The sequence below is a fragment of the Rhea americana genome, unplaced genomic scaffold (assembly GCF_003343005.1).
Source record: "Rhea americana isolate MKP2758 unplaced genomic scaffold, rheAme1 scaffold_141, whole genome shotgun sequence".
NCBI lineage: Eukaryota > Metazoa > Chordata > Aves > Rheiformes > Rheidae > Rhea > Rhea americana.
In genome coordinates, this window is record NW_028185495.1 from 1,761,779 (window position 1) to 1,833,867 (window position 72,089).

Sequence of the window (72,089 nt, forward strand, 5' to 3'; positions counted from 1 at the left end):
TGTCCTAATTTACAAGGATAACTATATTTTAGTGCTTGAAATGCAAACAGGCTTGAAATGATGCCTGTTTCATCACAAATCCTACTCTTTTTTTTTTTTTAGCTATAGTATATATAATGCTGACATTATTAAGAAGGGAAGAATGGTTTTATTTTTACTTCTTTTAAAATATTTCAGCGAATAAACAGCATTCAGATCTTGGGCACTTTATAAACTTCTCTATATCTACTTCACTACAATCAAACATCTATTAGACATCCTATTCTACTTGAAGTTCTGCTTTAAAATCTGAACTGAAGTTTAGATCATCTGATTCTTATTTCTTTTGTCTTCCCGTGCAATGGGATGATGCATTTGCAAAATAGCATGCAAAAGAGAAAGTGCAGACCTTCAAACAGTTAAAAGTTCTAGATGCATAGAAACTACAGAGGCACTTGATTCTTCACAGTCTCCTGATTTTCCAGATGCAAAATTAACCTTGTAGCGTATATCTCTCTTGCTATATCTATTAAGTATATAATCTGCAATAAAATTGTATTGTTTCACTTTTCAAGGATTGTAAACAGAAATTATCAGGAACTCCTTAAGATATTTAAAAGCCTGCTCAAGTTCTAACCTAGTGAAGCAACAAAGAGTATTATTAGTTCAACAGCTAGGAGAAAAAAAATCTCAATCTTTTTCACCCTGAAACATACTAAACATTTGAAATCTAAATACCATTCTTTTTAGGAAAAAAAATCACTTACAAGAAGCCATTTCAACACCAAAAGAAGAGYATGTTTCTCTTGTTAGGTTTACCCCAGACAAACTCTTGCAAATGCATTATTTTGTCTATTGTTTGACTGTTGTCTCCTGCTGCTTCCTAACTCCAGAACAAGCAGCCAGAACAGAGATAAGATCCAAGCATGCTATTCTTTTTACTTTTTTCTACACCAGACTCCAGTTAAACACATTTACTCACAAGGGTTTCCATTCCCTGACCCTACCAAAATGTATGGAAAGAGGACTCCAAGTCAACTCATGCAAGYCCTGCACTCCCAGTCTCCATCCACAGAACAGACAATCAGAATTAAGTCTTCTCAACCTCAGCCACTTGACTTGACATTTTGGGGAACAAAAGTAGATTAAGCAACATATATTTAATTCTTTCCTCTATTCTTCCTTTATCTGCCCTCTCTTGGTTTCTTTCCTTTTTTTTTTTTTTTTTTTTTTTTTTTTTTTTTTTTTTTTTTTTTTTTTTTTTTTNTTTTTTTGATATTTTCCTTCTTTTTTTAGTCAAATAATATCCTCACTTTGTCCTGTGCTGTTTCTATAGCATCACACATTAGAAAAAAAAAGGCATGAATACATTTTTTGCCAGGCTTCATCACAGCCATTATGTTAGAGCCATCAAACCATATTCTGTCTTGAGATCACACCTCTTCTTGATATACCTTGTTCCTTATGTCTTTTGGAGCTAAACCAGCACATTGATAATGAGGGGAATTTTTGATCTGAGAACTCTGGAAGTAGATCAGCATTTCATGGCAACTGACAAAGCAAATAATATAAGCAAATTATGTAAGGAAAATAACTGGCACTATTTATTGCAAGGTCTAACAATAAATATAGCTTTTCGGGTTTTTTTCACTCTCTGGCTTGGGTAAGAAAAGAATGACCCAAAGTGCCCTCCTTTAAACAAAACTATACTCACACTGTGTTAGATAAGCAGTTTTCTTTTTTTATCTTTGGACTGGATTTCAAAGCTGCTGGTTCCCACTGCTTCTATTGGCTTTGGTCCTTTTATGTTACAATATATTGTAACATATTCCTTCTGTATTCCTTCTGAGGAATTCAGATCTCTCTTGCTCTTGGACTATTTCAAAGGTAAACCTGGAATTTAGACCAGATCAAGGCAACCTAAGGCTTTAGTCACACTACAACTCTACACTTGCTGTACTATAACTCCAATTTATGCAACATCTTGTGGTAGTAGGAAGTTTATGCCTTCTCCAATCAAATATGGAGAAGCTTTTCCATCATGGGGTTCTATCAAAACAGCACTAGTCCCTCTTTCCTGCTGAGGAAGTAGAGGTTGTAGAAAAGCCTTCTTATCCTTCTTACTACATACTTCACAAATAGGAATGTATTCCCTTGGTTAGTAGGCCTCCTCTTCCTAATCCACTTTTTTTTTTTTTTTTTTTTTTTTTCAAAATGGTATTCACAGTATTTTTTGAGTTCCCAGAATCCTGGCATTAATGCTTTATTATACACGTGGTAATTGTCCCTTATGCTTCATTTAGTCTTTTTGCAAGCTCTGACAGATATTTTTTCTGTGATTTCAGTCTGTTCTGTTTAAAGCTTTCTCCCTACATACGTAAAGTGAAAACTTGTATTCTGATATTTCACGTGATGAGGAATAGGGGCCTAGAGTGATACGTTTTCACTGATCTTCCTTAAGCTGGTATTGAGAAAAAGTATCCCTACATACAGCTATGTATTTAGATGGGTTATGTATTTCAGTTTTTAAGTTTGTGTGTTTCACAAACAAGGCACAATAATAACCTGGTGTGTAAAGGCAGAAATTAAGTTCCTGAACTGTATAGGTAAACTCTGCATGTATAAAGACTTCTGGATCATAGCTGATACTGTCTAAAGAGTAAAAATAATGCTGTTGTTCTTATTGCTTGAACATCATCAGTGTGATTCTCATTGTTCCTCAGAATAAAATAATTGAAGCAATTTATCCTCAAGACATATGCTATATAACTCTATCCATTATTGTTGTAGTGAAGTATAGTAAATAAGGCTTTGTGTTAGTTTCAACAGCAGAGTCCAGTACATAAGGGAATGATAAAAAAATATAATACTTTTTCTACCGAGACTAAGGACCCCATTCTGCTCAGCAACACTTTTAGTCTTATCTATTTACCCTGTAAAGCAAAGTGCTCAGCTGAGGTCAGGCTGGCTAGACCATGCATGTATAGCAGAAGACTTGTGCAAATGTCCTTTTCTTTCACTGTATGATTTCACTGTTGTGAAAGKGTTTGAATTAACATTTCAGCAATGTGGGAGACTGTGTGGGTATTTGGTCCAGAATGTGAATGCATTAACATGGGAGTTGCTTCACTAGTTTATAGCTTTCAAACCACAGCTGGAAGCTGGAACCGTACACTATCTTTTACACTCAATAAAATTCAAAAAGGACAGGAAAATGATTTTGTCATTGCTGTTATTTTAGTCCTATCTGGCCCTTTCTTAGCTCCATCAGTCCTGAATTAATTTGACCAAGATGGTCATGGGTGAAAAGAACAAAGAAGTTTGTTGATAAAGGGGGGAGAGGTGAGCGGATCGGGAGGTGAGATGGGGTGATAGAGCAGCAACTTGAGAAAATGGGAAAAATCATTAGGATGTGGAGACTATGTGCACTCGGGGATATGGGCAGGATTGAYTGGGTGAGAGGAAGAAGGTAGGACAGAAGAGGCAGTCAGAGGGTAATAGAGGGCAATAAATTGTTTCTATTTTAATGGTGTGTGAGGAGAGGGGAGGCTCAAGTGAAATAGCAATCTGGAGAATCACGTGCAGCTGTCAATATGACGGGTTTTGTGAATGCAAAATATATTGCTTGTTATCATGGGTTTATTGTTATTTGAAGTATGTGCACTTTGTACAGATGGATTTTTTGCATGAAAATCACTGGCATGCGTAACAAATTCTATGAGCTATAAATGCAGATGTCATACTGAAAAGTACACAAAGACATTTTCATGAGTGTATGCAGAGGTCTTGTTGAATGCGTATCCTATAGTAACATTAGGAATTTATCTTATTAACTTGCTCATCTGAATTTGGTAGCAGGAGTGAATTAATCAGTGGACTTTGATACAGGACACAGAGCCTTAATAGCCTCCCTGCTGTCACCTTCACTAATGGCAAGGTGACAGTAATTGGTTATTGATGTTAATCTTTGATATGAACAGCTCAAATCACATCTCTATAGGTATTGATATCAGCAGTTCCATAGGATCAAAGAGTGGAATTGCAGACAAGAATTTATCTGTAGAAGGAAACAAATAAAAAATGTTAGACCTTAAAGTGACTAAAATTTCCCAAAGTATCAGGAAAAAGAGAAGGTGAAACACTCAGTTGTGATAGCCTGCAGTGGAAGAGGCTAGGTGAGAATATACTGTCACTGCTGGCCTGTAGAAAAATATGACAAGAAAAATTGTTAATGGACACAGAGGACTGAAGCATGGTAATTATTTTGTTTTATTGTTATTTTAGAGCCATGTAAATTGAAGCAGCTGAAGCAGAGGTGCACTTTGTGGTTAAATCTGAGTCTCATGATGAGGAAGAAGATAATTAAAAGAAAAAGACTTTTAGTAACAAGTAATCTGAAAGAGGAACACTGATGTAATTATAAATCTACTCTTGCAGAATTTTTGTGCATGAATTTTACTATTATTAAAGCTGTTTCTGTTTTTTGCAAGCATTATAGTTATTTCACAAACTAGCTTCTCTTCTGCAAAGTCATACTTCTGTATTTTTGATTTTGTAGCATGTTTTCTTGCCAATACAAACACAATATTATAATTTTATTTTTACTGCAAGAACAACTGGCTGGGGAAAGCCATCTTCTTGAAAACTAAATAGTCTCGGTTGTTAGCAAATATTGGCCTGGGAAGCCAAACCAAATTTTGGAATTTGAATAACTGAATTGTAACTAAAATCCGCATCAGTAACTCAATGAAACCCCTAAATTTTGATCCATTTTCCGTAAGTAATGTAATCAGTATTTCAGGAGAATGCATTTCTGTCAGCAAGATCATTCCACTGTTGTCTCTTTCTTTTCTTCTCTATTCTCTCCCCCTTCCCTTTCTTTATAGTCACTGTTTAGCAGAGTGGCCCAGAAAGTTCCCTCTGAGCCGAAAGAGCTGAGGGCGAACACAGCACAAAGAGGAGGAGAAAGCGCAGCTGAGATTCATTGTTTGTGTTCCTCCTATTGAAAATGTATGAATAAAGTAGATGAATGAATAAAGCAGGAACTTGAAGAGCTGCAGCTTGTAGGGGTAAGGAAATGATAAGCAATTACATCAGTTTACCTGGACAGAAAGCAGTGACTTCTGAATATAAGACCCCATCTGCTGTAGCTCCTCCAGTCTCTATGGCAACAATAACACTGACGGAAGAGGAACACCAAATTCTTAAATAGCGATGAAAGGTCGAGGGAAACAAATTAGCTTACGTTTGCTAAAACCGCTAGTGATTTCAAGTTTTAGGTGACTTAACTAAAACTAAGAAGCTTCAGTTTCTAACCCTGCTTAGTATTCAGCTTCTGCAAATGGAGCTCTTCAGAGGGGTCTCAAGTTGGTCTGCTATAACCTAACAGCCATCAACTAATAAAGAAAAAACTATAGTCTTGTCACCTCCTGACAAAATTTCTCAACCTTATACTGGATTCTTGGAAAGATAAGTCTTCCGTTTTACGAGGCTATACAAGAATGCCTTTCTTTGATACTTAACAAAGAAACAAGTGATTTGGTTAGTATTATGAAAAGGCAGCTGAGAGATTGATTTGATTTTTTGGATGGGTATGATTGAAGGCTGGCCTGGGTCTCGATAGAGGTGTAGGTGGTTGGCTTTTCACAGCTCCATCTAACTGAAATTTGGCATCTAGATTCTCACTTTTGTATATACATAAGTAACGTGATTTTCAGTGATGCTAAGTAAATAACAGCCAGCAACTCTCACTGACAACAACAGGTTGCTGACACACACATAAATGTAGCCTTTATGAAAATTAAGAGTGGAATAAAAGAAGTATTTTTGGTTGATGTTGTGAAATATTTTCCCTCACATCTTTTCTAGCTTTGCTGCAACATTTTGCATTTCTAAACGTTGTCACACAACACTTTTTAGGTATACAAAGAACCTAATTCAGAGGTTAAAAGTGCAGCAACTGAGCAAGATAGTAGTAGGCACAGAAGCAGAAGAACAACCAGCGATGTGAGGGACAGAATTATTCACAAAAAATATCGACTTTGTCCTGTCTCATTGACATAGCTCAAATTCCTACTACACCATGGAGGACAARGACATTCTGTTAAGTCTCCTAAATCATTTTCAACAATTTCTGTGAAGTTCAGATTAGTTAACTTGAAGATAGGTGAACTGAAAACCTTTTGCTTAAAAGAACAGAATGAGGACTACTAATGAAGGACTCCCTCACTAATACCTAGTAGTTTGATCAGAAGAGATTGGCTAGTAAAGAACAATACATGCTCTTTTTTTTTTTTTCATAGCAGATACAAGACTCTTGGAAAAATAAATAAAAATGTTGATTCATGCTTCAACTTTGCACAGGATTGTTTCTGCATGAATGTATTGAATGTTTCTTGTTTTCATTTCTGAGTTACACATGAGCCCAGCGATTCTGGAAATGCATGAATAACATTTTATCATCTCTGTTAAGATATCCCCTCAAGMCCTGTAATTCTTGTATTGAAGAATKAAAACAATCCCCAACATTTATAGCCCAGTCCTCAGGTGTTAAACCCTCCCAGCTGTGGCTTTGGGCCTATATGAGATTTTGTCATCACCGCAGGTCTGGCTGTACCTCCTGTATTGTATAAAGCAGCAGACCATAAGTAGAAGACTTTGCTCAAGAGATGCAGATTTCCAGTTATTCATGGCATGGTAGCATAATAATAAGAGCAGTAAGATAATCTCTCCATTTATTGCTGGCAGGACATTTAAATTGAGATTCATTTTTCCCCCTTTAAAGGAAACTATGCCATTCTGTTACAGCAGAAAGCTACAAAATCAGGAGAYCATCCTCGAATGTATTGACAGGTCTAGCTTGTAAATAGCACATCAATTCTTGACTAAGAGAGAATAGATATTAAAGAGGATATAAACATATGAAAAGTCTCTACRAATTAACCAATAGAAAGAATAGAGTTCTCTGATCTGAAACATAATCAACAGATTATTCAGCTGGAAATCTATATTAAGAAAGCTTCCAACCCTTTATCCAATACACTTTTGCTGGCTGCTATAAAATGAATCCCATTGTGCTAACAATATAATTAAAAAGGGCTAATGTAAACAAGCTTATTATTTTGCCTGACAAACATWTCCATTGATTATTATGCCATCATCAGCCAATCAGCTGTTTCCAAAACTTGATTTATATTATGTGTTTATTGGACTTTCCATTATATTCCCAAACGCTGTGCATTAAACATTACTWAGCTATTTTTCAGTCATAAGTTATAATTGAGCTTTATATCTTTTTGGATTGAAATAATGTGTTTAACACCGACTTGGAATATAGCCATCTGCAGTAACGAATAAGTGAGCAGGTACTGTGCTGTCAATTTAACAAAGGCATCAGAAAAGCCTCTCTTTTTCTGCTTTTAGTAGTATGTACAAATATGTCATTCTTCTGATAGAAAAATAAATTGCTCTCTTTAACTGTTTCTTACAAATTTGGAGRAAAGCATGGTCTAACTTCTACTTTTCTGTCTCGTAGGAGTCTCTCCTGTCCATATAATTCATTTTGTTCTTTCACCTTCTGTTGTTTTCCCACATGTGATGGTATGGTCAAATGGTTTGGAAAATTCAGTGAAGAATTTGAAAGTCTGTATGCTGAACAGATTCTCCGATTTTCTCTGGAGTTTAGTTGTGTGTTTAATTAGAGTTTCTCCACTTGTGAAACTAATGAAAATAACCTCTATATGCTGAGGGAACATTGGAAACAAACTATTACTACAAAATATCAGGTATTCTTCACTGATGCAATCACTGCATCTGTTTCCTAGAATTTCTCTTAATAAATAATTTCCTAGGATGATTTATATCAAAAACATTTTAAATGATAAAAATAAATGTTTTATGGTTTGTTCAGTACATCAACCATACAACATGCAATGATTAAATACAAAGATCAGCCTTTCCAGCTAGTTTGAAAACTTCTCAAATTAATTTTAGGCTTTCTCTTATAATGCTGGGGTGCAGACAGAAAGAAACCATTAAAGCATATTCTTTTTCTCCCTCTGGACTTGAGGAGTCTACAGAGCGATGACTCAGAACAGCAAACAAACTGAAAAGCAGCCAGACTGCCATGACTGCCATTCTATTGTCGTAAATTTGATCCCCCTTGGAATATTATTTTTAAGGACTGGAAAGACAACAAACTAAATTAAATTCTGCTTTCAGTTGCTGCACAGCAGCTCCAAGTTTACTCTGTTTCTTCGCAACTCTGAGGATATATTTTATTCCTAAGGAAAACTTTGCTTACAGAGCTTATAGTTAATACAATAGAAAAAAAATACAATACACACAGCAGGTCTAATTTGCTGTTCCTACTTTGCAGCAGTGGGTGTAGAAAGTAGGGAGAATGGCTGCAATCACACTACTGAGTGTATTATGTTTGAACAATGCATGCTAGCCACTAAAAAAGAAAATGTGAGAGTTAATTATTTTTCTCTTTACATTTGGTATGACATTCATGGAATATGTGAGTTACTTAAATACACAGTGTTATTGCTCCCTTTCTTTCTTTTACTGTGCATAAATTCAATTTACCAAAGCCCCTGTTCTTTATCCTTGTTATATATGTGCTTTGCGCAGTGCATCACACTGCTAAATGGAGGATTAATTATTGCACAGTGAATGCATGGAGATTATACTCCAATGCCTGATAGTTCCTGTGCTTTCATTTACTACAATACTCAAGAACCAAACAAAGGGAGGTCTGTCTACCTATCTATCTACTGCCCAGCTGAACACCCTTCACATAAGGCTTTCATATAAAAAACAAGGCCTCTTCAAAATCACTCCATAGTCTGAGCTTCCTTTCCCTCTATGCAATTGCAAACCTGATTATGATGGGGAAGGCACACAACAGACATCTACAGCTTTACGTATAGATGGCTTAGCTGGGCTCTCCAGACCACCTCTTGAAGGTTTTCTCCTTCTCCTAAGCATAAACTCCTCATCAGAGAATTTTCTACCCCCATCTGTCACATGCTTCATTCTGTTTCAGTGACCTGCATCTTCCCAGGAAAAAAAAAAAAAAAGCAGCTGCTGAAGTTATTTATAGGTCAGAAGTCAGCCTTTAAAGTAGCTGGTCTCATCCATTAATTACTTGGAAAATCAGGCCTCGTACTGGCAAAGAAAGCTGATTTTTAGCAAAGGGACTAGCACCTGATGTGTTTATGATTGCTGGAACATGGAGAAGGTGACAGATACCATTTGTACCAGCTGGAACTTGTGCGTTATCTTGACATGCAGCCTCAGGAGCACTGACCTACAGTAATCTAACCTGGAGGTGGCGAGATCCTCTGCAAGGCAGAAAGAATAAAGCTTCCTAGCAACCTGAAAGCAGAGGAATACATGAAGAGGTAAAGGAAAATGAGTCTTCTCGTTTAACTAAGCTTAACAGGATTCAGATAAGAATCCAACGCTTTGTGCCACTTGGATGCTGTGAAGACTATTTACTTACAAAAGTAATACCACAGTGAGTTCTTCAAAACAATTTTCTTTCTAATGAATATTATTTCATTCTTGAAACAGCTTTTCTTTGCTCAAAAATAGTTTCTATTAGAGGTCCTAACACTTTATTAGTAACAGTGGATGGAGATTAGACATATCATAGCATTAGAGTAATTAGGGTTGAAGAAGGTATTAAAAAATCATTTCATTCTAGTGTCTGGCTAAGAAAATCTGATTTTTTGTTTTAGCTGCTGTTTGGTGATCACTATAGGCTTTAAGCTACTCAGATTTTCTTCACATATTTTTTAGTGTACCTCTCATCATTCTTGTTGCTCTTCTCTGGATTCTCTTCACTACTGCACATCTGTAATTTAATTAAWGTATGTTAAGTAGAACAAGATTATTTCATTCATGCTGCAGACATGTTGTTTTTTTGTTCCCTCTTTCCCCCTAACAATATGACCTAGATTGAAGGTTTAATCCACTATGGCTTCTAGATAGGTTTTTGCAAAACTGTTATATTTAATTATACTCCCTGGGCTGCTTTTGTGGTCCTACTGATGCCTGCATTAGCATAGAATAAGCACTTATCCTCACCTAATAAACATTCTTAGAGAGTTTCTCCAATTTATAAAGATAGATAGGTTTTAATTTTAATCCCCTTCTCCAAAATACTTTGTTGCTTCCAAATCATGTCAAATTTAATAAGCACCTTTTCTATGCAAATATRTAAATATTTAAAACTTGTGCCTATCTTAGAGCAAGTTCATCTAGACCCAACTTCCCTAGCTTGCTCCTGTAAAAGCGAAGCCAAACAATATCATAATCTTTACTAAAACTGAGGTGTGAGGCATATCTTGCTTCTCCTGAATCTAAGAGACCCTCTGCTTTACAAGTCATGACATCTTCCCCATATCTTCTGCTGTTCTTTTATTCCAGATTAAAGGTTTTTGTGAGATACCAAAGGAGAAGTGTTTTAGTGGTGAAGAATCTTTATCACTTTTCGTATCTTTTAACTGTGTTAAGATACTTGCAGAGCTACTTGTGTTGTCTGCTCCAGAAAGTTCACGTAGGAGTGATAGTCCTGTTCTGTGGTCTACAGTGTCAAAGACTTTGTGTAGGTTCAGCAATATTATCTTGATCTGTGTCCRTGCTCACAAAGAGCTTGTCTTTTAGCACTAGTAGATCAATCTATGTGCTGTGCCCTGGTGTGACCCCAAGTACGCAACCTCCAGTTGCTGACTGATATAATAGGTTCTTGAGCTTGTTGGTTAGCGCTTCCTTACAGCCTTCACCTATGGATAGTACTTGGTGAGATCTTCAGTTACTTGAGAATTGGATAAGCTACTACACTTCTCAGTTTTAGGTTTTTCTAAGGTCAGCTTTCAGTCAGGGAATTAATTGTAATGAAAGTTACTTCTAAGCAGTCAGACAGTGCTACTGGGAAGCTGAAAACTAAAATGAACTCTGTGTGACTTCTTTCTATTTTTTTAATGGACCTTTTATTTATGTATATTTGGAATGGTTTACCTTCATATTCGGACTATCAAATGCAGATATTCCCATTTGGCAATTCACTCAATTTCTACTTTCAGGCATTTTCTGTGACGCCTCTTAAATAGCAGCTAGCATGTATCTAGCTTTACATTTTAAATGTAAACATAAAAAAATTGTTCATAATGGTTCAGCATCAGGTAGATCAGACAGTATTTCCTCCCTTATAGCAACAGTTTTTAATCAGTATATAAAAAGGCATTTTTTATATACTCTGGGGGGGTTGGGGTGCAAGGAAGAAGCAAAATGATTTCTAGAATCAGGACGTTTTTATTTTGGAGAGTGGGACTCTGCTTTCAGATTGATACATCTTCCTTTTTTCCTGACACCCTGCAAAGCCATACACTTGCAATGATTTTAGCTCCAGGTGATCACTGCGTGGTCACTAACAGCATAACTTTATTTGTTCCCTGAACCATAAAAACTGGCAAAGGCTGGAGGTATTTGGGTCATATCTATAAATTTTAGTTACATAAAATATATATATATGTATATATCTGTGTATATATATAAGAAACTACACACATATCAGATATATTCTTAGTCAGGCATCTTTTCTGGGCAACGGGGAGTCTTCACATACTGATAGGATATCCCAGAGGTTTGTTGACATGTGACAATTTGGATCAGCTATATTTCCTTCATGTATTTAAGTAAGTTCACACTGTTGCTGATTTTAATAGGAAAAAGTGCATATCAATTAAAAATAAAGATTACGTATCTTGTATGTTTTATATTTAAATTCAGTTCATGTGTAGCTAGGAGAGAATTTTGGACTACACGTTATTTCTTCTCAGTAGGTGTTTAACAATATTCATGGCTTTACTTTGGTGGGGAGCAACTCTTTGACAACAGTCATTTTATGCAATTTACAACATAATAATTGCGATGCAACCTAAAGGACAAAATGCCACTCTATGAAAAATATAAAGTGGCATGCACTTATCTTCAGCAAGAAAATATTTGTTCATCCAACAGTGTCTTAGTTTCAAAAATGGTAACAAGGCAGAACACAGCATAAATTTAAATATATTGCACATGCATTGCACCTGAATTGGCAAAAAGGCTGTTGTTTTTTAATATTCTAGTAACTAGCTAATAACTTATGGCATCTGAATTAAGATAACGTTATTGCTGTAGCACTGTTACTAAGCCAAAGGTAGGAAAAAATCTCCTTGAATCACCTTCATGTAATCTGATTAGCAAACAATATGGGGAAAGCGAGCATAAGGAGTTTCAGTTGCAACACAAATATTTTTCAAGTACTTTGAACTGCGTTACTAGCAATTCTCCTTTAAGAAAACGAAGCAAATCATGACTTTTAAATGTTAGTTTTATGAATGTCCTGGTTTCTTATTATCCTTGGGAGCCAAACACTTTAGAGGTAATGAAGATAATGCATAGGTGGAGCTCAGAGAGCAGAATTCTAATAGTCTATGTTGTGAAAGAGAGTCTCATTAAAGAAAGTACAGAGAAAAAAGGTTTCTAAGTAAAGTGAGTGAATAGAGGTAATTTTACTAAATTTTGCCTCTTTCTCCACATAAGATACTGGGTGTTAGAGTGATTTGCAGAAAGGTACAGTGGTTAACCAAATACTAGGAATACCTGGATTCAATATTAGCAGTAGAGTAGTGCTTAATGCTCACACAAGTGTTCTTCATCTTGCAATGTTTCCCTAACATTCAGACATATGTACTGATAAGAAAACAGAAGGAAAAGACGGAACATCTTGGGCATTATCAAGAGAACAGTCCAAATATGTATGAAAACTAGCAATAATAACACTTAATTTCTGAATTGCCTTACATCAGTTCTGCCACATGCAGCTTTTAAATCTGCAGTGAGGTTGAGAGGAAAAGGAATGGAATAGATAATCTATAAAATAATTTTAATTATTTAATGCTAAATTATTTATAGAAAACTATTTGGACTGGTTAGTATGTTTTAAATAAGTGGTTTTATTTTCAAAGAATTTAAAACCGCTCTGCCCATGAATTTACACAATCAGTTCTAGTCTTACAGAGGCATTTATTTCTAGTGATATTAATTCTTCAAGGATACTTCTACTAGTAGTGCCATTATTACACACCATTTAAGCTTAGTCACATGGTTCTTAATAGGAAAAGTATTAATATTTCTAAAATTCTTGTTGCACTTCATAGGGTTCATTTAGTCTCTTGAGATGTTGTAGAATACACGATGCACAAAAATTTAAGATATAAAATACAATTATTAAACAACAACGACAAGGGGTACAATACTATGATGTAGCCGTGAAGGAAACTAGATTGTCTTCTCCCCTAGATGGCCTTCTGAGGCCTGCAGCAACTTTCGTAGGAAGCAGAGCTTAGAGACCACTGGAGCCAGTGAAAACAAAAATAACTGACAGTGAATTAAACTAGCTGCTTGACAAATTTTGAAAATATTTTTCTTAACAGCAGAACAGCTTCAGGAAAGGTAAAAGATAACCTTAACAAAATAAGCCCACAGCCTGGTATTTTGCCATGTTCCCCACAACAGAAAGCAGGTTTGACCTACTCACATTACCACTAGGGGGGAGTAGTAGCACATCCTCCTTCCGTGACAGCTGTATTATTATTATTTTAAAAGGTCTAAAAAGTGGGTAACAACTTGGGGGGGGGGGGAAGGAGGAGGAAAGGGCCACGCTGCAGATCATGGGCTGGAGATGTCGATCTGTCTGCTTTCTCCACTCCCACCCCAAAGAGCAGGATTTCACCCATTCTGTCCCCAGCCTTTCCACCTTGGCATTTAAGGCAGCATTTGCTCCTCATCCTAGCTGTTTCGGCTCCCGTCTTGAGGCCTCCGATTTTCTCCAGCTGCGAAGTAGGAAGCTAAAGACTTAACAGAAAGGACCAGCTTCCAAAAGTTAGTCCTGAAAATGCCTGTCTTGTGTGGGACAGCCCTCTCTCTTCTGTGGCTCAAGTTGCTAATGACTTGATCCTTCTTTACACAACACATTTAACTACAAATGACTAAAGCCCATGTGCTGAAGRTAAGCTTATGAAAAATACCCAAGGGCAGTCCAATTCTTTTGATGAATAGTACCAAAACTGTTGATAAGATGCAAAATAAATATTGTTTCTGGCATAGTTTGTTGCAATCTATAATGTGCTGCACCTTCTTCATGGAGGAAAATCAACTGCTTTAGATCCAATCTATATTCTGCAGAATTTCCTTCTAGAAGTCAGGGATTGTGAACAATTGAATTAATCAAGGTAGATGAAAGCAGAGTGATTGGATTGCAACTGTCCTGGGGCTGCTGGCATCGAAAATATGAAGTTATTATAAACAAGGCCTGAAAAAAGTCATAAAACTGCAGCAGTTAGAAAAATGGAAGTGGCACATGAGAAGTATGGTATTATTTGTACACAGAGGAGAGGTTTGGGAACCATCACTGATCTCTAAATAACAGAAAAGGGCTCATCCTTCACTCGTGAATCAGATCACTGTTATAATTGATGGTACCTTCCAAAATGGCTTCGATCATTAGAACTCCAGTGGCTGAATTAAAATAAAATGAAGGATGCATATTCTGATGCTAAAGCAGTGCAAATGTATTCCTTCTTGGTGACAGATAAAACAGATCATTTTACAAGGAAGTGTTTTACTGAAAGTGTTTCGGCTTTGTAGTTCCCTGGGAAAATGAAGAGTAATGTAAAAATTGGACAAGATGAAACTAGCTGTTTCATTCCAGATATTGACTGCACAAGTCACTTTCAATAAATCTACTGCTTATTGGACTTAAGGCAGCACTTTGTTAACATTATGAAGGCTGTACAAAACGTTCTATTTAGTAAGATAGCCTTCTGGTACCAAACCCTGAAACTTACTCTAAAGACATTTTTGTGTATGTTTTCCGGTATACAAGGAAAAGAAATGTGAATTGAGTATAACAGGTCTGCTGCAGAATGGCTGCCAATGCAATCTGACCATTAAGATAGTTTTATCAGCTCACTATAGAGATGAAACCCTTGGTGACAAGAAACAATAAACCCTTATCCAGCTGTTAGGGCAGCATTCTTTTTACCAAAGCATAGTTGCCTAAAATCTATGTCTAGACTAAGCTAATCAGTTAGGTTCCTAAAGGTGAGGGAAAACCAAAAATCACTTCCATGGGGAGAAATGCAATATCATCCCAATTGCTGTTGAGGACTAGGTTTAGCTCAGTTGGTTAGAGTGTGGTGCTGCTAATGCCAAGGTCGCAGGTTCAATCCCTGTACAGRTTACTCATCTGAGGGTTGGACTAGATGATCTCCAGAGGTCCCTTCCAGCCTTACTATTCTATGATTCTATGTTTACATTGAAATCAAGCTAGGGCAGTGTTTCTAAGCAAGAGTTGCTGCCCCCACAGGAGGATGAGGGTCAAAACTCCCTAGATGAGACAGATATCTGTCTAGATCTCCTATCCTCACGACACACACTGAGGGAAAAGCTCCACAAGCGCTGGTGCCTTCCCTGCCCTGCTGMTATCTGATGCCTGCCTTGTGCACCTGAGAGGAGCTGCTGACCTGTGGACACCACCTTCCTTCCCTTTCCCTGACAATGCCAYAGAGAAAGATGGGAAACTTGGGAAGCAGGTCCCCATACCCACTGAATACTTTTGGAGCTCTCCTTGCTCCAATAGTAGCTCAATAGCTGTCAGGTATTAATTTGCTGCTGCTGCACTTTTTTTCCTCTCCTCTATAATGTAGCTAGATCTGATTACAACTCACCTAGGTGAGTGGTGTAAGAGGTCAGCAGATTTTGTTCTAGGCTAGCAGGCACTTTAGCCCAGGTTAATAGTTTAAACAACTACAGTTGGAGGAATTTTAGTATGGGAGATCTCAGTCTAGCACAGATACCCACTTCCTTCTGGAGGAGCTTCTGCATCTGTGCTTGAGACTGCCTGGACAAGTCTTTCAGACTAGAATCATAACTTTAAATAGCTCACAGTGAATTGCCCAAATCACTATCTATTAACATGACARTCCCTGAGCATAATAGGAGTAAAGCTGAATATTCTTGCTCTGCATCTGTTCTTGGCTCTGCTTTCAGGACTTTGCTATTACCATCTAGTATGAGCTGAAAGCCCTTAGGCTCTTCAGAATCAGCGCGAGGAAGCTCTGTATAGAAGAGCAGCTGAACTAGAGGGATGCAATCTTTCACTTGACATGTGAGTATTGACTTCTTGAATCTGGCTCAATATTCTACAAACTATCCCTCCGATAATCAGGCAAATGTATTCCAAATCTCCGAGAAATGCTGTGATCATATTTGCCAATTTTTTAAAGTGCTGTAATATGAATCACATCATTTTTTTTTTACAGTGTAATATATGGCATTATCATCAGATCCTCCATTTAAATGAAAAGAGCAGGATATTACTAACAGCTTAAAATCTGTGAATCATCATAGGAAAGTGACAATCTAACTTTTGTTTTCCAAGGTGCAGTGACTCTCAAGTGACTTTTTTGTTAAAAAAAAAATCTGAAGAGAGGTACTGCTGCTAGTACTTTAATCTTACTTGCTTTCATTTCATTTGTTTGTGATAATGACATCACATAGAGTTATTCCTCATCTAAAATGTTAATTAATCTAGGACGTCTACAATAGATACATTTCTGATTCAGTAGAGCACATTAACATGCCAGCAAAGCATTGACATTAATGAGACTTAGTCACCTGATTAAGATGTCTTTGATGAATATTGATAGAACTTGCTACTTGCATAGAGATGGGGGCATATGTGATTGATTTGCTTAACACAGATATGATGCCTGCCATCTGCCAGTTAGACCTGTCCCATTAGGGTAGGATAGGATGATAGGATCCATTTCATGTGGCTTTAGACGTGAAAGCACTGTGTCCTGTTTAAGTTCATTGTGTASGTTCAATCCATGATCAATAAGGAAAGCCAGGAATCTCTGGAGTTCCTCCCACATGTAAATAGGTATTTCTGCATAGCTGTGATACATTGGATTCAATGATGAGCCAGTTGCAGCCTTTCAGCTTATTCCCAATCCAATCCACAGTTTTCCAGCCTTTTGACTGTTTGTGGTACCACACTACAAGCAACATAAATTAAACAAATAAAAARAAGAAAATGGCACAAGGAAGGGTAAGTCTCAGTCAGTATATACAATTAAGTAATTTTGAATCTAATGCTTTATAAACAATAAAACTTAGACAAAACTCAYATTGGCTTATTTCTGGAAAAAACAGTGATGCACTGCTATCGATTCATAGTCATAGTAAAGACTGTAAAGCCATTAAAGTGGTTAACTGGAGATAYTCATTTTGATCTGAGCTGGCTGAAAGAAAAACAGAAGGAATCAGGGGTCAGTGAGTTCCTTCAGCCAAAGAAACTTACTTTGTCACTTTTTAAAATCAAATATTTTAATGCTGAGCTAGCCTGCTTTCAAAAACTTCTGGTTCTAATTACCTGATCAGAAGGAAAACAAATATTTCAAATGCATAGATTTCAAAATAAAAATAACTATTTCTGACTGACTAAGATGTTTGTATGAAAAGGTCAAAATAAAGGAGAATATTTATTAYCTAAAGTATACAGGAGTTTAAGAATCTTTATTTACTGTCACAGCCCATCATTAAAGACATTGATTATGATTTTCTGGTCTTTTTTTCTCTCCTCCTCTTGACATACAAAGAGAAGGAAGAGAGAGAAAGAAAGAGAATGATGATATTAAAGAAACAGCTWCCAAAATGCATCTTATCTTGAAAAAATTATGCTGGTGTGAGAGAGTGAATTTCTGAGTGGGTAGATGTGTGAGTGAAAAAAATTAAATGATTAATTGGAAAATATTTTTWAAGTGCTATACTAATGCCTTCTGTTATCATTATTATTACCACAAATGGTAATTAATTTTTATGGCATGGACAGTTGTAAGGACTCTTACAGACTTGTAAGACTTGTAAGGACTGTAAGTTGTAAGGTGCCACTTTGTATTCTGGCAATTGTGGGTTAATGATTTCATATGTTGGCATCCTTAGAATTCTGGGAAGAAGAAAAAAAATGGAAAGAAAAATGTAGTAACAAAGTTACTTGTTAAACCAACGACAGTCGGATTATACAGAAAGTTCAAGCTCCAAACATTTTGATAGTGTTCTAATAATTGTTTAAGGATAGTCTAATGAAGAAGTCCGGGTTTTGACCAAATTTTATTAGGCCCTTAACCCATAAGACAAGAGTTTTAGTGGCAATGCAACTTTTCAGAGTTCCCTCCCTAGGTTCTTGCCCTGTCTCAGTGCAGAAAGACCACAGAGTGGATGAGAAATGATTAATATACAAGGTCACATCAAACATCTAGCTAATTCAGTATGTTGTCTCCAACAACAGGCATAAGCAGATGCTAAGCGTAAAGTGAACTATACATGATGTTTCCTTCTTTAGCAAGGAGTCTGGCCATGAGTTTAAAGAAAACTATGCACATAAGAACAAGTTTACCAAACAAAGTTTGAGAAATATTTCTTGGCTTTATAGTTGAGGATACTTGCAGGTAAATTTCTGAATAATTCAGACATGCCATTTGAATTCACTACTTTGCCAAAATATCTCTGTGATTTTGAAACTAAGTCCAAGTTTCTAAAATCACTTTTGGACTGGGCTTTTAAAGATATTCAGGTGTCTAAAGATGCTGACAAAATGTCRAGTATGATTTATGAAAGCGTCTGTGCTTAATTCCTTAGCAGTCAGGCAAATAGATTTTTTTGAAGTTCCCACTAAGAGTGTAGATTTTTAAATGTATTTAGATGCTGCAAGGCATAAAGAACTTAGAAATCTATAGAGTTTTTTTAGAATTGAAATCAATAAGAGGTAGACACTAGATTTTGGGTTTGCAATGTTCAGCAGGAACTACTCTTAACAYCCTCCACATGGATCTGAACTATTACCTGAACCTACAGTTGTTGCTGCTACTGTCTGGTTTAAGGAAAAACTTCCTTCACAGTATTTAGGAAAAGGGGAAAAAAGTACCTCTGAAAACTCCATCTTGAAATTTTTATTCACCCAAGGAATCCTTACTAAGCACCACTTAAAATCCAAGACTATCTGAGTAAGGATGTGGGAACTTATGTGTTAATGCTGAATAGTTAAACACTTTAAAGCCTAAAAAGTGAAAAAAATCTAAAATTCTTATCTTTGTGATAGGTATACCTCTAAGGATGCACTTAGGAAGATGTGACTCTTGGGTTATAGCTATACTTCTGCAGGCACAAAACCAGAAAGTGTGAAAGAGTGAACTTTGAAGGGAGTATGTGGCCATTATAGCAGGCCAGTTCAGGGGGTGCCAACTGAATCCCGCCCYGATAAGCCACTCATTTAAAGTTTAAGTTTAATTGATTTTATTTTTTCTGATCAACTTTAAGCCTGTCCTGTTAGTTGGGGTGCTTCATACTTAAAAGTGATGTTTATGTGATAATACACTTTTTAAAATATTAATTTCTTAATGCTGCTTTTCTGAAAATAATACTAAAACCAAGATTTGTAGACCCAAGAAAGCATATATTTAACTGTTTGTCTWTTTTGTTTTCCATCAGTAATAATGTTCTGGTCACAAAGGACAGTATTTAACTTTTACCGTTTTTAAGAGTAAATAGTAGGTATTCAATCTTTGGAAGTAATTTCCTAATCTTTTTTTTCTAAACTGAAAGATAGCTTTAATCAGTGTTCTATCGAACATGCTGCATCAATGAATATGTCACTACCCAGAGATTATAGATTCAGAGATAAAATCAATGTTTAAGAAAGATTCTGGAATAATATCCATATACCACAGGATAAATACATTTGAGATGTAAAGTGCTTTTCGTGTAATCTAACTCTGTTACAATGATGCGGGGGTGACACCCTGATTCAGTAAAGCGGTTAGAGCTCAGCCCAATAAAGGACTCAGCTGCTTAAAGGAAATCAGAATTGCCCTGAAGACTCTTCCATTCATCTCCTGCCTAAACCTGAAGACATCGAATCTCCTGCAGTAGCTGATCTCTTCACAGGCTTGAKCACAGCTGCCTCCACCCGAGCAGTTCAGTGCCCACGCCGATCTTCGTTGTATTTGGGATCTAGATACTGGGCAGAATAAGTCCAAACCCATTTTAGGGACAGTGTCCTTGCACTGGAAACTCCCAGAGAGCACTGGCAAGGTCAGGTTTCCCACAAAATAGAACATCACCTTTTATGTATTAGACTTTTAAGGAAGAAAACGCTAAACTTTTCAAAGAATGAATCTATCTCTGTGCCTGAGAAAAGCTTCCTGCTCCAGATCCTTTATAGACAGGTTACCCAAAAGTCCTAACAAAGACCCTAAGCTTCAGAGAAGAACAAGGTTTTTTAGAGACACTTTTCATTAGCTAGTTTTAGCTGACTTGTAGGTCTCTAGTGGTCTCTTAAGGGTTTTGTTCTCAGTTTAATCCTGTTCTGAGACACACTATGATACAGGGTTACAGATTCTGTTTTAGAATCCAAAATCATGTTCTGATGCCAAGACTCAATACATAGGTTTTGTGGCATCTAATAGACCAGCTCCTATTTTTTTCTATTTTTATTCATGTCCTAAATTTTAAACAAATACTAGCATCTTGTTGAAATGAGTGTGATTAAAGTACATGTTTAAATGGCTTGTTGAACACAGYATGTCTTAATTGATGCATATGCTTAAATGTTCTTTAGAAACTCTAAAAAAGGTAACCCTAAAGCAGCATCATGAAAGGAAGATGGATTGTGCAGAGAGAAGGTTTTTTTCTTAACATGCAGAATAAAAAAGGTARCAATTCACCAGAAGCTGGGAAAAGTAGTGAAATCAAAAATTATTCTTTATCTCAGAAACTCTGATTTGTTTTCTGTTTTCCTAAAAAATAACCTTTTTTTTCTTCATGTAAGTAATATACAGCATTACCTAATGTATTGTATTAAGTAACCATAGYAGTTACCCAAAAATAAACTTTAAGCTTTATCTATGTTTAACTGATACATTTAAAAGATGAAAAGCACTGACAAGGTAATCTACTATGATAGAAAAATAGATTGTTAGGCATATGCATATATTCTGTGAACAAACAGTAGAGGTCTTATTTGTTAATGATAGCAGAAACAGTGTTGTGACAGCAATATTTTCAATACTGTCATATATCCCTAACAATAGTGGAGGAGATAGCTATTCACATCTTAGCTGCAGGAAAAGGTACACTTCATAGCATAATGCATGGGCCTTATTGGAGGATTTGCCTCTAAAGCCTTTAGTGTTGGCTATTTTTTTAGGGAAGATACAACTGTAGATGAACCAGTGAAATATTTTTATTGTACATTGCCAGGAAATGTTTTCCTYTCTATATAAACCTCTCATTTTTCTCTCTTGTTTCTTTCTCATTGCATGGTGAGTGCCTGATCAGTGACAGAGGTGCATGTGTGCATGGAAAGGCTCATGGAAACATGGGAACATTCATTAAAAAATACTGAGAAAGGGAAAAGTGATGTTTTTCCACAGCAGATATGGAGTATTTGGCTTTCTACAGGTGTTTAAATTGGCACAAGTATGCGGTGGTGTTTTTAAAAAAATAACAGATTTTACCAACCTCATTTTTTCCTAAGCATTTTATCCAAGCTTTTTTTTAAAAAAAAAAAGGAAAAAGAAAAAGAAAATCTAGAAATTGCAATCATTAGTATTATTCCTAGGGAGCTTACATGYTTTACAGATATGTTACCAATTAATATTAGAAAGCCTGTTAGTGTCTATAGCTTCCTGTCTTTAATTTAAATAAGACAACTTTAGATTATTGATCAACAGTAATTGTATTGGCTCATTGTTAAAGGTAAACATATGCTGTGTATGCATCTGGATAATCACATTCATGGAAAGGGCAAATTTTTATTAATTCATCATATTTTTACGTCTGTTCAAGGAAAGCTGCTCTGCCCTCTGAGTTACAGAGTTAATATTCATTTCTAAGAAGGAAGTTGCCATCAAGTTCCATCTTATCTTCTCAGCTCTTGGTGCTTGATTCCAAAATTGTTACAGTAGCTGAATATTGCCATGAATTTTTAACAAGAGCCAACAGCATTTTTGCCTACTGTTATTGTAGCATAGCAAGATAGCCACATAAAATATGATTTCCACTTTAAAAGGCACATAATAATAATAATAAGACTAGATAATATAATCAGCACTGAAAGTGTAAAAGCAAAGGTAGGGGTTGGTAGTGCAATGGATCCAGTATCTCCTTTTCTTGATATAACAAGAAAGGAAGTAGCTAGTCCCTACACAAAAATGCTGTTTTCATGGTAATAATGTAACACTGGTAGAGGATTTATTTTTTCAAATAGTTCCACTGGTAGAGGATTTATTTTTTCAAATAGTGCTGTGATAATTGTAAATATTATCACTGAGCACATTCAGCTTTACGTTTAAAAGTTCCTAAAGTGAACATCCAAAAAYTTAATAAATCATGACCATTTTAGGATTATGTATATTGGGTGGGAGTTACAAGATGATAAGGAGACTAAGGCTGGAATGAGTGTAGCATATTTGTTTAGCATTTTTTTCCTTAAAAAGTCTAATACATAAAAGGTGATGTTCTATTTTGTGGGAAACTAGACATACCAATGAGAGAGAAAAGCAGAAAAAGAGCAGAGCAGAGGGTGGGAATACAGCTGGAATGTGAAAACACAATTCCAGACATATGTTGAGTAAGACACTCCTGTTGGCAGAGCATGGCAGAACTTCAGTTGACTGGCAAACAAATAAATTCTAATCAAAGTGGAAAACCAGAAAAAACTCTATGTCAATAAAACAATTGAGTAGTCTGTTGATCAAACTGTCAATGAAAATGCTGGCTTGCTCTGCAAAATTTCACACATGCTAGCATGAACTTCATTTCATGAAAATACTACACATTATTTTGTCATGTGGTATATTTGCAGTTGTTAATAACCAACTTCACTAGTGTCAGAAAAGTGGTGCAAAACCATATCACTTAAGGAAAGAAGAAAAAAAATGACCCAACAATTGAAGCATCTTAGCAATTTGCAGCAAATTAGATGAAGAGGTCTAGTAATCTGTTATTCAGAATGAACAACTGGAGTCTGCCTACTTAAATTTTCAAGTATAATTATAAACAACATGTGAGAACTAGTTATTTAAATTTTATTTGAAAACTGGCAATAAATAAAATGAAAAATATTGAGACAAAATGGAAAAATTACTTTGCATTTCAAGTTCAGTAAAATCTCTCCCCTTACTTGATGTTTTGGGGAAAGAAAGATGTTGCCGAATGCAAGAAAAAGTCTTGCAGAATGCAGTACTTTAGGCATAAGTTTTACAKATTTATTTTTAGAATTAAAATATCTGTTCCTGAAGTAAACAAACAAAGAAGAGCAAAGCCCCATCTGCCTACACAGACAAATAACAAGATGGTTATACATCTGAACATTAGTCACAAGAGAATAAACAGATTTAGATCTCAAAATCACTGACAAAGAGATTCAAAAAGATGCAAAGAGAGAGATGCTAAAAAAGAATATTATATTTACTTCAGATAGTATGAGGAAAACAGAAAATCTAGAACTACCTAAAGACTACAAGACCTGACTTCATTAAAGGAAGACAATTCACTGAAATAATAATTATTTATGGTTGGCATTGTTACAATGAATATATTATTTAAAAGACTGTTTTGGAAGAAAGTTATTTAGTATTATATTCTTAATTTTCTAAGTAGGAAGAGTTAGTTCATGAACCAATTTTTCAAAATTTAGTTTAGCAAACCAAAGCTTATTGAAAAAGTAAAATAAAAATGAAACATTTTGTAAGCCCTGAAAATTATTATTTCTATAAAGCTTTTCATTTGTGAATCAACTTATTTTATAAATCAAGCCATCTCATCTTCTCCCCTTCCTCACTCATTTAATCTGTAGAAATTGTCAAGATTTCAACATTTATGCTTAGTTTTAGAAAGGAAAACACGGTGCTGTCTTGGGGAAAATCCTGCCTAGATCTACTTTCCTAGATTGAGATGAATGACCTATTAATTGAAGCCTAATTATCAGGATATTGGTGTCCATGTTACAGACATGCAAACAGATTGGACAAGCAAAACATGAATTTTGCATTGGCAGAAATGCAGAATTCAGATTTATATACACACGAAAAGATAATCACTCATGTCCCTTACTTGCCACTATTGACCGTACATGCCCCACAATGGATCAGATTCAAGTTTTATCTGTGTGCTTTGCACTGCCCAATATCTTTATTTAATCCTCAAGGTTATTCATAGCATTTTCTGCCAAGAACACATTTTTTTTWAAAAAAAAAAATGATTCTTCTTCACTCTCTCAAGCCAGTGTGCAGTGTCTGAAAAAGAAAAAATAGACTTAGGAATGTGAAGAGAAGAAACTTCTAAATGATCAAGTACCTTTATCTCAATGCTTTACCAAAGACGTTCTACAATATCTGAACTTTCAAAAACGATTGTAGTGTTAACGAAGAATATGTAAGGAGAATCAGAGTTACTATAAATTTAACGTTCCTTTCCTCATCTTACTGCAGTGTTACTTTCAGGCAGAGGTGGCTGTCCTCCTCGCACCTCAGGGTGGCTCAGGGAGACCAGGACATGSCACCAGTGCTGGGTGCTCATCTTCCGGTGGCGTGGGAAGGCGAGGGGCATGTCGTGCCTGTCAGCACCTCGTCCAGGTCCCTGTTGAGTGAGCAGGGACCACAGTCCCCCTCTCAAGTGAGCTTACAACAATTTAACCTGTTGTGGRCACAGCTACTTGAGGGTAGAAACACAGTAAGTCAGTCTGAGCCCAACCAGGTATTTGAAATAGCGAGAAGCAGCAGTACAAATCATAGACYGGTAAGGTTGGAAGGGACCTCTGGAGGTCATCTAGTCCAACCCTCAGCGTAGCCCATACAGGGACTGAACCCGCAATCTTRGCATTAGCAGCACTATRCTCTAACCAACTGAGCTAAACCTGCCCCCAAATCCTCTGGCAAGGTTCAGCTCCCACAGAAATCTGTGGGAACTCTCCTGTGGAAATCTTTAAAAAAGCTGGGTGAGCGACAAGGAGCCAGGCATTTTGTGAGTGAAAACTGTGACAAGAATTGGCATATACTCTCTTTCCAGAAAGTGTTATCAGTGCTATGCTAATTCATCTGAAATAAAATGGGAGATGTGTATATTGTTTATGCATAAATCACTGATTAGTATTTGTGATTTCCTCTGCAGCTTCATTATGATAGTTGAAGGATTTTTACTGCACTGATACAACTGCGTTACCTTGTCATATGTTTTCAAGAAAATTCAGGTGTGAAAGCTAACCACAAGGGACCATAAGTAGGAAAACAGAAATTTCTGAACCTCAAGTTAGCAAGCTTGTAAAACTAGCGAGTTTTCCATTTTGTTGGATTATAATTGTAATTTATGATTATAGTTCATTATCATTAAATAGGTTAATCCACAGCAAATTTATTTTAATGGCATTTAGAAACAAGACTCTTGAAGGAATATACTTTATTAAGGGGAAAAAAAGACTACGTGTGCCCATAATTTGTTCTTCAAACGAAGGAAAAGTTGTAGTACTGAGAATAAATTATTTTCTGTAATTCTTATTTTCTCTCAGGCTTCTTTTCTCTCTTTGTTTAGGCAAAGTAGCTGTGCTCCCCCTCTATTCACAGAACATGGACAATACTTTACTCAGATCAGGGGGCTGCTCTATTTATGAAGCTCTGTGCTATGAAACAGTTATTTCTGATTATTTTGTGTTACTTCCTTTCACCGCTTCCCATTCCTTTCTAGAAATAAAGCTTATGAGCAATAGAATTTGGCAGAGTGCTCACCTTTGATTGCAGGGGATCTGAATCCAGGCTATAGGAATGACTTCACTTCAGAGATTATAAGGTTAATTGTCATAAAGGTCTATGTATTTATGGGGACTTACAGTTGTCTTTTTAAGTAACTGTGTAAATGCAAGCTAGTTGTCACACTTTGTGCTTTGGCTTGCTTTAGTTTATTACTTTAAGGGAATGATTTACTATGGCTGAGTATGAGTATTTATTGTTTTTACCCTGATCTCACTGATCTTATGCAGTCCTTTGCATTTTATGCTATTCACGTGTAAACTTGGACTCTGGCCAAGGTCACCTGTAACCATTCACTCTGTTACAGCTCTGTGATGATCCCTCAGTTTAACTCCCTCTCAAGGGAGCTCCATTTCTTGAAGAAAAGAAGTAGTAATTAATACACCATGAATCTTTTAAAGTTATTAGTACAAGTGTAGCCCTTCTGAAGAATAAATTAAGTACTGCTCTGCTTTTCCTTGCAAAATCTTCCACTTTCYTTCTCTTTTTGTATCAGATGTGCTGAACAGTAGCTTTACCCTGTGCTTGGCAGTATTTGGTATATAGATGGTATAATAATGTTATATACCCGTTGAAGCTCTGAAGATTTTTTCAACCATGGAGATCAGAGGTGCCATACTGGATTAAGCTATGTTCAATATTCCATCACTGCCAATATTCTTGATTACATCTCAGTGAAACCTATTAACTCTTATAAAATATCCAAGTATGCAATATTGTAAGATGAAAAATGGAAAGGAGATTAAATTTCATGGTGAGCTAGATCACATTATATATTTAAGAAGCAGCATCTTGTATTATGAAGCACAAGTGTAATTGCAGATTCTATTCCTGTTCATCTAAAAAGGTCCTCTGGGAAGCTCCGTGCTATCTTGATAATTTCTTACTATTGCTAATTATAGTGCATCACCAATATTTCTTTTTACTAGTTAAGAAGAATCTCAATAATTTCCTTTTTTTTCCACTGATTCTCAGGTATTCTGAAATCTATATGTTCTCTATATTTATTATTTTTTACATTTTGTCTCTATTGCTTCTTTTTTTACCCTTCTCATCTAAGCTATCATAATCTTGTTAAGATCTTTCCTTATAGGAAGGCTCCAATATTCTTACCTTCCCCACTGAGTCCATTTCTATTTCTGTGGGGTTTTTTTTTGTTTGTTTGTTTTTTTACCATGAGGTGACCAGAACTGAACCCTGTATTCAAAAGGACCATTTAAAAGAATAGTTAATTAAATTTTCATGAACTGTGCTGTTTTTCAAGATAAATTTATAGATGTTCATAAACTCTCATTATAAGACATGAATTTTTATGAACATAAGGTAAAATATTTCTGAAGATTTACCTAKCATAAGTTAATGAACTATTCATGACTATTATAAGATGGCTCTTCAGGACTGTTCTCATGGCATTAGCAGTATAACTCACATTAACATTCATGCTATGCATATTGTGCTGAAACCATCTCTCTGGTTTTGTCCTATGTTTGTGAAAGTTCATCGTATGTTTCTGACTTTCTAGTGAACCTTTGTCAGTGACCATAAACTTTTATCAATTTGGCGCCTAATTAACGATTTCATGATTTGTTATTGATTACTGAGCTGAATGATTCATGGTAAGATTAACACCTAAATAGCTGAATGTTCTTATTAACTAGGTTAGTAATTTACAGAAAATGCAGATTCTTTATGTAGGTGTTATCTTCCTGTAGGTGGATATGGGTGGAGTTTCCTCTGTACAATAGCATTGCTTATCAAGGCTTCCTGGGATGTCAGGAAGATTTGCCAAAATACATTTCCTTTCAAGCACATTTTTCAAATCCTTTCCCCAGCCAGTACCTATCTGGATATTATCATACTATTAAAATTTGACAGCCCCCTGCACATGCCTGTGTGTACTAACTTGTATTAGATTAAAAGGTAGTGGTGGCAAAGCCAGCCAATAATATCCAGAACATTAGGGTCAGTTTAAAAGGCTAGACRTATAAGAAGATTAGGTACAATCATACCTGTTGTTATTACTGACCATTTAAATACTGCTATAAATGTAAATAACACTACATAGTAGGAAGAAGTTTGCATCCAATGTGAAATCTCTATTCTGTGAATAAAGTTAGGATCAAATCCAGTTCTTTCTAATATAGGAAACAGATAATGTCATTTGATACTGTTGAATAGTTTTTTGGCATCTAGTGAAAAGACCACAGCTGGGGCTTTTAGCTTCTTGGATTGATTTATTAAACATTATCTTGTATTACTAATAGTAATTCTGCCTTTATAAAACCAGCTCATTTCTTATAGCCAGCTAGATGGTACCTAGAAAAGATTAATCCACCTTAAGTAATTATTTTGTAATGATTATCAAGAAGATTGATCTCCAGCTCTTGCATACATCATTTGTTTGTGGGTTATTACATAAATCTGTTATTACCACTCATTTCTAAAATCACTTGCCCTATATAAGAAATATCTCGAAAAGCACTTGCTGGAGTTGGGCTCAGACATAGTTTGGAAAGTAAGACACTAGGAAACTCTCTCCATGAAAGTAGGACTTTTTGTTGTTTCTGTTTTTTTTCTTTTTCTGAAAACATCCAGTATTTTTATTATTATTATTATCTAGCACGAAGTTATARCTTATGTTCTTGGTAACAGTAGATATTCAGTAACAAAGTACTGACGAATAATTTGATTCAAAGTTGATATTTGTGTCTGGATAAGCTGACAGAAACCTCCACATAGGAAACGCTGAAGCTTTATAAAACTTTAGACCTGGTCTTTGCAAATTGAATCTACACTGAGCATTTTAACAGAATACAGTGGAAATTAGCAGGATTTGTTAGTGTTTCTCTGCTCTTTCAGTGAGTCATTCATTTGTAAGTTAATATATTGATTACATCTCTGGAATTCCTCCGCACAGACTTGTTTAGTAATCCCATGAATGGAAGGGGATTTTTGTTTGTCTTTTAGTTTTGATAAATTCTTTATAAAAGCCTATTTTTTCTATTGATGCCAGTACAAAGTGGAAGTAACTTAGCAGGCAGCATCGGAGCTACCCTGATGCACTTTGAGGGGTACTAATACTATGCTTTGCACTCTGAGTGTAAGCTCTCCAAGGCTATTTTGTCACCTCACATCATGCAAGTGATTATTAATTCACAGGATTAGTTAGAATTAGTAAGCAGTGCCTTTTCAGGCACTAACATTTTTACTATCTTTCCAGAATTCCTCCTCCTACAAAATAATTTATTTCTAATAATTAGTTCTTGAAAGATTGGTCCTTGTTRATCATCTGTAGGCCTTTTCTTTTAAAGTAAATATACTTAATGAACTATAGAAGTCCTTATTTCTTAAATATATATTATAAAGAACATAATATGTTTAATAATTTGAATTTAATAACTATACGGAGCATATTAAAAAGCAAAGCGTGGACACATCAGTAGGAAAAGGAGGATACATTTTAATATTATTCTATGTATACTGATGTATGAACAATGATTGATTTATGATATTGCACTGTGCAATCATATATGAAAATACAGGGTAAATACAAAAGAGGACCCAGGTTTACTTAATTTTTTTGCTCTTGGCTCCTGGCTGGAATCTAGAGCTTTGAATTAGCTCAGTTCTTCAGGATATCATAGCGAATTAGGACATATCCAAAATAACAAGCACATGTTATTGCTTGTCTGGAGGCAGCTGAAAAAGAAATACTAGGGAAAGCGATGTCCCAAATTATCTCCTCCCTCTCTGGAGACAAGTTAATTTGGTGAAGATTGGAAGGAAAGTCTTTGTACATTTGGGACTTTGTCCTCAGATTTCAAAACCATCTGAAGAGATCATTCCTTAAGGAATAACAGCAGAAAAACAAAATTTTATTCTTTTATTTTTTTCAGATGGACACAAGGCAAAAAACCTTATTTTCAGTTCCATCTGCAGTTCAAGAATGCTAAAATCCCCTGCTCCTATGTAAGGCACAAGTGCTTTAGCCACTGAATGACAGAGTGGATTTTGTATTTTGGGGGGTTGGTATTTTGAGCTAAAATGACAAAAGTTCGTGTCACCTTGTTAATATCCTGCTCTAAATCACACATCAACATTTCTAAAGCTTTTTATTCCCTTGCTTGCGCTCTCTAATGAAGATTAAGGTAAGTAATAGACGTCCGCTAAATGGACATTATAAACTCAACACTAAGTTTAAAATAGTTAATCCTGATTCAAGAATCGAGAACACTGTCTTAGTATGTTAGCTGTTTTTATATGGTTCCTGGGAAGCTCACAGTGCTGGCACAATATGTTCATGTGTTTCTGAAACATAACTTGAGTATATGCTCTCAGGTGAACCTCATCTGCTGTCAGATGGGGTCCATCCTGCATTACTCTATGAGCACAATGGAATGAGAAAATCCACAATCATTAAATTTCCCAATGCAATGGAGAATAAAAGACTATTATGTTCCTTGACATAGCTTTGAACAATTTAAGTGGAGCTCTGAACTGTTTGTTGACTCCTAAGGTCAATTCCCAATGAGTGCCTAAGTTGGCAAACTGCCCTTTTAACATGGCCATTACCCTGTTAGGGTCAGTTTTACTTCATCTGASGACTTCCCTGCATTCACTCACTTTCAAGTTAGGCCAATAATAAAGCATCTTTTGGCTGTCAGAGAAGTAAAATGAGTTACAGCAGAATGAAAATCAAGATTTAGATTTTTCAGGCAGTGATGGGGATAACGTACGAGTGGAGAGGCAATAGCAAAAAACAACATGAGAGAGACAGAAAGAGAACCTTAAAAGGCCCATGGGCACCAGGTCTGCCAGCTTTGTGAAATTAAAGCAAGTATTTGGAAGGGAATGCTATTGCATCCCTCATTATGACTGCTGCTAGCATGGCTAAGTCCAGTGTCACAAGGGAGGTGTTCAGGAAGATATCTGTTTCTGACTAGAGTTTTTAAATGGTGCACTATTACGAGAAAAAGCAGCCATACCATTAGGTAAGATAGTGCTATTAGTAGTATCAGCCAAATCATCTTGTCCTCTGCCCAGCTTTCCATAATAGAAATTCCATTTTTCCTCTGCRCAGGTGCAGCATATCCCATGCAGCATATATGGCTATAAACAGTTTGGAGCCTGTTCCATTATACCAGCAACTCAGGCTGACTAGATCAGATAGCTGTATTCACAGAGAAGATTGATATGACACATTATATCTCCAATGAAGAATTTCTTGTGTCCTCTTTCTCTTCCATAACACATATTTCTACTTAGCTCCTTTGCAAAAGGCAGTTATTTTTTTCCTACAGCTGTCTGCTTTTTGAATGTAAAAAATAACTCTCTTAACATTTGTCCAATGGGACCAAGGAAAGAGCCCCTAGCCAGTGTCACACGTCATAAGCCTGAATGAGCATATAGCCAAGAAACTGAATCTAAGGATTTTTGAAGTGTCATTGTCAAACTGGTATCTAGCTAGTTATTCAAATGAAGGTTACAAGCAGACGCCTTTAGCTACCATGCATGAATCTTTGTTCTCTTGTTAGTTTTTCTGTGTTTTCCCATTTTTGACCACATTTTTCATCTGTACTGTTGTGCAGAAGACCCACAAAAATGATGGGGAAGTTGAATAATTTATTCCACAGTAGAGGCAGGGAAATGGACTATAAATGTCACAGCATGACCCACTGACCACAGTCAAAATAGCATCTGTACAAGTTGTAGGGGTCCACTTGTACACATCTCATGACATAGCTCGTGTTGGTGAATTAAAATTACCCTTACTGACAGAGGTAGCAAATGAGAATTAAGGCTCCTGTACGTGGGATACATGCGGGCTTTGGCCTTTAGGGAAAGAGGAAAGTGAGTGACTTTGTCCAGTAACACAAAGAGCAGAGAGAAGGATCTGAAGTGTTTAGGCTCACGTTCTACAACCTCAACACATTTTGTGGCTGTTTTGCTTTAAAACTCAAACTTCTGGACATACAAGGAACAAGCGCCAAATGGGCATCAATTCTATTCAAAGTGTCCATCTGCTGCTGCAAAACCTGCATGAATTGTTACATAGCAACCTGTATTTTCTCTTGTAGCTGGAATCCCTGGGTTACTGTTGTTTGCTCTATGAGAGTGTTGTCCTTGATAGAGACACAGTAAATCTTGTAGCAATGCCAAAGCTTTGMCTAGTAAATGTTAGAGCTCACTGTACAACATATTCAGATAAATGCTATTTTGCAGATGGTTATGACATAGAAAATGTGGTTGTACCTGAATATGAGGTCTCTTTCCCCCTCCCCATTCTCCTSTCAATATGAACCACTGATTAGCATCTACCTTTTCATTTACATTGTTTAACTATTTGGTAGGAGATGATAGCTCAGGAAAATACAGCTTTGATTAATAAAGATTTGAAATGCTAAATTGGATATGTGATAAGCATAAATATTTCAGTTTATGGTACATGGAGATACTATTTTTAAGTGGCAGTTTATGTTTTTGGAACTGATTTTGCAATAACTATAATGTAGTGCACAGAAATGGCTGATTATAGGCTTTTGCATAGGTATTTTTCTAAATGGTTATTATGATGGTATGGAACCCTATATTAATACAATATTTCAACAGAAACACTGTAGCTCTTTATTTATAATAACCATGCTCATCTTGCATTCTGTTCCCTTTTCATTTGCTTGTATTTGGCAACCAGTAAATAGTATACTTTTAAAGATGTATTCATTATTCTCATTTATGAATTACATTAATGAATAAAGAAAGATTATTAAAGCTGCTTGTTAATTTAGGTAACCTCAATGATGATCTTTTGGCAGTGTTGTATGCTRGAGTCTTCCAGTCTTACAATTCGATGTGGCCTGTGGGGAAAGTCTTCTCTTGCTCGCTTACTCTCTTTTAATGGGACTTCGATATTGTTCAGTGGAATTCTGATACTTCTGTTCTGACAAACAAGGTAATTTTAAAGCAAAGGGACTGCATACCAACCGTGGCTCAGTCTAACTGAGAAATCAGTAGCTGATTCCTGGCATTCTAATTTACTGATTTTAGTGAACAGATTAGAATTGAATCCCTGTAGCTCTTGCAAAGTTATTTATCGAAGGGATTCCAACCTCCTCTCTTGAAAATGCCAACTAATTTCTAGTTTAGACTGAGAAATTATTAAATTAGAGAAGGCAAAGTCTTTCACAGYAATTTTTTTTTCTTTGATTCATTTATTCATGTTTTAATATTACCCACAAATATGTTGTATATTACAGATCTAATGCTAACGGTATTAACATATTAATATTATGCAATGAAGATCTTGATAAAATCAATGAAATTGATATATTCCCATGAAATATTTGGAGTCAGAGGAAACTAGTTTTAGCAGAAAAATGTTTACTGAAAATGTTTTGCCAGCTCCAACTCTAAACCAAGAGYTTTTAAATATTTATATTTTTTCCTACTAGCAGGACCTCTGACTTTTCTTTTTTCTAAAATATTTTTCAGTTATATTGCCCTTGAGCAGTAGACATTTTAGAAAAATTTGACAACACAGAAAGATCAACAAATTGCAGTCCTGTCTGATAAAACAGAAGCACATTAATATTCATATATCATTAATTTTCATTTGAAATGTGATTTGATGTGTTTGCTTAGAGGCTAAAAACTACATCTAAAATATTCTTTCATGCAACTTGCTTTTCTGAATTGATACCTCTGGTGAACAATTGTAGTATAAATATCTTCTCCTTGTATTATCATAACATTATAGCTTTGCATGTGTCCAAAGAGCACTTTAGCACAAGAGACAAAGCTCAGAAAAGAGATAGGAGAGAGCTCTGATGTCTAAACGTCTATTAAATTAGGAATATTTCAGAGAAGATGAATGAGAAAAGATTTTTTCCTGTTTCAAACAATATAAAAAATATGCCATTGGGGTACATAAGGGACATACATTTTATATGGAATAATTTAATACAGAAATCATTGCTATATTGCTTTGTCAGTACATTCGAGACAGGCAAAGAAATAAATGGGTTAAAATAGGGAGTAGACCGATTTGTGAAATACCGACTCTCTGGTATCAAACAATAACACCTCCAGATTGAGGCTTCCCTAATCGAATGGTTGGTGCATCAGAGGAAAGCTCACTCTATACATGTCTTCTCTTTAATGTTTTCCCTAAATATCCACTACAAACTGTTTACCCGTATTCTGAGCTGGATTAATATTTGGACTGAAAAGTATTAGTAATCTTACGGTTTCTAAACTGAAGAGAAATTTAATTAAAATAAATGTCTGATTGAGTAACAGATGAATCAGTTGGCAATTTGAACCAATTTTTATCTATCTGTTAAAGAACAAAACAAAACAAAAAAAGAAGTGCGAATTAAACTTGAACATCTTTACCAAGCACATAAGCCATCACAAAAGGCTTTTAAGGATTGTAATTTCAGATTAAAGTGACCTGTGCACGGAGGGGAAAAAATCCTCCTGTGAAAAAGATTGTCTTTTCAGTGAAAATAAAACTAAGCACACAAAGGTATGAGGGTCTTCTGATTTGAGATAGTAAATTCCRTCATCTTGGGAAACTGAAGGACCAATGAAACCATGGCATCAAAAACTAAGAGAAAAATAAATGCAGAATAATCAACAGAAGAAATTTTTAAGGTCCAATTTTACTAGTTTTCTGTAAAACCCAGTGAACCGTGGGAACACAGAGCTTTGTAAAATTTTCCTTTATATTAAAGTATGAGAAATAAGTACATATAGGATTATAGGAAAGCCTCCCAGAAGCAAACAAGAACAAGGTAAGACCAAACCTTCCTGGGACCGGCATTTCCAGTGCACTTGAGTTGAAATTGAACCAAGGAAAAGTGAAAACTGAGTATGTGTGGAAAGAGATGAAAAAGCATGGCAGAAGATGCAATTCTTTTGCCATCTTTAGAAAAAGCAAGAGAACATACCTCAATATTTAGTAGAATACTTCAATGTRAAAACAGTATCCCGCTTTGCCACTYGTTGGTATATCTCACTAGCACACCCACATAAATGTGGGCTTGGAAGGTAAACAAGCAGAAAATGCTATGCTTTGTTATGACTATTCTGAATAACTATCATCTTAAATTTCATGATTGGATTACATAAAAGGATGTAATGAGGGGGTTTAGCTAAAATTATATTCATGAATCTTTATCCAAAATTTCAATCAAACACAGACGAAATTTTCCTTTAAGTAAAGGAAATGTTTTACTATTCCTCCTCTTATTTTTCACTTTGCATTTCTGGATTGCAGGTGGAAAAAAAGAATGCCCAAACAGAGAAGTTCAAGTCAGACATTCAAGTCCTATTCAAAGAAGGAAACTGTGGAAACATTATTGGAAAAAAAAATACTTGATTTTTAGGACTAAAAAGTTTTGATAATTCTATAAGGTGAAATTAATCTTTCTTTCTGTGTTTCTGTCAGGTTCAAATCTAGCTTCTGAACCTTTTCACGTTTACCCTTGACTAATCAATAGTCGACCCTATGCACTAATTACCCTCCCTCAGCTGCCAGCTGACATCAGCTCAGATGACAGCTGCAACAGCCACCAGAGTGAATTTTTGGATTTGACCTCTGGGTTAGATATCACTTCAGTTTAAAAAAGTGAGTGAATCTCACTGGCAGGAGTTACATGTGCTGATTAGTTAGGTTACTCTATTGTAAAATATTTCAACATTTCACATTTTTAACACATGTTCTCAAACACAGTAGTCAAATGATTCAATATTAAGTTGTACTCACATGGAATCTGGGAGGGATGCTTTTCAGGACTCTAGTATAATAAAGCCTTAGCAATCAGATTCGTCTAGATGACTATGAGTGAGAAAAGCAACAACTGCCCAAAATCAATGGCTAATTTATATTTTGAGGAAAAAGGTAAAGAGTTAATGAGTTCAGAACATTCTGGTCATTTGGGGGAGGACTGTCTGCCTCAAATCCTTAGTACAGCAATTATCAGAGATATTTCCAAGCCACAGAAAGGTCAAAGCCATAGCTTAAGCGAGAGTCAAATGCCTCTAGTAAGTTAATGATGCCCTTACTTAGGAAGTCTTGTTGTGAGATCTTTCTTTAAACTTTTGAATAATTAATACCTATTCATCTGTACATGAAAATTGCTATGTCAGTTACCTTTWTGAATGCAAATATTGTAAGAATCCTTCTCTCTGAGAAGTTATATTCTATTTTACACAGGGCAAAAGAATTATGTGTATCAAAATACAGCTGAATGTTTTCTTGACCTGCTCTCCTTAATTGCAGCATGAAGAAAAAATCCACAGAGCCATAAATTCATAGCCGCCTACATAAAACTTAAAAGCAGTTGGAGAATGTCAAAATAACTCATGAGACTAAATATTTTGTATGTGTCAGCAAAGAAGATGTAGCTGGAAGCCCTCCTTTCCAAGTGCTGTTTGCAGTTTGGGAATTTCAGTATCCAACCCAGAGCTGTTTGATTCTATTTCTAAATATGATAGCAAGCCATACTATTTCTCCCAGGCAACCAGTTCACTTAATGCCAATTGAAGAGTTATTTTTCTTTTTCTTTAGCCAAGTATAGCATTATTAGACTAATTGGCTTTAGCAATATGATTTGTTAACACCCGAGGCAGCAATACGATTTTGTTAACCCGAGGCAGTTCTAGTGGGTGGCAGCTCCCCCTCCCTGAAGGTTCCATGGAATTCAAGAAATTGAGATAATACAGTATATTTTTTGCCTCTCAAATTTCAGTGCCACATCAACCTGGCAACGACTATGAACTGGCACAGAGAGACCTATATTAGTGTCAGCAACCATTTTCACTTTGGGAAATAGAAAAGGGAATTTTTGTTGTGCTCATTTTCTCCTTTTAAAGAGGTGACTGSAAATAAGAAAAGACTGACTATGAAAATGCTTTCTGGATAAAGCAAGTACAGAATAATTTTCTTAGCAAGTCATTTTGATATGTTTGTGCTTTTTTGTGCCTTTTCACTTCACATTCTAGACTTCTTTTCTGGCGAGCATTAAGGCAAATGAAGTAAATCCAATACACTATCTAAAGGTCACTACCCTTGTATCTCAGCTGGTTTACACCTCATGCTGCCTGGCTACATAATATCAACCGGCATAGCTGCTGACTGACCTCAGGTACAGATTTATGAAAAGGCAAGTGTCCAGTTCTGTTTGCTTGTCTTTGGTTCAGCGATCTGTTCCTGCGGTGATTTCCACATGGCGTGTAAGTAGGAAGGTCAAATTATTTTTCACCAACTGATCCAACAGTTTAAACGTGTGGAGTTGAAAAGTCTATTGTAAGTTAATGGGGTCATTCAACATGAAAGAAAAGAATTGCCTGAAGAGTGAGACGTACTGAAGGTTCCTGAGGGCAGAAGGAGTTGCCATCTTGAGGAGAACACAATCCTTTGGTGACAGAATTATGTTTTTTGTAAAGCAGACATCAAAATATCCCAGTAATTGGCATAGGATTCAAAATACACGGATGAGCAATGATACTCTACGTCTGGAGCAGAAACAAGCTGAAATGCCATTACAAGACTTAAAATATGATCTTTTTTTCTCTCATTTTACATTCATAGGAGACTGTGTATCTATCACCTTATTTATAGATTCTATAGGTTTAGAATGCATCTACTGCTGTATTACCGAAACACTTAGGAAAAAACACATACTCAACAAGTGAAAAGACGGCAAGTTAAACTGGTACATCGTAAAGCAGAGCTCATCTCAGCTGAAATAAGAAATAGCACAAGGACAGCTTTAATTATGACAGTTTATCAGGAAAAGTGTAGAAAAGTCAGCTATAGAAAAACTCCTAACTGTTATTATTTCATAAAAGTACATGGTAATGTGTTTACAAACAGATGTACAGATTTCATAGAGTTAATGGGAATTTTAGAAAGAAAGACATCTGGGGAAATGATACAGACACAGCCCATCAGCAGCCGCCTTACCATCTGACAGACATGTTAGTCCTAAGTTGCCAGTTGTCTATGGAACCTGCCAAGAGGCCAGATGCTATCATGGTTTAACATACACCAGAAATTGCTACCCTAAGTAAAAATAGGCTTAGCATAATGTTTTACTGGTTTAAAAAATCCTTCTTATAACTGAAAACTAAAGCTTTTAATAACAAGGACTGAAAAGTCTTGTAAAACCCCCATATTTTCTACAGAAATGGAAACTTAAGATAATATTTCCTAATTGCTCCAACAGTCAGGCACAGCTAATATATTATTTGGATATTCTGAATGTGTCTGTAATTGCTTAAAAAAAAATCCATGACTATTAGGAGTTGAAGATGGAGTCCTAACCTGATGAAATTTTATTTTCCATACATTTGAATAAAAAGTTTCACCCTTACCTTAAAAGAAGTGTTATGACAACCTTTTGTGTGAGAGTTTTGTGATGTTTTTGAACAGCTCTGGAGTGTCTGGCACTTTTTCTTGCAAAATACACAGCCCGCCTGGATTTATGKCTAGATTTTAATTTGATTTATTGATTTATGGATTTTAACTTTTTTTTTTAATTAAGGTATCAGGAATTTGGAAAATTWGAAGTAAATCATAGAAAAATTGGTAAGTATTCAGAGACTATTTGGATAAAGGTACAGGAGAGGCTGGCTTTATTAAATACCTAGTTCTATAATTTAACACAGACAACATATGTATAGCATATGTGTGTGTAAATGCAAGTATATTTAAGAATATGTATGCTTATACTGTATATATGTGCATGGATACACACATACAGCTCTATTAAGGCAATTCAGAACAGTTGTTTTAATGAGAGTAATATGTTATAATGAATTACTTTAGAGAAGGGCACGTTTTACCTATGGGGAAAATAAGGCTTAGAAAGATAGAACGACTCATCCAAGATTAGGCCTGCTAAAAGCCATTACTTCTGATGTTGTCCAAGAAAATTCTGTAACCTTCCCTCTGCATCATGGCCTCTAACTGCTTGTCAGCCAAAGGTACTCCATTGGCACAAGGTGGGGTTAGAGGGTAAAATTCTTGTCTAGCCTTCTGGATCTGACGGTTCCTCACCCCAGTTTATCAAGGAAATCAGAATACTTTTTCTTTATTTGCAAATAGCTTTTTTTCTCTGCTAGAGAGACAGGTCACCTAAAAGTCACCCCAACTGCAATGGTCTTACTGTTGTTTTTATCTCCTTCCGTATCAACAGGGACACCCTGTAAGTATGCAATGAGGAGAATAGGGGACATTTGGAGCACTGGAATTTGGTGGATCTAGCCATAGACAGGATCATTACCCAGCAACCTTGTTTTTCAGGATATCCTCAGTTTTTGTCATGCTCTAATATATTAAGGGTGCTCTGGTCTCAAATGCAAGCTTCATTTCAACTGTTTCTTAAAAGAAAGATTCTGACCAGACCCTGGGTTGTAACGGAGAACCTACAGACAATGCTTATTGTGAAGCCTGCCACGCTTGATGTCAGCTAGATTAGGAGTCTTCTCTTCCTATTTCTAGGGACTGGTCACAAACCAGTGTCTGTCAGCCACTGACAGTAGCAGAACCTGATCAAAGATGAGCTACTGAGTGATGTCCTGCCAATTAAAATCATCACACACACTATCTGGCAGATTTCTTAGTTGGGTTGCCCACTTCTATACATACACAGAATATCTGCTGTCAGGTCATTGGCACAAATGGCATACATCTTTTACACCCTCACTTGCATCTTAGAAAAAAAATGATGCTGGTAACACAGATGTGAATATACTATACCACATAGAGCAGAGCTGTTTTTTTCTAGTATAGTATTGCAGGTTGATACAGTAGTGGATCAAGTGGTAGAAAGGCAATGTGAGAACGAACAGACATGAAGAGCTTGCACAGCTATTTGTATTTTTTGTATTTTTGGTATTGTGGGACCAGTCATCAGCACATACAAGTGGCTTCTGCAAGAACATCTCTTGACTTGGTTGTGGACCACAGAAAACAGTGTGTGTGGATGGAACTGTAAGCCTTTCCTCCAGAGAAGAGGAACATGTTACCCCTGCTGTGGAAAACAGGCYACCTAGCTTTTTCATGTGGTCAGTAATAAGTTATTTTTGTCCTGTTATTGGACAATAACAGTTGCTATCATGCTGAGATTATGCTTGTTATGCTAGAGCTAAGAAGAATGTTAGCATGTGGCCCACCAGAAATATTTAAAAGTTACATTCAGACAATTTTTTCCTGTTCCTGACATGGTAGGCAATGTCCCTGCCTGATCACATCAACAAAGAGAGAAYTTCTGCATGAACTAAAACTCTTGAAGATAAGTGATGAAGTTCTGTGACATTGCCACATTTTTTCACATTATGCAAGGATGTGGAAAGGCCTGAATTCTCTACAGCAGACATAGTCCCAGTATAAATGGGAAGGAATGAGGCAGTGGGTTTGAGCGCTACTGATAAATTGGGTCACATTGTAGCATCTTGCKCCACTCTTCTGGAGAGCCAGGAGACCAACTAGGAATCCAGACAGTGCACGAGATTGAGGCTAGTTGCCTTTTAGTCCCTTAGTCACTGTACAATAGTCGTTCCTATCTTCTGGCATTATAGTATTTTAATCATATCTGATTGCATTAAGATATATCATAAGGCAGATATTCATACAGCAAAAAATAGATCAGGAAAAAAGCCTGAATAGGTGTTTCCCTTCTAGCCAAAGCAAGCAATTTTACATCATAGATTAATGTCCTTTGACAAATTCTCCCATTCAGATTCAGATGAGAGAGATCACTTCTGACCTTGAAAGTACTGCTCTGCTTTCACCCAAAAAAAGCAACGGTGCTTCTTTCCCATCTCTGAAGCCCAAATGAATTTTTCMGTGCATTTTAAATAGTAAATTTTCACCCTGGATGAGATAAATCTTGTTTAACACAGGTGGTTTTCTAATTATGCTCAATAGAAAATTTTGAGCACAGCCCATGAAAGCTGCTTGTTGTTGGCATCGTACTTTGTGTGTGTTGCTGTCAGCATGCCAACTGTTACAGCAGCTAGCACAAGCATCTGCTTGACTGGACAGCCACATGCTGGATGTGGCACACCAGAAAGTAAATATTGGGCCAGATTCTCTCCTGTGCTGAAATATGCTTTAGGTAGTCTCTTCTGTGCCACTGGCAAATGATACCTTCTTTGATATTCCAGGTCCATTATATATTCCAAATCAAGAGMTAGAGAAGTTTAGAGGATCTTTCACTGTTGGAGATGGACATACACCATTCTGCTTTCTCCCAYCCTCAGGGAGAAATTTGAGATTTTAGTGCACTTCGTGGCAGCTGAGGCCTTCTGGTGTGTTGGAGTTCAGAGTGGGTCAGTAAGACTCAGGTTCCAGCTACTGCATGAAATCTCCAGCAATGCTTCTGTAATGAGGTGTGGAATAATCACAAGGATAACATGGTAGGGTTTTTTACAAAGTGAGTTGTTTGACAAATAAGTGCCTTCCTAAACCCTCATCTGGAACTGACACTGAACAATGCTGAAGTCTAAGCGGGCTGATCATTTCTTAAGCACATGTCACTCCTACTTTGTTATATCTGATAGATTTTCCCCTATAGTTAACCAATTCCACTGGTCCACTGGGGTTCAGAGATTTAGCCGTCTATCTTTCCTTATTTTTGAAGGAAGCCACATTCTGTTTATCCCTCTCCACCTCCTTATTCCACCTGTGGAAAGGAGTGGAAATATCAAGATAAAATCTTTAGATTTTTTTAAATTATTCRTACTTTCTTATCTGCATGAAAGAAACTCTGAGTATAAGCCTAGTGCTAAATGTTACCTTCACTGACTTCAGTGGGAATGAAAAACATGTATAAAAAACCATAATATGACATTACATTATTTATTAAGACAAATAGATTTGAAATCTTGTGAATATGCAAAATAATGATACTTTAGCCTGAGCTTCAAATCTACATTTATTTTAAGTTTTGAAGAATAGCTATTTCATTTATGAGTATTGATTTTGTCCAATGATATCAAGTATTGCAAAAAACTTTGTTCCAGTTAGAAATCTGGCAGACTCTTCCATGAATAAAATGTACTATTAGTAAATTTTCTATCTGTCAACTGACATTTGCAAACAATAGTCACCTGAAGGACTATCTCATTCCTTATTACTCAGCCTAAGAGCTACCTGCCAAGAGCCACCAGCTAAGAGTCACCTGCCACATCCCTGCAGTGAAGAACTTCAGGGACAAGTTTACCTGGGAACATTATTTGGATTCTTCACTTTCATCCAGCTATAAAAATCTGTACATTTTGTCAGAACAATTAACTCAYTCTAATTTCACATTGCCTTTCCAGGGCAGAATATGGCAAATGGCAGTCTCTCCTTTCTCTTTTAGGTAAACCAAGGTAGAGTAGTTGAATATATTTGTGATAAACAGACCTCACTGCACTAACAGGCATATCTCACATGATGGTACATTATGCACTGAAAATAAAATTCCTTCCCATTTATGAAATTCAAGGCCTGGTGGTAGAGGGCAGGAAATTGGGATGAGTTTTTCTACTACGAGGAATACCTCCCCGTCATCTAATATTGCAATGAATGCAGAACAACGACATGTAAGGCAGATATCTTTTTAAYGACTACAACATCAGTTGTGGGAGCTAATGCTCACACTGCACCAGCTGRTTATGGGCTAGTGGCAGCTGCAGTCTGTGGGGTTCCATTGCTACATATTTCTTTATAGTCAGCCTATGGTGCTATGGTCTGTAGCTGGGGGCCTAGTTCCACACGGACCTTCCTCCTGAAATCCCACCCTTACAGGTTGTCTCACATTGGAAATGCATTTCCTTACCATCAAGTCACAGTGCATTCTTGCAGTTATCACTGAACTGCATATGACCCCCAAGAAAGCCAGCTCTTCTTACTGTCTCACCTTTGACTAGCTTACTGCCATCATGTATGAGAGCCAGGCAAATTAAAAAGGTTGAATTAAAAGCAAAGCAAAAAACAAAAACATTCCATTCTAGTTCATTTTTAACAGCCACAGAAATAGTATTTCTGAGAACTTTCACAAATAGGTGCATACTTAGCAGCAAGAAGTGATGGATATCTGTAGATCAACTTTGCAATCTGTTATGACTATCAAAGAGCACACTAAAGAGCTCAGGATGCTATCCTGACATTTGAGAATGGCACCATTTTCCTCCTGCAAATGGCTTAAATTGCTGAATTAGAACACAGAAGCTTGCAAGACTGAATGTCCCCACTTAGATGTTCAGATTTATGGCAGTTGTTTGTGTGTGGCTGTAAGGAATGTGAATCRAGTCTTGTCTCTATTTCCAGCTGAACTGATCACTGAGTAGCTTTACAATAGCCTCATTTGGAGATCAAGGACTGTAGAAGACTCCTGGCCTTTCAAAATACTTTTCTAGTTTTGCCAGCAATTCTAAATTCCTCAGTTAGAACCGCTGCTGGTTGTGTGGTATCTGCCTTTTTATCTGACTGAGGAACAGATGAACTGGACATCCTGAATTGAAGGATCGTGGCTTGGGAGCTGGGTAATGGATTCACAACCTTAGAAGAATACAGAGAATCTGTAATTTATAATCAGTGGGTTAAACTTCAACAGAAGAACTTTAAAAAAGGTTTTCAAGATCCTTGTGAAGAAAACTGCAAKGAAATCTGGAGTCCTTTCCCTATAATCAAGCACACACAAGATTTGGACTGGCTACAGAATATCTTATATGTCCTCTACTGGCTGGAAGAAGCCCTCATTTAAACCCGCTATTCCAACAGTAGCTGGCATCTGAAAAGGACTCTACGGCTCTTTATATTGGTTTATTCGAACAGTAGGGAGTAGCTCTGGTCCTACTGGAAGCTAATCTCTTGAGCTGAGATGAGGAAATTCTATTGTGGGATATTTTTTCCCCATGTAGCTCGAAAAGCATACTTTGCGTTAGAACATTTTGCCATCTGTGACACTGAAGAGAAATAGCAGTCAATAAGAGATTGAAATACAATAAAAAGGAAGGAGTCTGTTTTGTTCTCTTCATGGCACTCTATTTAAAAGCTCTTCACATAACTGGATTCTACAACTATTTCTTTATTCTACCGTAAAAGTACATTTCATCCCTTCTCCTGATCCTTTAGTGATTTTTCATTCTTTGTACAATAACTTAGAAAGCACTCATTCTGTTTAAACACATCCGTGATTTTATTTTCCTTCTAATGATCACTTCTCCTAGGTCTATGTTGATTCTATTCGTATGACTTTCATTTGTCTGAGTTGCTCTTTAATAAAAGTATATGATGTCCAGCCAAGTTTTGCAAGAGTATTTGTTAAACTTTGTCTAAGCTCCTTTTGATTCAATATATGCCTGTTCTGGACACCTGTAGGGGGAGCTTCCGCATTTTGCCAGTTTGGTGGATACTGTACTGCTTTCATAATATGTCTTTGTCCAGTGTTTTCTCTTTCCTGATTCTGCTGCGAAACAGCCTAATGCTTCTTTTTAAATATTGATTCTTATGGCCTTTTAGCTTCTCCCATAGGTAATGTGATGAGCATTTCATCTGCCTCTGTTTCTGTGGTTTGTACAGAAGCCCAAAACAATTCAGTGGCCTGTTCAGTGTCAGTCTCCGCACTTGTCTGCGTGTGCTCTTTGAAGGCTTGCAACTGTTTAGCCAGCATATGCAAAAGAAATGCTCAACATTTTCACACATGGTAAACATTTTCCCCTCTGCTGGACTGCCTTCATTCTCTGCCATTCTCATATCTACATAGTGCTTATTTTCCACTGTGTTTATTACTTTTGCTTCTTTGTCTTCCCACTTCATCTCAGGTCTCATATCTCTTTCATGTTGTGCAGAATAACCTAGTTTGGGAGGTCGTGTGGTTCCCTTCTGTGGCTACTTGCTTGCCAACAGTGTGCTGTGAGCCATTCCAGGCTAGTTTTACTCTGTATTTTCATTAGTTTTCTGGAACCCTGTGCACCCCTGCTATTCTCACTGACTTGACTTCTGTCTGATTGCACTCAGTTAACAGTTGGCATTTTTTATCTCTCTTTGAAGCTTATTGTACTGATACTGTGTGTGTCTGTTGTGGCTGTAGCTAATCCATTATTTAATGTCTATGTACTGATTATTACTTTTTCTTGTCTATCAAAAACAAAATCAGCAAAAACAACAGTCACAGAACTTGTAACTAGTATGTTCATTTGGTAATGCAGACTTCTATCACAACTTGTGCCCACATCAGATTCTCAACCATTGACTCAAATAAATAAGATTTTCTCCAAATACAGATGTTTCCTTTGAGATATAGTGATTCTGTCTGCTTCACACACAATTGTATTTGTCTTGTGCATGCATTTGTCCTGTTAGTGCTTATTGGAGTTGGGAAAAAGAGAAATAAAGGTGCTTTATTATGCATTCCAAAGGCATGTGTTAGCCTTGAAATAGACTTGCACAGAAAACCACTCCCAGACATCTCAGCTGGAAGGAATCACCTGGCCTTTTGGATGTAGTGTCAAAGAGCTGACAGTATTCTAGCACTGCAAGATGTCTTTGATTGAGCTTGAAGTAGTCAGATGTCAGAGCTAAAACAGTGCATCCATGCATCCCAATAGTTAGAGAAATTGGTGCATCTTACCCCTTCCAGCTCAATGAACCACCACTGCTTCTGTTGAACCTTTGGCTTAAACAAGACTAGGGACAGTAGATAACTTCTTTCTCTCCTTTCCCTCCTCCTCACCAATAGATATTTGCTAATGTACAGCCTTTACAGTTGCAGGCCATCTGTCTGCCTCAGGTCTTACAAACTTCATCACAACCAGTTCTGTCCATCTGGCACAATTTTTAGAGACGTTTCTAGTTTAGGAGCCCACTGATGGTATGGTCTTCCATTTAAGTAGCTGCCAAGTCATTTTCCTTCTGATATTAAGTCTTGGCTCTATAAAGCATGATAAAATGAGCTGGGGTTTCTCACACATAACTCCAGCTGAGGCTTCTCTAATACAACTGTTTTACTTAACTGCTAGCAGACAGCCATAATACTTATTTCCCATCACAATCTCATATCCTCCTATCAGTGGTCTTAAAGTGATATAATCATTGAAGACGATTTAAAGGTGTGCCATTGGAAGGCATTCCCTAGCATGCTCTAAGATATCCTTAAAGTCTAGTATGGACAAAAGTGGGGATAGCTGTAAGATACACTAGCTGGTTGAGTTACAGCTAAAGGAGAATTAGTATAGCTACAGACAAATCATGTGTAAGTATATAAATTTTTTGCATCAATGCATAAAATGATCTTTGCACAATTCAGATTATTACCTGTCTTTTCTCTCATAGCAGTTCCACATATAGAATAACATGACAGCATTTTAGGTGGGCAGGTGCTTGAATGGTGCCTAGGAAAATAACAAGGTAAAAGAGATTAGCTAGGTTTTTGCCACTATTTGAGTTAGGAAGATGACAAGATCTGGAAAGTTAATAGGACAGACTTTGGTGAAAGATGCTGGGTAATAGCAAGACAAGGGAGTATGTATTTGCAAAGACGTCAGTGTGGAACTTACTCATCTAGGGTCTAGTGAAGTAAAGCTGGTTTTAGCTTGGAAATAAGCCAAACATGGGAGTGTCCAGTGGAAGCAAATAAGTAGAGATTTGGCCAATCTTAATGGAAATTGTCAGAATTGAGGAAAGACATCATGAATGTTTTAAGGTAAGTGAGGAAAGCTACTGGTCACTTGATAATGAGGGGTAGTTGGAGCCAGTAATGGTTTTTCCATTAATTCTGTTCCTGAATGTCACCATATGTTACTGATGTCACAGGTGTCTGCTGGGAGCGAGTGGCAGAACAGGCTATAACTGTATCCTCACTAAATAAGTTTAGAGTTGGCTGCAGAAATATTTTAGCAGGGAGCTGCAGTCTTGTAACATGAGAAGCTTCAGAAGAAAGGTATGAAAACATGAGTATGCTAGATATTAGTACTGGGAAGTTATGCCTAACTGACAATAATCAGCTTCATGTCCTCAGGATCACGGAATAAAAGTTGAAAAAATGAATTTCAATAATTCAAAATGAAAAATATAATTTATCTCATTTTTAAGGCCAATGAAAATATATTTTGTTATATTTAAGCCCATTGCATGACTTAACTGGCTTTGGGGCTTCATTCATGTATTTTGAACAAGTGCGAATATAAGCGATCCTGAAAATTATTCCATAMTTCAGGTTCAAAAATGTTGTTTCAGTGCTCCAGTGATTCTCTGTCCTCTTGCAAGACAGCTTAAGCTTCTCCTTCCACAGTCTCTGTTTTAGTTCCAATATCTTCCCAATTCAAATATGCTACAGCTTCTCTCACTCAAGTGCTTCTGTTGCTGTACCAGTCAACCCTTATCTCTACCTCTTTCCTCCTCCTTCAATCCATCAGGCCTGCTTACTCTTCTTCTCTAACCGTATGTAGCTTCAAGACTGAAAAAACAACACAGATAATGTTCTGTTTCAGTTCTGGCATCAGAAACTAGAGGTGATCACAGAAACTATAAACATGTCATTTGTGTTTTGGTGTGGCTGATGACAGAATTACTGTTAAGAATTCATCTTCCAAATGCTAACAATTCTGTAATGAGCATTTATGCGCTGTGAGTACAGTACTTGGATAGCTGACAGCTTGACAAAATATGACTGGTTTCTCTTTGTTCTCTGTCACTTTGTAGATACCAATCAGAAATTCAAGCAGGCTAAAGCTGATCCCAGAACACAGGGAATCAGTCATTTGCTTGACCTGCTCTAAGAAAGTTAATAGTGATAGAAGACTCAAGAGTTCTTTTGAAACAGAGAACCTGAAGAATTTGAAGAGATGATGTCTTCTGTACACGTTACTTGCAGGGAGGCCTTTCCTTTGCTTTCTCTATTATTTGCTCTCTCCTGATGGTCATGCTGGAGTGTTAAAAATTTGTAATGTAAGTAATATTTGAAAATATGTGTACATACAACTTCTGGCTGATGTGTTCTGGGCTTTAGATCCCAGCCTCCTCAAGTGAGTGCTTTCTCTTTCTGTCTCTTTCCTTCTGATGACAGACAGTTTCTGATTCTCTCTTTCATGTTCTATGCCCCTTCCTTAATTTCATGGAAGCACAGTGTGGGTTAAAAATAAGATAGATAAAATGTTCTCTGCTGCAGCAGATACAGGAAAGAAGAGCACTAGAATAAATTTTCTGGATCACAGTTTCATTATGTCCTCAGTTTTGAGCCAACATGAGTAATTCTGAAGCAAATCATCCAACTCAAGTCACATGGAGATTTCAAATCATTTGAGAGTCTTCTCCACAGTTTTCTTTCATACACACTGATATTTTCTCTCTAGTGCACTTTTCGATGCTCCAAAATTGTTTACAAGGAGAAAGTGACACTCTGCGTCACAATCCTTTTGTTATTTTTTTAGGCCACACCTCAGGATAACTTTCAGAGTTATCAGTCTCTCTCTTCTATTCTTTCCCTGCACACTCCTCTCTCATCTAATGGTCCTTTTGAGCAGATAACATTTTCTTTCTTCCATTTCCTCTTCTGGAATTGTCAGTTTGATCTTTCATGCATTTCAGAAAGACAAAGGTGCCTGAATAACAACACTTACCCATCTACAGCTCATTTAAAGCTTTCATGGGCTTGACAATTTTCTTGGCTGTCCCAGTATCCTCAGGTGATAAGGACTGTCTGTGCAATTTTGGAAATATTATAGGAAATGTCTAATTCTTAAATTTTAAGTGAGCTGAAAATAACAGTTTCTGGAAATGGAATTTTAAAAGTGAAGAAAGGTGCACTTCTTCTTGGATGGCATGGGAACTACCATTTGGACACAATTCACTTGCTCTTTTCATCAAATGTACCCTTCGCTGTGCATTTCAAATTAACATCTGTCACACTAAGGGGGAAAAGTTCAAATGAGTACAATATAAGAAAGAGGATCAAGAGATGATTTGCAACCTATATTTATACTCCAAAAAAGGACACAAGGACCAGATGTAAAGTAACTATTACTTTGATAAAATGAGATGAAAAGGGTCAGGGGAATGTCCAGGATCTCTTAGAAACAGCAGCAAATGAAAATGGCAATGCAAAAATGTTCTGTTCTAAAATTTATTAACACAGAAACACAGATTGTCTTATCTAACTTTAAGACCTTTAACTGTGCTAAACAAATTAAGAACCTCCTCAGCATAGGCTCCTTATATTGTTCATACAAAAAGATGAGAATGTCTTTAAACAATTGAGTCACAGTGATCTAAATTAGGAATGCTAAGTCCAAGCCTTTTTGCTTAATAAGAATGCCTGAATCTGTATCCTAAAGGTCTCTTACAATTCTGTTTACTAGAATATATACTGATTCCTTAATTCCAAAAGATGTCCGCCCTCCCCACATTGCATGCAGTAGGGCAGTCTGGAAAGCAATGTGTGGTTCCCTAATCTGCAAGGTATAGACCCTTTTATACCTTTCCTTTCTACACTCTCCCAGTCCCATGTTTCCTCCCCCTCCACACAACCTATTATACAAGTAGATGATCATGAATCACAGTCGCTCTCATCCTGCAGCTGCTTTAGGTATAGTCAAACAGAGCTTTTCTCCTATACAATGCCCAGAAAAAGGCTGCATAAACTTGATAAGAAATGGTTGACTAGTTTYTTAGAATGGCTATGGTGATCTATCAAGCTAAAGCTCTATATTGCAGAAAAGAGGCCAGAGATTCAAAAGATTCAGTAATCCTGACACTTTCTGGCCCATTTCACRTTAATATTGGTACAATCTTTTGCAACAAAACATTATCATGGAAGATTTATTTTGATCCCAAATCCCATAGTTCTCATGACTTCCGATAGGTACCACAAATGAGTAGTGAGAATGAGCAAACAAGCAAACAAACAAACAAAATCCAGGAATGCACAGAGCCTCCTGGCAGGGCAATGCATCACAGGTTGGCTGCCCAGAATGCTAAYTGCTGCGAGGCCAAACAGCCCAGGGCTCTGGGAGTGCTCTGCTCACCAAACGGGGGAACCGATGAGAAAAAGATATCCTACACTTCTGCAGTCAGTAGAAGCTTATCTAGGTGTGAAGAACTGCTGAAAGAGCTGGGTTTGCCCCCTCCCCCCCACCCTCTTCTATTCCTGGCCATGCATCCTGACCCTCTCTTTTGTTTTGATTTTGATGGTTGTGGTCAAACTAGGTCTATATGCACAGCTGCTAGATGAATGGAAGATAGGCACTAGAAGCACATAGCTTTTAGCATAGCACATAGTAAGAGGTGGACTAGACCACATTTTTTTGGCAGCATTGTCATCTTAAGTACTCTTAAACACTGTATCTACAATGCATATAAACTCGCAAGAATTTTTCCTTTGCTTAAGGAAAATAAAAACGATTTTCAACAATTTGAATTATTTCTATGTTAATGTATTTTTACAGAAAGAACTGTTTGCACACTTTCTTCATTGTATTTGAGTTTCTCAGTCAGAAATAACTGGCATTGACAGTCACTGAAATATGATATAGAATACTGTCATTAGGCTGGATCTCAAAAGATCAGTGTTCAACTCTCAGCTTATTCTCAGGCTTCTGGGACTTCTTCTATGACCATAATATACTCTTGTACTTTACTTCTCCATTTAGGAAGTGAAAAAATAATTAAAATAGTTCATAATAATTTATGGATTTTATTCCCACAACAGCTGAGGGAATGAAATCCATACATTTTAGTGAACTATTTTAATCCTCTAGTGGTCGAGTTTATAAGGCTATTTAGAAAATAAAATCAATGGGATGTTGTTCCAGTCATAAGTGATCATTAAATATCTGAAGTTATTTTAAGAATGTGTCCATAGATACTATGATAATTTAAAAGAAACGGCGCTAGATTTTTTTCAGCACATTTGCACAGTTTGTCTGAAACCATCTGAAACAGGAATAATACTTAGGTGCAAGTAAGTATCATCCTTTGTTCTCTTTGATACCGAGATCCATTATACCCCATCTTCCTGAAATGCTACTTCACTGGCAGGTACAGGAAGAGCAAAAATAATGCAGCATGTAAGATTTTCTCCATATTATGCTGCAAGCCACATATGACAACAAAAGTCTAGAAAATCTGCATCCTTTGAGCAGCACAACTAATATGCATAGCTATCAAGAAATATTTTGGTGAGTTAAGAAACCCCCTAGGAACCACTGCCACTTCCCATTCCTCCCCTCTCCTTCCATCTCAAAGACCAAAGGCGCCAAACACAGGCTGSGGATAAAAGTGAGCTGCTTCCACTATGCTTACTGCCCCATTTGTGCCTGTTTCCGAGGCAGGGGTCCGGGCACCCTGTGACAGAGGAGGTCCCACTGCGCCAAGCACAAGGTGGAGCATTTCCATCAAGTGGGCTGGAGGTCAGGGAGACTGATGTGTTGCACCTTCTCCCTCTCACACACTATTGGTCTAACACTGGCTACAGGGATGTAGGTGGGTCAGACTACAATTACCTACAAGCAGCACTCCAGAGTTTGGGGAAAGTGTGCTGGGCTAAGTGAAGGCAACGGACAGCAGAAGAAACAAAAAGTACTTCTAACTTCAGAATTTGAGGGAGAATTCTGGCCTCCCTCAAATAAGTGGACTGGCCTTGAGAAATTACAGCTAATCCTTTCATCTTTCATCTTTCCTGTTCCATACAGGATCAAAATAACAAAGTATCAGTAAGAAATATTTCAGTCTGATTTACTTGCTTAAAAGAAAAGAGGGTATTCAGGGTACATGATAAAGCAGTTTGTGTTGAGTTTGGCTTTTGTTAGTTATRGTGAATTTGTGTGGAAGAGTAACATTTAAAGTCCATTTTTACTTTAAAGTATATTCCTAATGGTTTGCTAAGTCCAGGTTAGAGATTGCAATTTACAGATCACAGTTACTCATTCTAGTCAAATGCCAATGACAGGAAGGGCAACAAATCAAAGTTAATTTGTAATTGAAAATGACTATTACTAAAAGCAATTTAACTTTAAAGTATCTTGACATGTTTGAAGATGAATTACTTTGAGCAGCTTTGTTATTTTAAATAGTTTTAGATCATTTAAAAGAAGAGAGAGTAACAGGTTTTTAGGATTGATCTTGTACATGAGATGCTCTGCAACCTTTTAATGCTACAGAAGTCAGACTAGTCTTCAATATGAATTAAATGACAATTAAAAGAAACTTGATATTATCACAATAAATTCAAGTATGTCTTTAATAGAAATTTTTAAGTATTGTAGTTCATAAAGTATTATTGTGACATTTGATATTGTGAGGTATTATCTGCTGTGTCTATAAAACATTCAGTGATACTTAATCTGCCTTTACAGTTTTGAGCTGTTTTTTAATGTGAAAATCTTTACTTTCACATCTATGATTCTATTTTGGTTTTAGCAGTTTTTAAAACATTTTCAAAAAAAGTTAAAATTATTTATTTGCATACTTTGCACGGTTTTAAAACTTTAGTGATCCTATTCATTTCTTTGTCACAATAAATGAAAGTTACAGTGGACTACTGCAAGTGAAAAGTAAGGGCTGGGTTTGCCTGTTTACTCTACTGTATGAAAAATCATTTACATGTGGAATGGAAAGAAGCACATGAGTACTTATGACCACTGCAGCTTATCCATTTATGACAAAAGTGGATCATATGCCATGCACCAGTTTCCCGGCTGTGGCTCAGACAGTAACATGGAATTTAGATTTAGAGGGAAGAGTGGCTTACTTTTGCCTGAAGTATAGAGAGTAGAGACAATCTAACAAAAACCATTCTTCAGTTACAATTAATTGGATGAGTTGCCCATCCTGTCATTGGCACTTCATTGCAGTGAACAACAGTGGCCTGCAAGTTACAAACTCTGTCCCGAACCGAGGCACTTGTGCCAAGCTGCAGTCTGGTGATTACCCAGTACTTACACATACACAACCTAGCATGCCTCTGCAGGGGGATTTAGACCATTTAGAAAGCCTCGTTAGCCATCTCACCAAATATCACCCACTAAATAATTAGGAAGAATTTGCCAAAAGGATGAGCTCCTGAGCTCCTCTGAGTTATTACCATAGTGACTCACTCAGGACTGAGTGATAGAGCTGCAGAAGAAGCAGCTATTAGCAACTTTTACACAACTTTTGAACATATTATTATCAATTCATGTTGATTAACAGTAGAATAACTGCACTAAGAAAAACTCAAAGTGGATATAAGACTGAGGGATTAATTTAGTCTGAAAGAGCAGACAGATCTGGATGGGTTCATTCTGTGGCATTCAGCGCACATCTACAATTCTGTTCTCGTTCTTAGTTTTACCATCTCTATTTGGCAGAGAAATCAACTGGTAAGAAGTGTTTGGTAATAGCTTACAAGTATTTGAAGGAGGGAAGCAAAAAAAAAAAAAAAAAAAGAGGGAAAAGAATTACTTAGCAAAATTATTAAAGGAAAAAATAGGAAAGAAGATACATGACAATATAGGTATACTATGAGAATTTACGATTTTGTTTTGTTTTTATCCAGGGAAATAGCAGAAACTTAAGCAAAAGCCTTGTGCAGCTGGATAGTAAAAGCAGGACAGAAAAGCTCTGCTTCTACACAAGCACATGCCCCATGCAATTCTAAACTGCTTGAACAAATTCAATTTACATGCTTAATTTGTCATTTTTACTCATAAAGGGCCATTTTTTGAATGCATTTGCAGCAGTAACTGTTGAAATTGCAGACACGGAATTACAAGCACAGGTGAGACGGACTTTTAATTAAAATTTGACCTTTAGAATTACATAGTATGAAACATTAGTAAAATGGGAAAATATCCTCTGCTGACAGAGAGATGGATTAGATATTATAATAGGCACCTATGATTCTGTATGCTTTCTTTCGTTCTTGTTTAGATGGAGTCTCAAACTTGCTTGAAATGAGCAAAATCAACGGAGAACATTCTTAGGCACTCCAACTGTTTTATTTGACTGAAAAAAAACCCAGTTCATCTTCAGCTTTGTCTGATCTTGTCCTGTTGACTCTATTAACTGGCATGTCAGCACACTCAGTGTAAACTATATCCACAGCTAGAGCATTATAGCTGCATAGCTATAAAAACAGCCTTTCTAGAGAGAGACAAAACCTTCTTAAGTTAAACCCTCCCCAATATTACTTTTATTATTCCCAAAAAGGGTCATTTAGAGCTCAGACTATTGAACTTTTTCCCTTCTGGACCAGTAGCATAATAAACTTTATTAATGACTGTTGCATTTTTCCAAATTTTCTTCCTCTCAAATTTACTGCAAAACTATTTTTCTCTGCTTGTGTGCATACTTGAAGTGAGCTGATTACTGAGGATCCACATATCTCCAGACTACCCTTGAGAATGTTACCTGCTGAGTAGCAACTCTGCTAGAACGGACCTGGTGAGCAGCACGCTAAATGTGAGTTAGCAGTGTGGGCACATGGTGATGAAGGCTAATAGTATACTGGATGGTATCAGCAGCAGCACAGCCAGGAGATCRAGCAAAGTAATTATTCTCTCTTTACTTGGCACTCATTAGACCACATCTGGAATACCACCTCCAGTTTTGGGCTTAACGGTACAGGAAGATGCTGATAAACCAGAGTGAGGTGACTGGAGAACCACTAAACTGGCCAGGAGTTGGAGGGAGTGAGGCTTGTCCAGCCTGGAGTGGAGATAGCTTTGGGGGGCCCCCACAGCTGCCTTGGGTGCCTAAAGAGAAGACAGAGGCAGGCCACAACACTGTGATGGGTGGATGAGAGACAAAGGGGTTAAATTGAAGTAGGGGAGGTTCCAACTAGGTGTAAAGGGGAAAAAATCACTATAAGGATGATTATGCAGTGGCACAGATTGCACAGAAAGGATGTGTGACCTCCCTCCATCTTTGGAGGGTTAAGATCTGGCTGGACAAAATCCTGAGCAAGCTGGTCTGACCTCAGAGCTAACCCTGCTGGGAGCAGAGGACTGCCCTTGAGACCTCCTGAGGTCCTTCCAGCCTGAATGATCCTGTAATTATTCTGTGAGCCTATGATATGTCAGAGCTTCGACTTTACCACTTCTATGAGAGTTACACTGAGGTGTCAGTAACCATGGGAATTTAGAAAGGGTGGGGGTGGGCGAGAAAGGCTTTTGTAGATGCAGCCTAAGGTAAAAACAAAAGATGAGAACCTTCTTTTAAAATGCAAATTAAGGCTCTCAACAGCAACACAAAAGAAGCTAGCTACTAATCTTTCCACTGATCCCTAATTGCTCATGGCTCTATTCTACTACGCTGTATTATATTCTTTGTTCAAGAAATCACCCTACATTCCCTCAGGCTAAAAGACCAAATATTCAGGTTAAGGGCAGGTTATTCTGTGAGAGAGAGATCTGCATGCATAGTGTTAGGGTGAAAGTGTATACATTTAATTGCTCACTAGTTTTTAGGGAGTGATATAAACTAGGGCCTAGAGTTGCTGGACAAGTTCTTGCCTAATTTCTTCTCTTGCTTTTGACAGAAAAGGCTTGGCTGCACCACATAGATGACACATTGGGGAAAACAGACAAGTAGAAAAGTGCATATTCTATTCGATAAAACATTTGAAGTCCCCAGCACCTTTCAGCCTACCATCATGTTTTCTATCTGATAATAACTTGTTCCAAGTCGAATTACCATGGTTGGCTGCATCCTATCACACCTTTGGATTAGGAAAGTGGAGCTTAGAAGTATTTGTGAAGTATTTCTTGATTATTCAGAAGTTAGCTCCTGATTGAAGTGGGCTGCAGCAAAACACCAAGTTCACCCCTGTGTGTAGCAAAAGCTCTGAACCATGCTTCAGGAAATTGACCTTCAGAGATTATGATGACCTTCAAACTGTTGCTACATCACTGAAGTGAGTTTTTTGTGGAATTTGATGATAAGCCTGTGGATTACTGGGTGATACTATGTCAACACCTTTGATAAGCACTCAAGAAAGAGACATATCTGAAGAAATGATTTCAAACACCAGCACTTCAGAGCAGCAGAAAAAAAATACAGGAGCTCTTCAGTATGAACCAGTTTCAATGTCAGCATACATCCTTTTATTTACAGGAATATTTATAGAACAATAAAAAGAAGTAATATTTGATATTTATGAACAGTTACTTACAGGAAAGTGCTTGGAACAATAARCTTTCTGAATTACTACCATTTGCATATTATTATTGTTACTGTTGTTATTAATAGCAGTATTAATGCAGTAGTCCTTAAGGACAACAGATAAAAACAAAGCATTAATTGTTCTGGGAACTGTACAAATACAGGATAGGAATAAAAATCAGTCTTTGCCTCCTAATAAAGTACTATACTTAAGGATATTTCAATAACTTTGGGATGACTTGTCCAAGAATAATAATCAGTTTTAAAAACGGAACTTCACAAGAGTTGATAGAAACGATTAGAATTACCATTATAGAGAGAAGGAAAAAAATCCTGGTATGATGTCTGGGTTTTGCCCATTTTGATCATTCCATGTAGTACAAAAGGGTAAAAGGGTGTGTTTTCTTTGAAGCAATGCAGAATTGTTGAACAGGGAAGATTCTAAGTAGCTGAATGAAATATTGCATAAGTATTTTGAAGGACAATAGAAGACATGCAGTTGCTGGAGCACGACAGCTGAAGACCACTAAGATGCACAAGCATTTTCTTTTAATAATTTTCTATATTCAGATATACGTAAGTTTAAAAAAACCATCTATCAAGATAAAACATATAGCTGAAAATTAAAAATATCCAAGAAACTGAAATGACTTGGTGTTTATTTGTACTGTTTAGCACAAATGAATCAAATCCCACATTTCTTCTACTGTACTAAAAGTGAAAAATCTTCAAACTATTTCTTAGAACTCTTTTAACACCTAAATAACTGGTAGAAAAAGAACTAGTTTTTTAAAGAATTGTTTTTTATATATACTCTGAAGAAAATTAGGTTCCATTTGAACAGGCTACGAATACTTGAAAAATCAAGTTCAGTCAAATATATTACTTTGCATATTCTGGACCACATGCACTGATATTTATAGAAAGAAAAAATTGTATCATGTCACACCCTCTACGCATGCCTCAGTATTTGTATAGGAGTTCGGAGATGTTTTAATCATTTTCTCACATCATTCTTGACAATTACTGGGGAGAAAAGGAGGACTAACGTGACTTTCAGGTCACTCATAAGACATCTAGCGGTACTGAATATTAAGAGAGATGGCAGAAGCCATTGAAAATTTAAGAAAATAATAGGAGCTGCACAGCGAGCGAGGCCAGGTCTTCTTACTGACTGTGAAATAATTCTGCCTGCTAAAATATAGCTATTTGTGATCTGCATGGCCATTAGGGAAATAAAATTCTATTTTTAGAATTATGCCTAGGGTATGAAGTATTTGTATCATCTCATGCTGAACTCCAGTTCACTACCCCTTAGGACTATTTGCACATGGCATTGGAAACAATGATTATCTGTAAACTGAAACCTGTTATCTTTCCCTTCACTTACCTTTTTAGAAACACCTCTGATTGTTTACCACCTCCTCTCTCCCCACCACAGAACCCCGCATACTTGAAGAAAATACTAGGTTAAGCAGTCCAGAATTAATGTCTTGTGTTTTTTAAACTAATAGCTGTGTTGTATGATTTTTGTAAAGTGATCAGACCCTTTGGTATCAAGATTTTGCAAATCTAGTTCTCGAACATTGCAAACTTGAGTAACTCAAGCTATTCCGAGCACTCCTGAAATTACTCCAGTTTTGCTACTGATTTGTGTACTGTCCATTACAATAATCCATTTAATAGAAAGTATTTGGTTTTTACTCATCAGAAATCTAACGTCTCACTGACTAAAGACTCAGGTCATGATGCTCAGTGTCTTCCTCACAGTTTTAATCTCTTACTGGGGGTTACTTTTCTCATATTATGGTTGACCTGCCAGTGTTTACACTGGATGATTTCAATGTATTTCTTTCTCGCATGATCAATATGTTCTGGGATAATTTCTCTAGTGGCTTTCCTTTTTTCCCAGATTTGCACTAAATTTTTCTATCCTTTTCAATCTCCCTTACTTTATTCACTTGCATTGCTTTCTTAGCATACTTCTGTTCCAATATCTACCATCCATTTTAATTTTCTTCAGGGCCAACTCATTCCCAACTTTACACCCTGTAACCAAAGGCTATTTTTTTCTTAACATAAGTAATCCTCATTCTAGAAAATTGTCACTATATGATGATCACTATCAGTTTACATCTAATCATGTTATACTTTGTCTCTTTTTAATTTACTGTACTCTATTTTTAACATACAATAATCTAAACAATTTACCAGATATGATTTTCTCTATCTACTATTTCCTTAACTTGTTCAGTTGTGCAATCTAGTGACTCATTTTGGTGGCTACCTAATCAGCTGCTTGACTGAGAAGAGTTAAGTACTTCTTAACTGCTAAATTGGATGCCTGCTTGTTTTCTCCTGGGAATCCAAAGTAAGTTTTCATAGAATACGTAGCACAAGATATTTCTACCTCTTAGATTTATGTGTTTTAAAATAAATTGTRTAAGGTCTTATTTGTCTATTATTTTGTTTTTAGATGCGGAGAAACATGAACTACTATCTAAAGACAGAAGTGCAGCACTTCTTTAGGTTAAATGTCTCTTATTTTACCTAGTCAAATTTTTCATCTGCTTTTTAAGATCTCATCTAAAGGCATTAGACTTTCAATATTACTTGTGGTAATGATAAATCACGAAATGTCTATACTTTACTTGTTCTATCCTCACTGTAACCTTTCTTCAGTAGCTATTGAGATGATATATTAATTTTGTTGTTTGAAACTTGTTGAAATATAATATTCAGCAAAAGTGTATCTATTTATCCAATTTATTTAATTGGATTTGGGTTAGCCCAAATATATGTATGTACGTAGCACAAAAGTAAGAGCACACAAGCATATTGGAAGTAAATAAACATTATTAGAAAAGTGTGTATAGAGATTATTTTTAAATTGCACARCATAAAAAAGCAGTATTCAGCATTCAGATTACCTCAAATTCTTGTAATTGCCTCAAGTGCCTATTTATAAAACTCTAAGATTCATATACAAGTCTTTTTATTTATGTTTCTATTCCACTCTATAAATGTATTTCCACTGTACTCAAAGTACATAATTGCTATGTAAGCTTGATTTTTGTTACTACTTTTGTATTCCACAGATAGACGTTTTTTCCACTTGTACTCATCTCAAAACCTTTTTAAAAGTTGTCTTATGTCTCCTCCTCTGTTGTTGTGACTTACTGGCAAAAACAGGAATCTGCTCATTGACATTGGAGCTAAATCCATACTCTCATAATTTATTACCCACAGGCTAGACTTATCCATGAAGACTGAAAATAATTGCTTGAAATTTTCCGTCTCTTTCTGTTTACACTTACCCTTCATGCACAAAAGAAAGTTCTGCTTTTCTCAGTAGAACTACACACACACACACACACACACAAAAAAAAAAAAAAAAAAAAAAAAAAAAAAAAAAAAAAAAAAAGGAACAGGCTCTTTTTGTTCCTTAGATTTTCATGGCTTACTGCACACCAGATTGTGTCCTGATAGATCAAAAACTAAAGAAGATATAGAAATAATTCAGGGAGTGAGAACCACCAAAATGTTCCTATTCTTCGTACAGTTTCCCAGTTTACTGGTATCTAAATGCTTTGTTACTCGTTATTGAACTCACAGGTGTAACACAGCCAAGTAATCTATCCTGAAATTTTTTATAGGATCTTCCTCTACCTCCCCACCCAAATGTAAATGCACGTATACCATGTATACCAAGGAGAGGTCTGTTCTGTGTCCTTTGGTACTTTCAGTGTGAATATCAACTGGAATAAGTAATACCTATCTACTTAGGTAAGCAGGCTAAGTACAAGCAGACTAACTTTAGTATTGAGAAATAATCATGAGCTTGTTTAATAGCTTTGGTTCACATCAGTGAACCCTCTGAATCATCATTTCTGAAGAATTTTTCTTTGCAGTTCAGAATCATAAATTACTTCACCATCTGTGCAACTTGAGACCCTARATGTGAATGTACCATGTTATTTCTGAGAACCAATCTTACTGTATGGAATGCATATTTTTACTATTTCTTTAGCCTCATGCTTAAGCAAATATTAGTGGTTCAGTGAAACAGCAAACTGATGTCCATTGCCTTGATCCCAGAACGTGCAGGTGATTCATGTAACCAGTTTAACCAACAAGTTTCATTTTATCATAACCGGTTCAGGTATGGACCTCCTAGTTCTTTCTGAAGAGCCTTCACCCTTGCTGTTATGTCCTAAGCTTTTCATTTCTGTCTGAGGATAGCATCCTCAAAGTTATTGTAAGCCATTCTGCACAGTGTGCAAGTGTCACAGCCTTAGTACATATTGCCCTAATGGCTCAGACTCAAATGAGGCACACTAGATTGTATACTTGTCAAAAGAATCAGAGGTAAGAAAACCTGCCTGAACTAAATTGCCAACTGAACACTATCAAAATTTTGACCAACATTTTTTTTTACTATAGGAATGCCATGATAGTAAGTGAATTATATTCCAAATCTTCCTTCTCTCAGAATATTCCAGTTTTAGTCGTTTTGCACTTTTGATAYCAGTTCTGGCAGCAGCCTGTGGCATGCAAGACAGCACCAGGAGGGCTGGAACATAAGAAAAGGAAAGGGCATTCACAGCTTCAAAGGCAGTGCCATAACAGAGTCCTGTACTGGAAGACAGGGTTGTGCCCTGACACAGCACATTGTCTGAGAACTAGAAGCAAGGCTCCAGACAAGGGGAAAATATATATATACAGTTGGTACCTGGGAAATGCCTAGAAGGTAAAGAGCTAGGCCCATCTGTGAGAAGCAGGAGTGGCATACAGAGTTCCTCCAGGCTCTAGATTTCAGCTTGGGTTAGAGGCATTGATGGAGGGAGCAAATGGGAGAAAGTTGTAATTGGGGTTTGTTCAGACTAGGCTTGAAAAGTGAGTTTTTGCTATAAAAATAATGCATCCACTTAGAGATCTAGCTCCAGGCAGCTCAAACCTTGTACTGCACCTACTGGAGATGCAGTGTTTGTTTTTTGTCTGAGTTATAAAACAGCCTTAATGTTACAATTGTGAGGATTAATCATGGCTTACACTTTGTTTTTTTGTGTCTTACAGACTGACTAGTGAGAGTGGCTGTCCATCACTGAAGATACTGTGTGAAAGGGCTCATTTGTTGAAATTTTGAAAAGAGTAATTTTTCTGTGACTGTGATCATGGCCTGTGGTCACTCATTTCCTTGGAATCAGAGTAGTGACTTGTATCCTGAAAGCAGATGCAGGTCACGTTCCTGCTATGAATGCAGACTCTGAGGCTCTTGGAGCTCTGATTTTGGGATCTCCCGGTGTACACAGTATGACATCACCATCCTTAAATCAACTTTTGGTAATGTAAGGAGCTCTTTGATGCAATCTAAGACTCTCCTCTACTTTCAGGGCAGATCTAATCTCTTTTCTTCTCTAGGCAGTTAGAGGTTCTGGAGTGATCTGCTGCAGCAAGTTCCTTCTCTGGAAAATTTTGTGCTGTATTGATAATTGAAAACATAACTACTATATATATGAGCATATGAGCATTATTTTTAATTTGCCCTTTTTTTTTTGTAATTTCCTTTGTGCTCACTGACACATTTGATACATTTACCATCTTCCTTGCAAGCAATGAGAGTACAGTTCTCACATCTTTTACTGTAAGAACAGATAATCTCTTAAGTGTGTTCTATGACCTCCCTGTAATGAAGGCTCAGGTCCTATTTCCTATGGCCTTATTTCCTGTTGGCAGTCTGGACAGGATGCCAACAATGTAATTAGGTGTGCAGTATGAACTTTACGCGCATAGGAGAAAGGGAAGTCTTTGCTTAAGAACATGACCTTCCTGTAAGCAGTCAGGTGCTGGTCTCTCCCCCTTTAAAATTTTGTTCAATTTGCCAAAAAATCAGAATGGCTTTTCCTGCAATTAGAGTGCAAGTCATACTGCTCATGCTTTTCAAGGGTCATAACCATGCATTAGCTCTGCAGTTAACTCTGAGACCTTTCCCTGGGCTACTGAGGTAATGCCTGACTCTGGCTAGCTGACCTAATCGCCTTGGAATTCGGATCATGCCCTGCTGTGGGGCTTGAATGAATTTAGCACCTCAGTAAACATAACCAGTGCTGGACTCAAAGCTGATCCTAAAGAGAGTTAGAAGCAAGGCAGTCAACTTTACTTTAAAAATGATTAGCTGTCTGTGCCTCTCTGACAGCCACATCGTCAGTGCTGTGCGTCACCCCACCAGAACTCCCCTTCCTCCTTGTCCTCCTTTGGATATGAGGTGCTCTGAACGACAGCCTGCGTGTGCCGCAGAGCCTCCGCTAAAACTCTGGTCGACTAGAAATTGCCAAAATAGATGAAAAATTTGCTCTTAAATAATGATTTCATTTTGGTAAGCAACTATTTCAAATGCACATCCCACCTAGGTGAACTAAAGCTTTACCACACATGTCAGTCCACCTAGAATCTACTTTGAGTTTATCTGAAAGAGTTAAACATGATAAACTGTCATTGAATATATGTTTAACACATTACCAGAATATTTTTTTTGTTTTTACAACATATTTTCTTATTAAAGACTATCATGTAAATACCAGAAAAGTGTTCTGGGGCTATAGATTAATTTTCTTGAAAAAGAAGTATTTTCTCCAGGTCATATAAATGTACATATAAGCATCCTAGAAAGAAAGCATGTATTTGGCCAGCAAAACTTATTCTGTATTAAAAGATGGTATGTAGAGAAATGCATTAATTTTCAAAATAACATTCTTAAAGCTATCACAGTCATAACAGTAAACAATGAAAACTATATGTTTTTAAAGGAACATTTTGGATTTCTCCTTTTTTTTAAGCAATTTCAAAGGTGGGCTTTAAAAATGATGAAGTTTGATTATTAAGTTCAAAAGACATCTAAACGGCCTCACTGTTTGTATCAGTTCTTTCCCCACCTAAGATGAAAAGTACTGTTCATGATGAAAGTGTTCCCAGCTGCCTTCAGAGTTAAGCATTTTTACAGATTACTGTGAACTTTTAAGGATCCCTTAAGCCTAATTGAGGCTATTGAGATATAATAAYTGTAGAAAACAGTTTGGAACAATGAGTGTTATTTTAGTGCCAGTAATGAATCATACTCTGTTGTGAGAAGATAATTTTGGTAAAGGCATTACTCTGTAAAGAAAACATATGAAATGAAATATCAATTTGGTTATCTGTACTAAATCTAACATGAAACATTAAATTCATAGATTTAAATCATTTGTGTCCACTAACACTTTCACTTCATTTTAACTACTCAGCCCTTAATAAAATTTACCAAATAAAACATTTAAATTCAGCCATAAATACAATTTTGTCTTGACTAAATAATAATAAAAACAGTAACACTGTGAAAAATTCTTACTTTGAATTTCACAGGTAAAAACCTTTCATTTTATGACTTTAGAATTGTTGAAATATTGATTCCAATAATTTACACATATTGAATAATAGTACAAATCTACTTTTTCTCTCCTCTGAAACTACACATTTTTTGCTAAGTTGTGTTGTGATCCGGAATCTCTGTGTAAGTTTCCTTTTCTGAGCTTCAAAGGGATGCAATAGTGATATTTAATTTGTTTATTGCATGCCTCTCTAGTTTAATGCCAAAGAGTTTCCAGACAGAATTTTCTGTAGCTTTAAAGTCCTTGGGAACTTGTATCCTGACTGCATAGTGAGTGAAACCCTCAGGATTGTCTGAAGACAGAGATTGCCTAAAAATGCTAAGTCTCCTGATTCATGCAGTGTCACCACAAGGAAAAAAAGAAAAGATAAAGCTGAGGCAATTATGAATGAAGGCAACAATCTCAGTTAATTTCAAATAYTGTTTTTGTCATGTTAACTTTTCTGTGTGCTTCAAATTTCTGTACTGAATATGAAATCAAACCACATTTGGGTAGGAGGGAGATTGAGACTTCATTTGCCAGGTAAGGGAGCATGAAGAAACACATTTCTATATGAAGATTAAGTACTGTAAATTGCTGTAATGCTTGGAACAAAATGTGAATAATGAATTAAAATAGAGGTTTTTCTCTTGGTGTTTAATAATTCATTCTGAATTGTGAAAAGAGTTATTTCTTCCGTTGAAATATATGGGGCTATGCTACAGTGGTACTCTTGATTTATTATCCTTGCCCTACAGATTTACCAGAAAAATCTTTTACCTCGATAAGGTATAAATTGCATTGTATATTGGGAATGCTCAGCACTGAAAAGGAAATGAAACAGCATTGGAGCTTCCTCCTAAAGGAACTTCACAGTGACATTCCCAGCTGCCCTGTCCATGCCCTCACACCAATACCCAGGTTCTTGCATGTTGAGGTGCAGAAAATTCATGCAGCGCTCACAACATTCAGAAAATCTGTATTATTTATACAAGCTCCTGCATTGTATTACCATTAATTCTACTGCACAAGAATTTTCTGAATTGAGTATCAGTGAGGAGGGGAGGTGTAGCTACATAAGAATCCTGTTATTCCAGCAATCATACAGATATTTTAGGGATCTCTGGAATGTGCATTCAATGGACAACAAAAAAGAGGCATTCACAGAAAGATGTAAGTGCACTTTAGCCATGCCATGGCCAGTATAGGCAAATGTGAGACATTAGGACCACATTTAAATCTGATCCTAATCTCATCTGTTTATCTAACTGCCCATTCAGTGCCACCTGACTCAGCTTCAGATCAACCCAGTTATTGACACCCACCCACCCACACCCACACACAAAACATATATGTATATTCTTTCAAGCTAAACACCTCCATCCATAACATATACTTGTGCTTCTTTTCAACTTCAAGTGGTCTGAGCAGCTCATTGGCAGACAAACTTCAGTGCTGCTAAATGTAACACATTCTCCCTTTACATAGATCATTTGAAACAGTCATACATACTGTTTATCTTTTACTGTAAGTAATTTAATGAGAGCTCCGTAAGCAGCATTTTGGTGGACATTGCAATAAACCTGCTGCAAAATATAGCCACTCAAAAAATTAGGCATGCATAAAATGTGGGAATGTTTGTAGGGCAGAAAAAATTCATGGCAAGTATTATAATATTATTATTCAGCCCTGTAATATGGCCTTATCTGTTCATGTCACTCAGTCTCAGAGGTAGTCAGCAGCTGTCCAGTAGCTACATATAAGGATTACATTGAAATGTATCTGCCATGTTGTCCATGTCCCATGCTCTTTATGCAAATACAGTGCTATATTTATTCAGGTACATATACGTATATATATATATCCATATACACACATATATGCTTTTTGAAACTAGAAAAATAAAGAAATGGCATTTTTCTCTTGGATACCATGTAGAAAGTAGTCATGGCATGAAAATAAAACGAAAAAAAAAAAAAAAAATCCATCCCTCCTTCCTGGTGCTTCTTACTCCTCCTTGTTGGCAGGACCCACATACTTTTCCCTCCCCACGTGATTTCTGTAAATTTGGGAAACTTGGCTGCCTAATTTGTGGGACATCTGAGCACTAGTAGGCTGGGGAGGGTTTGGAAGGTAGTGAGCAGAGCTGCTCTCCCTGTATAGTGGTGAGCTATGCATCAGTGTGCTATCTTGTGAAACCATACTTTGACACAGTGGTTTGATATTGTAAGCCCTCACTGGCAGTAACAACATAAAGGCTTCCTGGCTTCACACACACACACACACACACATACACACACATATATATGTATATATACACACATGTATATACACACACACACACATGCGTATATGTATGTATATTTTAAACTGGATCAGTTTCTGCATCATGGTTCATGGTCACATAAATAATGACAGCAGAACTGTTAGAACTTACAGAAAATTGTTGTAGTCTGTCAAATATTCACTTTTCAGTGAATTTTCAGTACTGTGTATGAGATTTAAATGATGTGCAATGGCCTTCAGTGTGTCCTACAAAGTTTGCACTTCTTTCATGGAAACCAGATTGTCAACTTATAAAATCACAGTTTCAGGTTTAATGTTCTTTTAAATGCAGAAATATACGAACATGAACACAAACACAATTTTTTAAGCAAAGAATTATCTTGAAATAAGTAAAGATTATGATCTCATTATCTGTTTCCATATCTAATAGTTGTACAAATGCTAACGTATGTTTAGTACCTTGTGGTCAGAATTTAGCATTAAAATGTTTTATGTACTTCTCAAAGGATGTTTTCACCATAGCGATTTAGATTCTTTTAAATTAAATCTTCCTCAAAAAGAATCTCTTTCAGCTTCAGAAAATGGTTCCTAAGAACTTATATTGTGCTGAATATAAGCAGGAATATGTTTCATATATTTTAAGTGTCTCCATATGGATTTAAAACAAGTTTAATAAGGACCTGGAGAATTATTTTCAGGTTTTCATTTTCTGATTAATCTCAGATTGCAGCAAATTGTATAAATTTCTTAGACTCTGAAATAAAAAATAGAATATCTTGCTTTCTTGCTATTTGATGAAGAGGAATAAACAAATGCAAGGTTTTGAAGTGTCACTGAGTGCAAGTGTCTTGAACTCAGAATGTGATATGAGATGGATTTTCTTTTATTACCACTACAAAATCTTAATGTTGCCATATGTATCACTGGGCTGCACAYCATTCTATTTTTTTGTTAGGTAGGCAGCTAGATTTACAGTACAGAGCAGGTAACCCGTAACAGTGGGTGGTAAGGAACAGGACTGCTCTCTGGGCTCTCCTGTATATAGAAGAGTTAGTTCACTGCTGTGTTTGTTTGTGAAGTGCAGCTCAGGCCTAGGAAAGTTCCCTTTATCCCCTGCTGATGTGCAGGCAGAAGTGATATCACACATTTTGATGTCACTGAAAAATATGGAGAGTATGAAATAACCTGTATCTCCCTGAATCCAGAGACTGCCACTGYTTACAGTCTAATGTATGCTGCATATATACTTCTTTCAAATTTTCCAATACTCACCTACAGAGGGATAAAACAGAATCTGACCCTATGTAGTAATATGAGAAATGCAACTATGCTGGCTAAAAAATTGAAGGATGTAACCAAAGTTAAAAGAGAATAGTTACTGCATTTCAAATAAATTAATTTAAATATATAAAATACAGTTTGACATGACAATAACCTCTGGGACAGCCTTTTTTTTTTTTTTTTTTTTTTTTTTTTTTTTTTTTTTTTTTTTTTTTTTTTTTTTTTTTTTTTTTTTTTTCTAGTCTGTTGATCTAATTATACATACTTCTCTGAATTTTAAGTTACTCTTTCTGTCTGATGTTGATATTTATTAAATATTTCTAGATATATCATCTTCTCCACTTCACACGCTTGAGCAAGCTATAAATATTTAGATCTTTTAAATTTTTCCTTACACTCTTAAACAGCCTTCTGTACATCTATGACTAATTTAGAATGTTTGGTACTTCTTCTTCTTTTTTTTTTTTTTTTTTTTTTTTTAATAAGCTTCTAGGAAGTGAGACAAAATTTCAGTATACCTGCACCAGACATAGCCACCTCATTATTTTTCCTCAATGATATTTTGTATTTTTGTTAAGTAAAGAAGTTCACATCATTTTTGTGTTTTAAAATAGCTTTTTAATACAGGAAAGTTAAGGGTAATGGACCTCCCTCTTCTGCTCTTTAGTCTGATTTTTTTTAAGAGTAGAGAGCCAGACCTGATGCAATCACAACTTTATCACTTTGCTTTTTAAAAATCTGAGCCTCTTTGTAATCAATACCCCACAAACATTCTTACTCTTATTCATTTTGAATTATTTTTTTCAAGTTAAACTTTTTTAGACACAGTATCACTAAAATAATTGTACTGAATGTGAATTCTGTATCAATATATAGTTATATGAATGAAACAGAATAAAAAAAGTAAAACAAAGGGAAACTGAGCAGAATTAGAGGTAGACAGTGGAAAAGACAGAGGAGAAAGCCACAAAGGATTAGAAGAATAGAATAAGATGAAAGTCAACTGAATAACAAAAATTAACAGGAGAAATATAGGAAAAAGTAATGTTCTGCAAGGAATGAAGGGAAGGATATAACGCAATACAGGTTTGAAAAAAAGAGAAGGGAGGATAAAAAGAAGGCTGTTGGAAATAAGGCTAAACAAAAAAGAAAAGGGAATGGGAGATATAAAAAAATAGCTACACTAGGGAAAGGAGGATTTAGCATTGAGCACACAATGAAGCTTTTAATTGTTCTTTTTGCACAAGTATCAAGAGGCTGTATCAGTTACTCTTGGGTGTAATTCTTCAATTGGGTGGGATAAAATGGGCAGCTTAACTCCTGGGGAACACAGTGCTGAGGCTACATGCACTAATCAAAGCATCCAGGTCACAGCATGCTGCTCACAAGTGCATTGAGTTTTATTTGCTTTAACAAATAAAATGTTCAGGCTTTCATTAAACATGAAAAATGAGTTTACATTTTTCACATGCGTATGTACAGACCTTTAACATGAGCACGTATGCACTACGTGCAATGAAAATTGGTAACAAAAATGTCTACATTTATTACTTCTGATATGTACAGTTTATGTAAAACTTTGAGGGAAACAGGTAGATTTTGACAGCTAAGCTTTGTTTTGATTCTTTTTTCTGCCAACTCCTAATTTATTCTTTTCAAAAATTACTTCTATTGTTTTCTATTGATATTGTTGTAGCTGCAAGCTTTAAGTGTCATCTAGATTTTCTTGTTCAATCAGAAATCATATTTTATATGTTAATTTTACCCTTCATTGTTTGCTCTGTGGTTTATTTCTAATCACCATCTTTTACAGGAGCTCGTGGAGGATCCTAGAAACCATTATCCCTCTGTGATTCTACAATGTAATGAACAATATTTGTAACACAATATTTTCCTTAAATCCAGGGATATTATTATCATATGTATTTTCAAAGACTACTAGAGTGCCTTCATGTAACTGAATTAAATATAGTTAATTAAATTAAAGCAAATTAAATTACTCATTAGCAGTAATAACGTTAAGCTTCAGAATGCATTTGAATTGGGAAAAGGATTTGAATACCTGGCTTAACAGCTCTTGTGTGGTGCAAAATTAATTAACATTATACATATCTTAGCTCCTTTCAAGACATGCACAGATGGGATAACAAAACTAGAAAGATAAGGAGCTCTGAAAACCTCTTTTTTAATTTACTAATTAAAAGAAGGTATTTGCTATTGTGAGCAACTGAACTAAAACAAGATTAGTTATTGAAGAAAAAAATGTACCAAACCTACAGAAGTATTAAGGATGAATCATAAGTTACCTGACAACATTATTTTACTTGAGGTCAAATTATTTTCATTGTAATGAAAGTAGAAGCAGAAAGGGCACTATTCCTAATCTCAGTGAAAGTTTTCTTTCCAAAGTAATTAATTTATATGATTAAAATGAAAGAAGAGAAAGAAATGTACAAGAAGTAGATTTTTTGAAAAATTTGATCCGTTTCCTTAAGATACAGTTTCACCTGCTATTTTGCTAAAGTCATGATCAGGGTTATCTTTAATTTCTCTTCTGAAAATGATTATTTCCAAATTTATAGACTCCTGATCACAGTGCTGTTTTATCCTATTGTTTTATTTTATTTTTAACAATATGAAGAAGAAATTGCTGGTGATTCTAATTCTAATGTGCAGTTATATCTGATGCCACAAGTAGAGAAGTGTTGAACTACTCAAGATTATTCAGCAAGCCATAATAGCACACAATACAAAGAAAAAGGAGCCTATAAAAAGTTGATGAAAGCTGTTTCCTTTCAGGGAATTTTTTTTTTAGTTTTAATAATGGGACAGAACATAAAAAAACAGCCAAAGAAAGTTCAGATTGTCTTAAAGAAACTGAAGAGAAAACAGCTGTCTCTGCTGACATAGTGTATTCAGGGCTAGCAAAGGCAATAGACAATGTATCAGATTAAGCCAAGGCTGCCTAGGGCTCTCTTGCTGTAGCGGAGCAGGACAGTAAACCAGACCCCTTGTTGCTCTGACCGTGTAAGAAATAAAGTCATGCCTGCCTAAGAGTGGGCATCAGAGACTGCCCATCACTGCCTCACACTATTGTTTGCTGGATCATTTTCTGTTTAGTAGAAGAACAGTATGCCCACTTAAAAGACTCCATCAAACCAGCGAAATGATCCTACTAYGGCTGGTTTACATCTAGATCTACAGTATCTAGAAATATTTCTATGTATACAGAAATACTGATACAATGGACACAAAAATAAGCACGTTGACTTCAGTGTGTCCTGGCAAAACTTAAAGTGAATCTTTATTGGCTGACACAAAGAAGCAAGTCAGTGGTGTTTTTGGAGATCACTCAGGAAACCTATACTATCAGTATCTTGGATATGAGATCACTTAGTGAAACAAAGTACAGAGTTTAAGAAAGGAATCTTAGGCATATCAAACGTGCATAGGAAAGGGAGAGAGTTTGAGTAGGAACAGATTATCACATTACAAAGTTTATACAAACACATTATAAAGTTTACCTTCTTTTCCCCAGTACATACTCTCTGAGCGAATAAAGCGACAAAACTGTACCAAATAACACTGATTCTCAGTTATGTGCACAAAAATCCTATTTTCAGAACTGGAGCACACACTCTGTATCACTTTAGCAAATCAGTAAACTGCTATTCATTAGTGACTAGTGTATTTTGTTTATTCCTACTGTATAAACTAAGCCACAAAACCAAAGGTAAGCAAATGTCAGCATGATGTCAGTTTGAAAAAAAAACTTCAAAAAAACTTTGAAACCTAAGTTAAGTAAAAAATCAGAAAACTTCAGGAACAGAAATGATCTAAAATTAAGGAGACTCATTCATAGTGTGATGGAGACTTGGTAGAAATAATGAGATTAATCAGTTGTGAACTAAACTGAGTTTTGTACATACTCATTTTTCTGATACACCACAATRAGCAATAAAATCCATGATCATTATAAAATCAACATTGTATTTTATATGCTATTCCCCCTCCCAAGTTTATTTTAAAAGTTAATATATAAAATTACAGACAATAACATTTATTACACAAAAAGACAGAAAGGCAAGTAAGGAAAATAAAAATGGAAACTTCCTACAGGTCAGAATGACTGATTTAAAAATAAGAGAGACTTAAAATGCTTTCTTGGGGAAAGCTATATACATCATCCTGCATATGTGACAGTTCATGAACTGGGCAAGTATGTTCATGTTTCTCCTTTCCTTCTTCCTGAATTTTATTATGTCAATGTATGACACAGGGACAGCATATCAGACCAGAATTTTGGTGTAAAAGAAGGTATGTTGGGGGAGCTGAGGATATAAAAATTTAAAGAGCTCTTAAGGGATTCATGATGGTTGTAAAATATGATTACTAACCGTGTTACAGTGCCAGAACACTTATGCTACATCCTGATAGAAAAGAGACAGCATGTAACAGGATACTTCACAAAGTTAAATCTGAATGACACTACACAACACACAATGAATTCTGCATGGGAAATCTACATTAAAAAAAGAAAATATAGAGAAAAAAAGAAAATGTAAAGGCTATAGAATACTAAGCTGGAAAAAGACATCTCACTGAAAGATGAGGAGAGGATGGTAACTTTGTGGATACCAGAGTTCTCTGGATTAAGTTTAATTATAAACATTGTCCCTGCAAAGACACAGAAAAAAGGTCAAGGAAGGGATATTTCTGTATCGCTCAGTTTGACTGCTCAATGAAGATAATGAATGCTAGTAAGAAAAAATAATAAAATAACAGGTTACAGAAATACCATTGAAACAGAAAGTCATGAAAGCTAGAAAATCTGAATCCTGGCTTTGACTAAGAAAAAAGAAGAAGCATTTCTCCTTTTGACATATCTATCAAAAGCTGTGTATATTCCTTGTGTGTATGCAGATATGCTATTAAAAAAAATGGCTCCTATCAGTTTGACTTATTTCATCAGACAGTGAAACTAAGGAAGCATAGTTAAACCATCAGAGCTAACCCAGTAGAGGATTTGAACTGCACTGTAGATAGACAGTGAAAGAGAGAGGAGATCTAGAACAGAAAACTTTA